At 35.6% G+C, this 72,089-nt stretch overlaps 2 protein-coding genes across 2 annotated transcripts; both read right to left on the reverse strand.

Annotated features, from left to right (window-relative positions):
* Positions 1 to 40,615: 40,615 nt before the first annotated feature.
* LOC139890194 (uncharacterized) lies at positions 40,616 to 43,864 on the reverse strand. The gene is made up of 3 exons (XM_071873091.1): positions 43,541 to 43,864; positions 42,300 to 42,542; positions 40,616 to 40,792 (listed from the first exon to the last, which is right to left on the reverse strand). Exons 1-3 carry the CDS (start codon positions 43,862 to 43,864, stop codon positions 40,616 to 40,618), a joined length of 744 nt encoding a protein of 247 aa, XP_071729192.1.
* A 768-nt stretch (positions 43,865 to 44,632) lies between these two features.
* LOC139890195 (uncharacterized) lies at positions 44,633 to 52,714 on the reverse strand. The gene is made up of 2 exons (XM_071873092.1): positions 52,661 to 52,714; positions 44,633 to 45,124 (listed from the first exon to the last, which is right to left on the reverse strand). Exons 1-2 carry the CDS (start codon positions 52,712 to 52,714, stop codon positions 44,633 to 44,635), a joined length of 546 nt encoding a protein of 181 aa, XP_071729193.1.
* Between the last annotated feature and the right edge of the window lie 19,375 nt (positions 52,715 to 72,089).

The following is a 72,089-nucleotide window of genomic DNA, read 5'->3' on the forward strand; positions in this document are numbered from 1 at the left end:
ATTATTATTATAAAAGGGGGTTTTTACCGTTTAATGACCGGTTTGTCGATTTTAAAACTTTAGTCGCAGTTAAAACCAAATGTAAAATATTAAAAATAAATACAAGACTTAAATTAAAGCGTAAAGTAAATAACGATAATGAAATTGCGAATAATAAAAGTGCGATAAAATAAACTTGCGATAATTAAAAAGGACGATAATTAAAAGTGCAATTAAATAACAATAAATAAAAGTGCGATAATTAGAAGTGTAATTAAATATAAAATAAAGGAAATTAAATATGAAATAAAAGAATTATGCTTATTTAAACTTCCGTAATCATGATGTTTGACGTGTTGATTTTAGTTTTATGCCCATGGGTTAATTGTCCTTTGTCCTGGATTATTTAATATGTCCGTCTGGTTTTTGTCTATAACAGTCCATCAGTCATAAATATAAAATGCGAGTGTCCTCGTCAAATTATTCTTATACCCGAAGTTAAATATTCCAACTATTTGGGGATTCGAATTGTAACAAGGTTTTAATACTTTGTTTAATGAATACACCAGGTTATCGACTGCGTGTAAACCAAGGTTTTACTACTTTGTTAACAATTACACCAATTACCCTTGAATGTAATTCACCCCTGTTTCAACAAGTTTATTAACTATTAATCCATTTCCGTGTCCGGTTAAATGAACGATTATTCGTACATATAAATACCCCGCCCATCGTGTCCGATTGAGTGTATATGGTAATTTATAGGGACGCCCAATTGTAAATCTTTATATTAACATTAACAAACTATCATTTAGTTAAACAAATATAAAGCCCATTAATAGCCCATAGTCTAATTTCCACAAGTGTCGTTCTTTTGTCCAAACCCCAATTATGGTACAAAGCCCAATTACCCAATTTTAGTAATTAGCCCAACATCATGATTACTTTGTTTTAAATAAGCATAATAATAACTTAGCTACGAGACATTAATGTAAAAAGGTTGAACATAACTTACAATGATTAAAAATAGCGTAGCGTTACACGGACAGAATTTCGACTTACACCCTTACAATATTCGCTAACATACCCTTATTATTAGAATTATAATTAAAATTAAAATATAAATTATAAATATATATATATATATAATTTACGTATCAGAAGAAGAAGAAAAAGATGATGAAAATGATCAGAATTCGGTTTGCTTTATAGGGAGTTTCAAAACTGGGGGCTCCGCGACTCGCGGCCATTTTGGCCTTCAAACTCCGCGAGTCGCAGAGAATGAAATTACAGCTCAGTCCCTTGGAGTCTTTCTCTGCCGACGGTTTTTATTTATAAATATAATATATATATAATTAATATAATTAATTATATATTATATTATATTTGTATACATAGTTAACTTGTAATTTTTAGTCCGTTGCGTCGAGCGTTAAGAGTTGACTCTGGTCCCGGTTCTGGATTTTCGAACGTCCTTGCGTACAATTTAATATCTTGTACTTTGCGTTTTGAATCTTGTACTCTTGTAATTTCGAGACGTTTCTTATCAATAATTGGAACCTTTTTGATTGTCTTTTGTACTTTTGAGCTTTTTGGTCGTTTGTGTCTTCAATTCGTTGAATCTGTCTTTTGTCTTCACCTTTTATTATTTAAACGAATATCACTTGTAAATAGAACAATTGCAACTAAAAGCTTGTCTTTCTTGAGGAATAATGCTATGAAATATATGTTCGTTTTTAGCATTATCAGTTTATAGTCAGAAAAATAAGTTACAAGTCATTTTTGTAAAGGTAGTCATTTCAGTCGAAAGAACGACGTCTAGATGACCATTTTAGAAAACATACTTCCACTTTGAGTTTAACCATAATTTTTGGATATAGTTTCATGTTCATAATAAAAATCATTTTCTCAGAATAACAACTTTTAAATCAAAGTTTATCATAGTTTTTAATTAACTAACCCAAAACAGCCCGCGGTGTTACTACGACGGCGTAAATTCGATTTTACGGTATTTTTCGTGTTTCCGGGTTTTAAATCATTAAGTTAGCATATCATATAGATATATAACATGTGTTTAGTTGATTTTAAAAGTCAAGTTAGAAGGATTAACTTTTGTTTGCGAACAAGTTTAGAATTAACTAAACTATGTTCTAGGGATATAGAAATTGAACCAAAGTTTGAATATGATTATTACCTTGTATTAGAATGATAACCTACTGTAAGAAACAAAGATTTTTTGAGGTTGGATGATCACCTTACAAGATTGGAAGTGAGCTAGCAAACTTGAAAGTATTCTTGATTTTATGTAACTAGAACTTGTAGAATTTATGAAGAACACTTAGAACTTGAAGATAGAACTTGAGAGAGATCAATTAGATGAAGAAAATTGAAGAATGAAAGTGTTTGTAGGTGTTTTTGTTCGTTGGTGTATGGATTAGATATAAAGGATATGTAATTTTGTTTTCATGTAAATAAGTCATGAATGATTACTCATATTTTTGTATTTTTATGAGATATTTCATGCTAGTTGCCAAATGATGGTTCCCACATGTGTTAGGTGACTCACATGGGCTGCTAAGAGCTGATCATTGGAGTGTATATACCAATAGTACATACATCTAAAAGCTGTGTATTGTACAAGTACGAATACGGGTGCATACGAGTAGAATTGTTGATGAAACTGAACGAGGATGTAATTGTAAGAATTTTTGTTAAGTAGAAGTATTTTGATAAGTGTATTGAAGTCTTTCAAAAGTGTATAAATACATATTAAAACACTACATGTATATACATTTTAACTGAGTCGTTAAGTCATCGTTAGTCGTTACATGTAAGTGTTGTTTTGAAACCTTTAGGTTAACGATCTTGTTAAATGTTGTTAACCCAATGTTTATAATATCAAATGAGATTTTAAATTATTATATTATCATGATATTATCATGTATGAATATCTCTTAATATGATATATATACATTAAATGTCTTTACAACGATAATCGTTACATATATGTCTCGTTTAAAAATCATTAAGTTAGTAGTCTTGTTTTTACATATGTAGTTCATTGTTAATATACTTAATGATATGTTTACTTATCATAGTATCATGTTAACTATATATATATCCATATATATGTCATCATATAGTTTTTACAAGTTTTAACGTTCGTGAATCACCGGTCAACTTGGGTGGTCAATTGTCTATATGAAACATATTTCAATTAATCAAGTCTTAACAAGTTTGATTGCTTAACATGTTGGAAACATTTAATCATGTAAATATCAATATCAATTAATATATATAAATATGGAAAAGTTCGGGTCACTACAGGTGCGAGGGGTTTTTCTCGGACCTATGAATGGCTTCTTGGTTTAGTGTGGAAGCCAACCATACTGATCACGATAACCCGTAATCTCTCCATTCTCCCCATATGTTGTTTTCAGAAATGGACGATTCACATTGGTCTCGTAACTGGAATAAATCTTTTTGCCTGAGGAAAAGGATTTCTTGGGTTTAGAAACAGTAGGAGGAGTGGATTCCATCTTGATGACCTTCTTCTCAATCATTTGAGGAGAATTCGGAATCGTAGTTTTTGGTTCATCCACTACTAATATCAGATCAGTATTAACTCCTATTGACACCTGTAAGACCCAAATATTTATTGTACATAATGTATTTATGGTGTACGATGCGTGTATGAAGTGTACGTGTTGCTTGCTCGAACGTCGAAGGAAACTGGACGTTGTCCGAAGTGACAAGGTGTGTACGTATCTTTTCAACCCCAAATAAAGTTTGAGTTGATGTTTCAAAGCCTTACCATTGGATAGAATATCTTATTACGTTTCCAACGATATTTGATTCATCGAAAACGGAGTTACGGTCGAAAAGTTATGGCCAAAACAAGTTGCTGAAACCTGTTTTGGGCTCGACCACAATTTCCAGTTATTTGGAGCGGCGCTCCACCTTCTGGCGCGGCGCGCCGATTGCTGCAGAGGAAATTTTCAGCCTTTTTAAAAGGTTTAAATGAGGGGTACTTTGGTCTTTTCAATTAGGGTCGGTTTGGGGTCATCAAGACTGACCTAGAATTCCATTGGAGCTCATTTTCACTCATCAAACACTCTCATCTTCAAACCCTAGAGTGAGAGGAGAGTTTTAGAGAGAGAGCTCCAATTGGAGAAGAAGAAGGGTGTTTCGGGTCAAACCTCGGGTATTAAAGTTGTTCTACTCGTCAACGGCATCATTTTGGCGGTATTGGTAAGTTCAAACTCCGAACTTCATCTTTGTAATTTGATATTCAAGTTTAGGGTTTTGAACTAGTTAGTTATAAAACCCATTTAGGAGGTGAAATGGGAAATTGTAACTAGTTATTGTTGATGTTGGTGTGTTTAGGGTTGGTTAATGATTTAACCATGTTTAAGGCTTGTATGTAGTGTGTAATCTCTAGTATTAGTGATTCTAGTAGTGTTGAAACTCTTTTGGGTATGTTTGGTTGACTAACTTTGACTAGAGTCAAAGATTAGGGTTTGGTGATGATTATAACCCAATTGTCGATTTAATAAGGTTTATAAACTTAAAATGGATTAAGTTGAAGTATAAAACCGAGTTAAATATGTTTTGTTGTTAAAACTTGATAATGGCGCGATATTGACTTCTTATGGGTCAAATTAGTGTTTAAGTGCCATTTTGGGCAAGATAGGTGTTTAACACCTATGATTGGGTCTAATTGGCGTATTAGGACCATTCTCACTTGTGTTAGTGATTATTGGTTAGTTTGGGCACGGTTTGTGCTTGGAAGTGCATTTGGGTCGAAATTGCACTAGTTGTCAATTTGGATTGATTTGTAAATCCACCCTAATTATGTTGTGGTGTTTGTGATAATGGAATAGGTACATTCCATTGGTGTGTTGCGGATTATTCGGTGGCATTTCTTCAAGGCGAAAAGGTGAGTGAAATATTTATACATGTATGTATGTAGTTTATTTACTCGTACGCGATGTGGGCCTTTGGTGCCACATCGTGAGTAGTGGGCGTTATGTCACAAGACAGTGACATATTTGTTGGTATGATGGGATGGGAACTACAAGTCGGTAGGGTCTCGACAGGTTATTCACAAGTCGGTGACACCTCACGGTGGTTCACGAGGCGGTGACCCTTAGTAGTTGGTTGGTGTTTCACAAGTCGGTGTCACCATAAGTCGGGGAAGTGATTCACGAGTCGGTGACACTTCATAGTGTTTACAAGCCGGTGACACTAGGTGGTGTTTCACAAGTCGGTGATGCCACATGGAGGTTCACAAGTCGGTGACCCATATGTATTGATAGGGGTTCACAAGTCGGTGATACCCTTGGGTGATTCACAAGTCGGTGACACCCTATAGTGTTCACAAGTCGGTGACACTTAGTGGCGCTTCACAAGTCGGTGATGTCACATGGCGTTCACAAGTCGGTGACCCATAGATATTGGGTGGTAGTTCACAAGTCGGTGACACCCTTTGATGAGTCACAAGTCGGTGACAACATACGAGTGAGACTCGACGTTATTGGTCGTCTACAAGTCGGTAGTGCCATAGCGGGGAACAGTTTGTTATATTTATGCATTATTGTGATTTAGTATAATATTGTGGCGATTTATATACTAACGTTGTTGCTAGTCGTATGTTTGGTGTTGCTAGCTCGTTTATGCATTTTGTTTGCATGGTATTGTAAGTGGATGCGTGTAGGTAAATTACATATGTATATGTATAAGTATTGCATTCACTAAGCGTTAGCTTACCGTCTCGTTGTTGACTTTTTTTTTATAGATTGCATGGATGCGGAGGCTCGGGTAAGCGGGGACTAGTGGACTTGCGTAGTTGCTTTAGAAGGCTTGCTTTTGGATTGATTAGGATTGGGTAGCGTATCCCCAATCACCATGCTCGGCCTTTATTTTGTATTACAATCATGTGGTTGAAAACTTGTATTTTCGTACGAAAGTCGTAAAATGGCCGATGTGGGCCCGATCTTCGTAAAACTAATTTTATTAATGGAACGTGTTAGTTCTACATATATTAATGTATGGTTAAAAGCGTTTTGTCTAAATACGTCGGGAAGTGGTCAAACATTTTCGCATTTCATGACTTTTTGGACAGGCCACTTTGGCGCGCCGCGCGGCCATATGGCGGGCCGCGCCATGTGCTGTACCAGCAAAATTTTTTTTTTTTTTGCGTTATTGGTTGGTTAACGGGTTGGGTTGTTACAAGTGGTATCAGAGCATGGTCTAAGAGATTTAGGTGACTTGAGATATGTGCCTAGACTTAGACTTTTGTTTGTGCTAAATTTGTTGCAGGACTTGTAGGATTACGGGTCGGAATGGGTTTAGTTAGTGCCTTGTTTATAGGTTGACTAACATTTACATTAGTAATGCGGATATTATTAATATGCTATTGTGCTGTGATAATGATTCTTGTGTTATGTTTTGTTTGTGTTTGCGGTTGCATATATCATCAAGAGAGGCGGTCGTTGTACTAACGAGTCTATACGACGTGTATGCGTAATAAGGACTTGCAAACCTTATTACGGGTGCAAATCGTGTCTAGCAAGTGATGTACGATGAGTGTTTAGCAAGATGGGGTGGTATTGTGTGTGTGCTTTATACGTTCGTAATCTAATCGCTTTGCATTCCTTAGAATGGCGACGGGAAATGGGATCGAGACGAACGACGCTGAGTTTAATGCTAGAGTTACACGTATGTTAGAGCGTGTTCGCTTTCGTGTTGAAGTTGATGATCTATGAGGTTCGTCGGGTGGATGAAACCCCTGAGATCAAGTGTTTGACCTAGATGAATGTTGGTAATGGAGTCTACGGGACGCAACGTTAGGTGCCTCTTTCATACCTACTAGCGTGGTATTCGACTCCGATGGTGTTACGGTTACATTGAGCATAGGGTACCGGCAAGAAAACCCTTAGGTGTTTGAGTGGCGGTGTGAAAGTTACAAGCGATAGCAACTCGATGATTGCTAGAGTAATACCCGTACGGTTCGGTAAGTGCTTCGGTTGAAGTAGCAAAGGATAATCCGAAATCCTTCGTATGCTCAAGGTTGGAGCAAGGTTTGTTGACGTGCGTATTAAGAGATGCAAGACGGGTGAACCTCGTCTTTCTTTTAGGAGTTATGATAATGTGATTGGCGCATTAGTTGTCGGATTAGTGTCTGTGAGAGTGAGCATGTGTTTATCGTCGGGAGCTATTGTTGGAGACGAATTCGTGAGAATTCGAGGACTATGACCAATGAGGATATTGGTTGTGTATGTTGATGAGTGGCCATTCCATGGGATGCTATTATTTCGACGATGTGTTTACGGAACGGAGTTCTAGGTGGGGGAGTTTATACTCTCGCACGAAGGTATTCTAGTGTGATGTAGTGACTAGCTAGGTCGAGTTAGTCCATTGCAGTTTGACTAACCGAGTCGGGTTAATCAATTAGATGTTAGGTGTTGACCGAGGTGGGTTAACCAAGTGAGTTTGACTAACCGGGTCGGGTTAATCAATTAGATGTTAGGTGTTGACCGAGGCGGGTTAACCAAGTGAGTTTGACTAACCGGGTCGAGTTAATCAATTAGATGTTAGGTGTTGACCGAGTCGGGTTAACCAAGTGAGTTTGACTAACCGGGTCGGGTTAATCAATTAGATGTTAGGTGTTGACCGAGGCGGGTTAACCAAGTGAGTTTGACTAACCGGGTCGGGTTAATCAATTAGATGTTAGGTGTTGACCGAGTCGAGTTAACCAAGTGAGTTTGACTAACCGGGTCGGGTTAATCAATTAGATGTTAAGTGTTGACCGAGGCGGGTTAACCAAGTGAGTTTGACTAACCGAGTCGGGTTAATCAATTAGATGTTACCAAGTGAGTTTGACTAACCGAGTCGGGTTAATCAATTAGATGTTAGGTGTTGACCGAGGCGGGTTAACCAAGCGAGTTTGACTAACCAAGTCGGGTTAATCAATTAGATGATAGGCATTGACCGAGTTGGGTTAACCTAGGGTATTTGACTAACCGAGTCGGGTTAATCAATTTGATGTTAGGTATTGACCGAATGCGTTTGACTAACCAAGTTGGGTTAATCATTTGTCGTTAGAGGTTTGACCAAGTCGGGTTGACCAAGTAAGTTTGACTTAACCAAGTCTGGTTAATCAATTAGGTGATAGGTGTTGATCGAGGCGGGTTGACCAAGCGTGTTTGACTAACCAGTTCGGGTTAATTGTTTTGGTGTGGAGGCTTAACCAAGTCGGGTGTAACCATGAGGTGATTAGAGGGTTACTTGTATTGTTCTCCATAATGGTTAGCGTAGAAATGGTATGCCGTTCGAGAGGCGTTTACGTTGACCAAGTATGTGTGCAAGAAGAGTCACGGATGTTGACTATCTTTGATGTGTGTAGTTTTCGGCCAGTCTTCATGATTGTTGGATGTGTGATCTATTGGTGGTTTTATACGCCGAGAGTAGGATCGTGAGGACCATGTTGTGTGATTAGTGATTGCGATAGCCGTGTTTCGCTCACGTGTTGTTACGGGTGTGACAATAGTCGATTTTGGACACCTTAGGATTAGCGTTGCCATAGTCGTTTTGGGCGCTTTTGGTTTTAGTCGTTGCTTATGATGTTAGGATAGTGGCGTATTGGTTGTATTGCGCACTACAAAGGATGTTTAGTGGTAAGAGTAATCCGTGAGGATTCATGTGGTTCGATCTTCAACGTTCGGATTGTTGACTTTAGGTTGAGACTTGGTCACTTTTAGCGTTGTCCGTGGTAAAGATACGCTAAGGAATTTATATCTCGGTACGAGGTTGGTTGAGTTTTTCCCGATATGGGAAATTGAGCAGGTTTTAGTGCTCGGATTGTGGTTTTGATAAATCACGGTTGACGATTTTAGTTGTTAAAAGTGATCCATTGGGAAGAATTGTCTAGGAAAGTTCGTATTGGAACTTGAGTGAGGATCGTTGAGTAGGTCCGGATTGGTTAAGTGGAGAAGATCACGAGGACGTGATCGAGTTTAAGTGGAGGAGAGTTGTAAGACCCAAATATTTATTGTACATAATGTATTTATGGTGTACGATGCGTGTATGAAGTGTACGTGTTGCTTGCTCGAACGTCGAAGGAAACTGGACGTTGTCCGAAGTGACAAGGTGTGTACGTATCTTTTCAACCCCAAATAAAGTTGGAGTTGATGTTTCAAAGCCTTACCATTGGATAGAATATCTTATTACGTTTCCAACGATATTTGATTCATCGAAAACGGAGTTACGGTCGAAAAGTTATGGCCAAAACAAGTTGCTGAAACCTGTTTTGGGCTCGACCACAATTTCCAGTTATTTGGAGCGGCGCTCCACCTTCTGGCGCGGCGCGCCGATTGCTGCAGAGGCAATTTTCAGCCTTTTTAAAAGGTTTAAATGAGGGGAACTTTGGTCTTTTCAATTAGGGTCGGTTTGGGGTCATCAAGACTGACCTAGAACTCCATTGGAGCTCATTTTCACTCATCAAACACTCTCATCTTCAAACCCTAGAGTGAGAGGAGAGTTTTAGAGAGAGAGCTCTAATTGGAGAAGAAGAAGGGTGTTTCGGGTCAAACCTCGGGTATTAAAGTTGTTCTACTCGTCAACGGCATCATTTTGGCGGTATTGGTAAGTTCAAACTCCGAACTTCATCTTTGTAATTTGATATTCAAGTTTAGGGTTTTGAACTAGTTAGTTATAAAACCCATTTAGGAGGTGAAATGGGAAATTGTAACTAGTTATTGTTGATGTTGGTGGGTTTAGGGTTGGTTAATGATTTAACCATGTTTAAGGCTTGTATGTAGTGTGTAATCTCTAGTATTAGTGATTCTAGTAGTGTTGAAACTCTTTTGGGTATGTTTGGTTGACTAACTTTGACTAGAGTCAAAGATTAGGGTTTGGTGATGATTATAACCCAATTGTCGATTTAATAAGGTTTATAAACTTAAAATGGATTAAGTTGAAGTATAAAACCGAGTTAAATATGTTTTGTTGTTAAAACTTGATAATGGCGCGATATTGACTTCTTATGGGTCAAATTAGTGTTTAAGTGCCATTTTGGGCAAGATAGGTGTTTAACACCTATGATTGGGTCTAATTGGCGTATTAGGACCATTCTCACTTGTGTTAGTGATTATTGGTTAATTTGGGCACGGTTTGTGCTTGGAAGTGCATTTGGGTCGAAATTGCACTAGTTGTCAATTTGGGTTGATTTGTAAATCCACCCTAATTATGTTGTGGTGTTTGTGATAATGGAATAGGTACATTCCATTGGTGTGTTGCGGATTATTCGGTGGCATTTCTTCAAGGCGAAAAGGTGAGTGAAATATTTATACATGTATGTATGTAGTTTATTTACTCGTACGCGATGTGGGCCTTTGGTGCCACATCGTGAGTAGTGGGCGTTATGTCACAAGACGGTGACATATTTGTTGGTATGATGGGATGGGAACTACAAGTCGGTAGTGTCTCGACAGGTTATTCACAAGTCGGTGACACCTCACGGTGGTTCACGAGGCGGTGACCCTTAGTAGTTGGTTGGTGTTTCACAAGTCGGTGTCACCATAAGTCGGGGAAGTGATTCACGAGTCGGTGACACTTCATAGTGTTCACAAGCCGGTGACACTAGGTGGTGTTTCACAAGTCGGTGATGCCACATGGAGGTTCACAAGTCGGTGACCCATATGTATTGATAGGGGTTCACAAGTCGGTGATACCCTTGGGTGATTCACAAGTCGGTGACACCCTATAGTGTTCACAAGTCGGTGACACTTAGTGGCGCTTCACAAGTCGGTGATGTCACATGGCGTTCACAAGTCGGTGACCCATAGATATTGGGTGGTAGTTCACAAGTCGGTGACACCCTTTGATGAGTCACAAGTCGGTGACAACATACGAGTGAGACTCGACGTTATTGGTCGTCTACAAGTCGGTAGTGCCATAGCGGGGAACAGTTTGTTATATTTATGCATTATTGTGATTTAGTATAATATTGTGGCGATTTATATACTAACGTTGTTGCTAGTCGTATGTTTGGTGTTGCTAGCTCGTTTATGCATTTTGTTTGCATGGTATTGTAAGTGGATGCGTGTAGGTAAATTACATATGTATATGTATAAGTATTGCATTCACTAAGCGTTAGCTTACCCTCTCGTTGTTGACTTTTTTTTTATAGATTGCATGGATGCGGAGGCTCGGGTAAGCGGGGACTAGTGGACTTGCGTAGTTGCTTTAGAAGGCTTGCTTTTGGATTGATTAGGATTGGGTAGCGTATCCCCAATCGCCATGCTCGGCCTTTATTTTGTATTACAATCATGTGGTTGAAAACTTGTATTTTCGTACGAAAGTCGTAAAATGGCCGATGTGGGCCCGATCTTCGTAAAACTAATTTTATTAATGGAACGTGTTAGTTCTACATATATTAATGTATGGTTAAAAGCGTTTTGTCTAAATACGTCGGGAAGTGGTCAAACATTTTCGCATTTCATGACTTTTTGGACAGGCCACTTTGGCGCGCCGCGCGGCCATATGGCGCGCCGCGCCATGTGCTGTACCAGCAAAATATTTATTTTTTTTTGCGTTATTGGTTGGTTAACGGGTTGGGTTGTTACAACACCGTCTTACGTTTCAAATGTGGTAATGTTTCTTCCCATGAAGAACTCTTTGATGATTTGAACTCCAACTTTGAAATTTGATCGTTCAATTGAAAATTTTCATAAAGATAATCTTCTTTTTCCTGTTTGAGTCCTTTGATAATTATCATGACACACGCATTTTGTTCTTTATACCTTATTTGTTGTCGATCATAGTTCTGTTGCAGTGTACATACTTTAGCTTCTAGATTTTCTTCTCTCACTTTGCTTTGAGAAAGAAGTAGACTCATTTCTGTGATCTGAGCTTTAAGCTTGGAAATCTCTGAATCAGGTGAATCAGTTGTCATCATGACTTGAAAAGTACGCGAAACGTCGAAAAATGTCAAGAATTATCGCCTTTTCTCCCCCTCAAAATATGATTCTCGTGAATAAAATTTTGTTTTTGACGTTTCGTTAGTGATCGTTGACTTTTCGTTAGATTCCGTTAACTTTGAACTGTTGAAAACTGATGCACGGGAGGTCCAGATTCTGACAGGGACTGTGGTTGTAAAAACTTGAAACTTGACAGGGACTGAAACTGAAAATGTATCAGATTCTGATATTTTTGTCTTGTTGGGCTTACTAGATTCGGTTAGTCCATTAGCAAAGTGGGCTTGTAGGATTCGGTAGGTGTAAGCCCAATTAATAATTTCAGCACTTTAAACAAAGAAGAGATAGTGGGCCTAGCTTTATTGAGCAGCCCAATAACAGCCCAAAATATCTGAATACTGTAGCAAGCTACCGAATCAGAATCAGAATACAAAAACCACCATCATTAATAGCATATACTGAATTATAAACCGAACCAGAATGTGTGATTCGGTGTTTAAACCGTCATATCGAATCCAAGTATGAATCTTAACAGAATCCGCAAATATTTTGAATCAACTGAATCTGATTGTTCAATTGTAACCTGTTGGGAAATTACGTCCTCACTAATTCTCACCACCCAACCTAACAATAACAGTATAGAAATAAGAACATTTCACAACACAAGAATTTAACGTGGAAACTCCAAAACATGAGAAAAACCGCGGGCCTCCAAAGAGAGAAATACACTATATCACAAATTATTACAATGACATAGACGACTCTCTTAAGCCAACTACACTCTCCAAAGTATTTAACTAATACCACTCTCAAACAAGGGTAGGAAAGAAGGAAATAATCAAATACTTAAAGTGTATTGATTGGTGCAAGTTGGAATGATGCCCATGACCTCCTTTTATAACCAAGTCACCCATCTCCAACTTCTTCCTCCCACCGATGTGGGACAACATCATTTTATATTCAAAGAGGCTACTACTCTTTTCTTTCATCCACCAATATGGGACAAGTAACCATATCATTTTCTATCAAAAATAAACCATCAAATCTCCACATTTTTGATAGACAAAGATAACCATACTTCCACATTGCAAAGATAACCGACGTAGATGCTTCCTTGACGACAACTTCAAGATCCTCATCTTCATGCCGTTGACATTATCTCCTAAGAGACAAAACTTGCATCCTCATCGAACATTGTCAAGACCCGACAATAATTGTCTTCACAGACATTCATAACTCTTAACAGAATTATCATACCCTACCATAAAGAGTATCACACTTAGAATATCACATTCCAAGCATTATACCTCGGAACATGTTGTATAACCAGCTGAACAGTTATGGTGCAACTTCCTGTTTAGCTTTCCCGAAAGTTCCATCAGCTACAACATCATTTTCCACCACACACCTTGCATCAACGCCAAACCAATGCCCATGTGCAATTGTGGAACCGCTAACGAACATCCCTTTCCATGGTGGCGTGGACACACCATGAGGATGACGTGACTTTATAGGAATTCTTCATTCTCCATAACAATGGAGACATCATTAGCGCCTTTGGAGCCATTTTCCGAATTAGCTCCACCTAGACAATTAACCCTTACATGTCCAGTCTTCCTGCACTTCCAGCATACCAGATTCTTTCCAGAGTTTTTCTTCCGCCTATCCGAACACAACAATACCGTACTTTCTGATGACGAGACCCCGTTACCTTCCAGTCTTTTCTCCTCGGATAGGAGCTTGCTAGTAACGTCTTTAAACTTTAAAGTTTCCTTCTCATACATCAAAATAGGTTTCATGTGCTCATAGGATCATGACAAAGATAATATCAGCCTCAAAGCTTTATCTTCATCTTCCACTTTAACTCCACTAGCCTCAAGTTCTGAAACAATACCATTCGGAATGTTCAGATGATCTGAAATCTTTGAACCCCCATCCATACGCAAAGTTTGGAATTGTTCTTTAAGACACAACCGATTCGAGATTCCCTTGCCCTGGTACAACTGCTCCAACTTATCCCAAAGTTCCTTAGCCGTTGATAACCCGTGCACATTTGCAAGCACGTTCTTTGCAAGACACAAACGAATCACACTTACCGCCCTCGAATCCATAATCCCATTCTTCTTCATCGTTCTTGTAGAATCACTACCGGGAACAAGGGTGGGTTTACCCTTCAAAGCCTTGTGTAAACCGGACTGAATCAACACATCCTTGACTTGAACCTGCCACAAGCCAAAATTGACCCTCCCATCAAATTTCTCTACATCAAACCTCATTGGACTGAACTTTGACATCGTATCCGTATCTTATGAACAACACTTTCTCTGATTTTGCCCACGTTTCGACTGGCCGACAGATGTAGTGGAGTGGCGCACAGATCCGGTAAATTGGAAAATACCCGATCCACTACAAATTCTTGACACCACTTACTCCGAATCAGAAAAATATTGTCTAACCAGATACCCTATACGATCAACAGAACTCGTTTCTGATGTGGACGATCCACTCCTGTGGCAACCACAGAGCATACTGTAACTCCTATAACCGAGACCCCCCGTCAAACCTGACGCTCTGATACCAGTTGTTGAAAAATTACGGCCTCACTAATTCTCACCACGCACCCAACAATAACAGTAAAGAAATAAGAACAATCCACAACACAAGAATTTAACGTGGAAATTCCAAAACAGAAGAAAAATCACGGGCCTTCAAAGAGAGAAATACACTATATTACAAATTATTACAATGACATAGACAATTCTCTTAAGCTAATTATACTCTCTAAAGTATTTAACTAATACCACTCTCAAACAAGGGTAAGAAAGAAAGAAATAATCAAATACTTAAAGTGTATTGATTGGTGCAAGTTAAAATGATGCTCATTACCTCCTTTTATAACAAAGTCACCCATCTTCAACTTCTTCTTCCCACCAATGTGGGCAACATCATTTTATATTCAAAGAGGTTACTCCTCTTTTCTTCCATACACCAATATGTGACAAGTAACCATATCATTTTCTATCAAAAATAAACCATCAAAATCGTCTTCAAAATTTGAGAAGTGCGAATCTGGATATGAACTCCATAACTAATTTTTCTCAAATCTTCAATATTTGTAAAAACGAGATTCAATAACTTTCAACTTCGTCTTCAATATTTGTCACGAACAGTAGCCTTATTATCATATTAGCTTCCAATTAAAAAAAACGAGATTCAATGACTTTCTGATAATGAATTCTTCATGAAAGTTGATTCAAATCATTCATAGAAGGCTCGACAATAATCATTTAATCCTGAATTAACACAATGATTTTGAATTCGATTCATTAAGCTTTGACTCGAAAATTCAAATTTGCTTCTTTAAGTTTAGATCTGAGAATTTTTAGGTTGTTTCAAGAAGAGATTGTCAACAACTATGCACTTTTACTTTTCTTCAGTTCGTTATGAAATGATCTGTAGACCTCTATGGTTTGAGATTTCGAATAACGATGAACTCGGATCGAATCTCCTTCAATTAGTTGTTGTTAATCTGTTCAGAACGATCTCGAAAGTTAGGAATCGGATATAAAACACTTTTCTGATCTCAGATCTTGCAGGGAAGCATGAATTGATGATGTTGATTTTTGAAGCTTGAATGATACACTTGCACAATCACTGTAGCAGTAGATATAATTGATTTTTGTTTTCTGATTTATGAATCTGAGAATTAGGAAGATGAAGATCGATGTTGTTGAAATGAATATGAGCTTCAGTTATGAGATTTAGATGTTAATAATTGGTGAAACGTTGAAGATGATTTTTTTAATTTTAGAGGTTGAAGGTGTTGGTCGATGTGTATGAGAGAGATGAACAGATTCCAACAACATATATTTTAGCTCTCTTGGGAAAAACACCCGGATCTACTTTTTACTTCTAAACTTGCCATAGACTTTCCTGATCTTGTTTTTGAAGCTTTCTTCTTCTTCTCCGGTGCCTTGCCGTCGTCGTCTCCAGGTTCTTTTTTCGGGCTCCCTCTTCTTCACGTTGTAGAACTTGGTGCCGCTATCTCCGACCACCGGCACCTCACTGGTGGTTCGATTTTTCTTGCTTTCTGTTGAAATAAGATCGATCACCACCTTCATCTCTTGGCAAATTGAGGTACGGTCTTCTCCTCCACTCTGATTTCTGCTTTCAGGTGGCGATTCCGGGTATGTACGCTCGGGATCTGTTAGTAGGTTCGGTCAGGGGATGTTTGGTTGTGACCCTTCTTTTCTTGTCGATTGAGGTTGGTTACCTGCGTTTTTGTAGCTTTTGTACCTGATTGAGGTTTCGTTCCTAGGTGGGTGTAGGCGGCGAGTTCCGGTAGGAGCTCTATACCCTTTTAGGTCAGATTTTGGTTAGTTGCTTATAGTTTAGATCTGCGGGTTTGGTGATTGGTGTGTGTTTTGTGTTGAAAGCTGCGTTTTATGGCACTGTGGTGGCAGTCACCTGCTACCTTGGGCTGTTGGTGACTACTGGCGGCCATTGTTGGATGCTAGTGGTCACTGGCGGTTCGAGGTGGATGCTGGTAGTAGGCGGCAGTGACAGTTGTTGGTCCTATTGGTGGCTGCCTGGTGGTCACTAGTGGCTGCTGACGAATGTTACCGGCAGCTAGTGGTAGCCGGCAGCTGACAGTGGTACTGGTGGGGGTTGTTGGCCGCTGGCTACTATTATGGCGGCTGGTGTTTGCTGGTGACTATTGATTTTGTCGGCAGACACCGGTGAACGCCAGTTGTTGTTTTGACTGTCGAAATCTGCGGGTTTGTAATTGTTCTCAGAAATTGGCGGGGATGACTGGTTCCTATATGGTGCGATTCTGGTTAATTGGCGGGGATGACTGGTTCCTATATGGTGCGATTCTAGTTTTATTCTGTTTTATGTTGCTCGTCTAGTTCGTTCGCTTCATTTGACCGTCGCTGAGTCTATTCGGGTTGGCTCGGTGTCGTTGCCGGCGTTGTCGACTTGGTTGACATCGGAAAACGAATGTTTGCTGGGGTTTCTCTCGGGGTCGTATTGTCTTCCCGTTCGGTGATTGATACTTACTCGATGAATCTGTTTGGGTTTTTTCGGAGACGAGAGATTTTCTTGGTTTGTAGGCCTCGGTTAGGTACTCTAGGATTGCCCGGTGAACGTTTTGGTTGTGTGGTTCTTCAAGAGTGACAGACGTGAGATTGGATACAGGATCGGGTTTATATATGTATTTAGGTTCTTTGTCTGGTGGTTGTTACTAGTTTGTTTGTTCTTTTCACACTTTCAATTTGCTCGCTCTACTTTCAATTTGGTCTTCTAGGTAGTATAGGATGTTTAGAGCGAGTGTCAATGTTGTATTCCCACTACAGATCTGCAGGATCTGCAATGTTGTACCACCGGTTCTTTGAACCTTATATATATATATATATATATATATATATATATATATATATATATATATATATATATATATATATATATATTTTCGCCGAAAAATAAAGATGAGAGAGGTTGATTGTTTAGGATATTAGTCACGTGTACTGTATTTGATGTAGTCTAGGAGAGATGATTGAGATTCGGTACACTAGGTGTACTGTTGATATCAGATAAATGAAAATAAAATTTTTATTTTCTATTTTTGAGTTGTGTTGCGAATTTTGATGTAACATTAGGATATAATTTTGAATAAAATTCGAATTCGGTAAATTTAGGTTTGAAGTTTCGAAGATTCGGTTGAAGATTTGATGAAGATATGAAGATTGGTATGAAGGTGATTTGAAGATACACACGATATTTTATAAGGATCTCCTTCGTTTCGTTGAAGGTGAGGCTCGGATACCAATTGATAGGACCAATGACTATGAATATCGTATGAATATTGAGAGAATTAGTCAAATATACAATATTGACTAATGCCATAACACTCTTTGAACTTGGTTAAGTGCTTAGCTATGTGTGTGATGGCTCACTTCTAAGGATGCCTTGTGGAATATATATAGCACTCGTCTATATCCCACCATTCTAACGCTTAACACATAATCTATGCAATTCCTAGGGTTCTAAAAGAAGGTATGTTTGTGATGCTTGGAGATTTTAACTCAGTTCGGCACATTCAGGTTCGATTTGGATCTAATGCCATTAATGCTTTTATCACTTCGGAAGTAACTGCCTTTCATGCTTTTATCGTATCTAATGGGCTTCCAGAGGTACCTTTAAGTGGTGGGAAATACACTTGGTTGAATAAGGATGCTTCTAAAATGAGTCGACTTGATAGAGTTTTGATTTCTCAGAACGTTCTTCATGTATTTCCAGACTTAAATCTCGCTACTTTAAATAGGTGATGTTATTAAATCTTTGTTTTCAAGCAGTCCAAATGATACTCAAAATCTTTGTTTCCATGAGAAGTTGAAGCTTACTAAACAACATGTTAAACTTTCGATTCAAGAGAAGAAATATGGTAATATGTCTCGCATATCTTCTGTAGTGGCCAGATTATTAGTGCTCGATGGAATAGCTGACTAAGTGAAGAACACATTAATCTGATGAAAGAATTGAATGATATGCAGAAAAATGGCGAGATGGATAATTTTCAAAGAACACGTATTAAATGGGATCTAGACGGGGATGAAAATTCTAAATTTTTCCATGGGTTGATCAATGAAAATTGAAGTAATCAATATTTAAAGGGATTAATGATTGAAGGCGAGTGGGTTGATGATCCTAATAGAATTAAATCGTCTTTTTTTAATTCTATAGAAAGAAGTTTGATAAGAGGCAATCTGCTTTTCAGTTTCACAACAATATGTCTTCTTATACAATAATCTAGGAGGATAACAATTGGATTGAGCGTCCAATTAGTGAAGATGAAATTCGGTATGTTGTTTGGTCATTTAGGAGTTCTAAAGCTCCCGGTCCAGATGGGTTCTACATTCTTATTTATTAAAACCATTTGGAATGAGCTTAAAGGGTCAATTGTTGCAGATGTGTTCAAGCTTTTCATTTGGGTTTTATTCCAAGAGGCTCTTTATCAGCCTTGATTACCTTACTTCCTAAGGTACCAAATCCAACCATAATTTTTTATTATCGTCCTATCTCATTAATTGGCGTTTTTTATAAGATTGTTGCAAATTTGTTGGCTAATAGAATGGCAAAGGTTATTGACAAGATTATTTGCAAAGAACAATCTACTTTCATCTCGGGAAGACAAATATTAGATGTGTCGTCGATTTTGAGTGAGATAATTGATTGGTATAAAATGAAACGCCAAAAGCTAATGTTACTGAAGGTTGATTTCGAAAGGCAGATGATTCGGTAAATTGAGATTATTTATATCACAAGCTTGGTGTTCTTGGGTTTGGTAACACTTGGAGACGTTGGATCAAAATGTGTTTACATTCGGCTGGAACTTCTATTTTAGTTCCTGGAAGTCCATCTAAATAATTTGAGATTAAGAGAGGTTTATGTCAAGGAGATCCTCTTATTTAATTTCCTTTTTTAGTGATTATGGAAGGATTACACATTGAGTTAAAATCGGCCGAAAACTTGAGCATTATCAAAGGTGCGTCTGTTGGAATTAACAGAACGAGGGTGTGTCATTTGTTGTATGCAGACGATGCTATCTTTATTTTCGAATGGAATTATGAGCAGATGTCTACTATCATGCGCATTTTCCATATTTTCTACTTGGTCTCGGGGTTGAAAATTAACATTAACAAGTCTTGTATATATAGTGTAGGCGTTTCAACTATTGAAAAAGAAGAGAGGTCAATCGTATCAGGTTGTAAAATGGGTTCAACGCCCTTTTCGTATATGGGTGTTCCATTGGGTGCTAATATGAATCAAATATCAATTTGGTCCAAATTGATTGCGAAATTCATAAAGAAATTATAGGGGCGGAAGGCGCATCTTTTTCATGGATGAAACTTTTCATCCAAGTCCATATTCATATATGCATTTAGGTTCATCTATATCCGTAGCTATATGCATTTAGGTTCGCCCCTATTCATCAAGAAACGGATGAATCAGACGGATATCCGCTGAATCGGGTGGCCATTGGTATCCCTACAACCCATATGTCAACGTACCTTCAAGGTGCCTAAAAATTTAATAACCAAATTACATTAATTAATATGCATATAAGTTCTCATACATCAAGAGACTATTACATCAAAAAAACATGTTTGTCAACTTTATCAAGAATATTAACTTAACAACTATATTAATTCATATGGTTATTAAAAAACTCAAAGATCAAAAGTCAAAGTGCATTTACAAATCATATAAAAACCCATATATACTCTTATATAACCATCTTGAGGCATGTATCTATGAAAACAATTTTTCTTGAGCAATCATACAAAAACCCATTTACAGCCTTCCAAAACCATTGAAAATATCATATGGCTTCAAACGTTCTTGACATTGATTCCTTTCATTCCCGCATATAGGTTTCCGACCATCTGCTCTGCTTTCCCTTGTTTCTTAAATTCTTTAACCATTTCGTCTGGTGTGGCCTTTATTAGGGAATAAATCAAGTTAGCCTGGTTTTGTACGCGTTCTTCAAGTGTTTGAGTGCTTGGCGCAGAGTTCGATACTGCGAGGACAGGTGTCTGCTGAGATATATAGACTGTTGGGGTTGGGCGCGATTTTTTTGGCGGCGCCATCTGATACAACCCCAAATTAAGTTGAGTGCTCAGGATGTGCAATTCCTGTGTGTCGAAACCCATCTTCTCTAAGGGTTTTATTGCGCTGGCCGGTGTGGTAGGCGTGCGCGAATCGATGCTTGAGAATACATTAGTGGTAGCGTGCGCGGATGATCCAGATGCACTGGTATAGATAGGATTAGTTTCTACGTAGGTGGTGTTCGCCGCCCACGGTATTGGTCGGGTAGTCTCTAGAGTTTTGAACCCTTGCGCCGGAGTTTCTGGGAAGGAGGGAGAGTAGTTCTTGTTGACAACGCACTTGCGCCACTACTTGTTCATGTATCTGTTGCTTTGGATACTTGTGGCACTCGAGGTCGTGCTGGAATTGCCTTTGAAACCTCCGGTTGAATCGTCATTTCTTTTGCTCTATGCTTTAACTACCTGAGACTGAAACACACACAAAAAAGAATGTTTGTATGTAGTGAACTTTAAGGAAAAAGATTTTAATAAAACCTTTTAACTAAGAGTCCCACGGATGGCGCCATTTGATCAAGCATAAAATAGTCCAAGAGGTTTGGTTCATGCAAGATTAACAATAAAGGGGGATTTAAGGGTTCCTTGAGTTTAACTCTCCGGTCCGGAGTATCATGAGTAACCCTAATACGAGATGATGATCTCAGAAAGGGTGGTTAAACATGACCCACCATCATTCGGGTTAGCCAGAATTAATGGCCAAGAGCGGTGTTAGGGTTTATGTTATAGCAACGTTACCCGAAACCGTAAGGAGTGTTGAGCGACTATTCTGGTTGTGCGGGTTCGTAGGTACAAATTGCGTATTAAGAAGATATTCCACTTGAGAGTGATTTTGGGTGAATGAAGATGATATATTTTTAGCCCAAGTTACGCCTATTTATACATGTGAGTTTTTGTCCCTTAGTGCCACGTAAGGGGATAAAAAGCCATGTTAGTGCCACGCTGTTTTGTTCTTGTCCTTTTATTCCATAAAGCTGCAATAGGTGCTGCCATTATCTTAGTGTTGCCCACTTACACCCTACTGTCCTTTCTCAGCCGTTATGCAGTGTCAGGGTCGTACCAGCTTGCCATAGTGTCCTTTCTGTTTCAGTGTCACCGTCGTACACTTTTTACCTTATATATTCAATATTAGTGGCGCTGTGTTTAAACTGCGCAACCGACGTCTAGTGTGTATCATTAGAAATTTATGTAACTGACGTGCAATTAGGCTCATCAATGTGAATTTGCGCGACTAGTGTGGGGAGGTGCGCACCATTGGGATGTTGCGCAATGGATGTGCAGTGAAACGAACCAACCCGTTATTATACCGACCCGAATTTTTTTTCTTTTATTTAACGCATTAATATCGATAACAACGACACCATAGTTATGTTCAGAAAAACATTTCCAATACTTAACAAGTTTAAACAACTTTGAATTATACATTACACAAGTTTAGGTGTCAAAATGGGCATAACAACCCAAGACCCGTTTGAAACAACAAAAGACACTTTCGACCCAAAGCGTTTAACTCCAACATAAGACCGAGTATGATGACTGTAATTGCACTACCCAATCCTAAGTCTAATCCAAAAGCAAAGTCTTCCAAGGCAACAGACAATAGTCCACTAATCCCCATGCTTACCCTTGCCACCTCTTCCACGCGAATCTATAAAAATATAAACAACGAGAGGATAAGTGATAATGCTAAAAACGAACATATATTTCATAGCATTATTCCTCAAGAAAGACAAGCTTTTAGTTGCAATTGTTCTATTTACAAGTGATATTCGTTTAAATAATAAAAGGTGAAGACAAAAGACAGATTCGACGAATTGAAGACGCAAACGACCAAAAAGCTCAAAAGAACAAAAGACAATCAAAGAGGTTCCAATTATTGATAAGAAACGTCTCGAAATTACAAGAGTACAAGATTCAAAACGCAAAGTACAAAATATAAAATTGTACGCAAGGACGTTCGAAAATCCGGAACCGGGACCAGAGTCAACTCTTAACGCTCGACGCAACGGACTAAAAATTACAAGTTAACTATGCATATAAATATAATATAATATATAATTAATTATATTAATTATATATATATTATATATATATTATAAACCGTCGGTAAACAAAGAGCCAAACTCCTCTGAGCTGTAAAAGTAACCTCCGCGACTCGCGGAGTTTGAAGAGGTTTTCACCGCGAGTCGCGGAGCCCCAAAATTCGACTTTTCCTATAAAAGCAACCGAATTCTGATCGCAATTCATAATCTTTTTCTCTCTTCTCTCATATATACGATATATATATATATATATATATATATATATATATATATATATATATATATATATATATATATATATATATATATATATATAATTTATAATTTATATTTTAATTTTAATTATAATTCTAATAATAAGGGTATGTTAGCGAATGTTGTAAGGGTGTAAGTCGAAATTCTGTCTGTGTAACGCTACGCTATTTTTAATCATTGTAAGTTATGTTCAACCTTTTTATATTAATGTCTCGTAGCTAAGTTATTATTATGCTTATTTAAAATGAAGTAATCATGATGTTGGGCTAATTACTAAAATTGGGTAATTGGGCTTTGTACCATAATTGGGGTTTGGACAAAAGAACGACACTTGTGGAAATTAGACTATGGGCTATTAATGGGCTTTATATTTGTTTAACTAAATGATAGTTTGTTAATGTTAATATAAAGATTTACAATTGGGCGTCCCTATAAATTATCATATACACTCGATCGGACACGATGGGCGGGGTATTTATATGTACGAATAATCGTTCATTTAACCGGACACGGGAATGGATTAATAGCCACTAGAATAATTAAAACAGGGGTGAAATTACATTCAAGGGTAATTGGTGTAATTGTTAACAAAGTAGTAAAACCTTGGTTTACACGCAGTCGATAACCTGGTGTATTCATTAAACAAAGTATTAAAACCTTGTTACAATTCGAATCCCCAATTAGTTGGAATATTTAACTTCGGGTATAATAATAATTTGACGAGGACACTCGCACTTTATATTTATGACTGATGGACTGTTATGGACAAAAACCAGACGGACAGATTAAATAATCCAGGACAAAGGACAATTAACCCATGGGCATAAAACTAAAATCAACACGTCAAACATCATGATTACGGAAGTTTAAATAAGCATAATTCTTTTATTTCATATTTAATTTTCTTTATTTTATATTTAATTGCACTTCTAATTATCGCACTTTTATTTATTGTTATTTAATCGCACTTTTAATTATCATACTTTTTAATTATCGTAAGTTTATTTTATCGCACTTTTATTATTCGCAATTTCATTATCGTTATTTACTTTACGCTTTAATTTAAGTCTTGTATTTATTTTATATTTTACATTAGGTTTTAACTGCGACTAAAGTCTTAAAATTGACAAACCGGTCATTAAACGGTAAAAACCCCCCTTTATAATAATAATATTACTTATATATATGTTTGTATTTTTATAAAAGTAAACTAATATAGCGTTAAGCTTTGTTTAAAGATTTCCCTGTGGAACGAACCGGACTTACTAAAAACTACACTACTTTACGATTAGGTACACTGCCTATAAGTGTTGTAGCAAGGTTTAGGTATATCCCATCCGTAAATTAATAAAACTTGTGTCATATTTTGTAGTATTTTGTATAAAAAATAATACTATTTCGTACCCCTCTGCTAAAACATCAAGTATTTTTGGCGCCGCTGCCGGGGAATACTCTTAAACGCCGGAAGCGCAACGCTAATATAAAAAAAAAGGATTTTTTGTTTACTTTTATTAAAAGTCGTTTTTGTAAAAATACGTTTTAAATATTCGAAAATATAAAAAGAAAAACAAAAATATAAGTATTTTTAAGATTTTGTTAAATATTTAAGTTTTATAAGTTTCTTTATTTTTATTTTAGTTTATAAAAATATAAGTTTTATTTTAATATCTTTTATTTATTTAAAAACAGAAAACAGAAAATAAAAAAAAAATAAATAAAGAAAAAACGCGTCGAATATTTAAACCTATCAGCTGAATTCTGGAACCCCGCGAGTCGCGGGGTTTGAAGCATTAAATACCGCAAGTCGCGGAGCTGCTCTGACACGCTAACAGGAAGCCCTAATTCAGCATTAATTACGGATTATTATTAATTATTATTATTATTAACCCTAATTATTATTATTATTATAATTAAGTTTATTTTTAATTTAAGTTTTATTTAATTTATATACTTTAGTTAAATTAGTTTTATTAAATTGTAAAATTAGTAGTTTTATTAAATAAATAATATAAAAATAATATTTTTATAAAAATTGCACTTTTTACAACTTTTTGTATATTTTTATATTTTGTCCCTTTTTAATCGTTTTAGCGTAACTTTTGTATTTTTAGCTCATATTTAATTTTAAACTTAGTTTTTGCTATAGTTATTTTTACTCCTAGATTTTTAGGCTTTGTCGTAGAATTCCTTAAGTGCTTTTTCTTTAGACTAAGATTTAGGTGCTTTAGAATTTTGCGACGCCTTTTTAAGTTTTAGTTTCTTTTTAAGTTATTTCCATTTGGGATTTAGTTTTTCCTGTAAGCTTTAATATTTTTAGACACCTTTTACTATGTATCAATTATCATTCCAATTAGTAATTTCAATTTGCGATTATAATTTTAAGTTAGTTGTAGTAATAAGGTTAGGTTAGTTAAGTATTTTTAAGTTTTGATAAGTTTCTTTTATTTTTTTCGTCACCTTTTATTTTTCAACCATTTTTCTTTTTCTACCTTTTGCGACGAACTCTTTTTCTCTCTTATTTCTCGCCATTCTAGTTTTTAGGACTTAGAATTTTTTCTACTTCTTATCTAAATTTCTTAAAATTACGAAAATTTATTTTAAGTGGTTAAATTAATAGACATCAAAATTTTCTGGTTCGTAGTAATAGTTGGATTTGTACGTGGACCGGGTTATTGGAGCCAAACAGTCCTCAATTATATTGAGACCAAACGAATCCTGCCCCTCTGCTGCATCTTTTGGCTATTCGAAACGTGGGCAAAATCAGAAAAGTCTATTGATTGGATAACTTATTATAATTTTTCTTTCCTTTTAAAAACTAATAGGATATTCAGTAAATGCACCGAGCAAGACGTTCATCACCTTTTGTACGTTCACCACCTGTAACTAGATCAAGACATTTAGAATTGTCATCCAGTCGACCAAGTACTTCAGTTCAAATTTCCGATAATCCATTTTTTGAACCCAACATCACAATTGAGAATCCGGAAAATATTCAGGAACGGTTCGTAGATCCTGAACCATTAAACTTTCCTCCGGAGCCACCAATCATTCAAACAGAGATTATTGAGGAACGAACCATTAAATCAGAATCATCTAGTGATACCGATTCAACAAATTCAATTATGGAGAATCTGGAACCTTTAAGTATGGAAGACCGAATGAGAGCTAAACGCACTTGCCAAGGTCACGCAATTACTCATCCAGACATTAATGCGCCAGATTATGAAATCAAAGGACAAATTCTACACATGGTGACTAATCAATGCCAATTTAGTGGTGCGCCTAAGGAAGATCCAAATGAACATCTACGTACCTTTAATAGGATCTACACACTATTTAAAATCCGAGAAGTGGAGGATGAACAGATATATCTCATGTTATTTCCCTGGACTTTAAAGGGAGAAGCCAAAGATTGGTTGGAATCATTACCTGAAGGGGCGATTGATACATGGGACGTTTTAGTTGACAAATTTCTTAAACAATTCTTTCCTGCATCTAAAGCCGTAAGACTTCAAGCAGAAATTGTTACGTTCACACAGAAACCAAATGAAACTCTATATGAGGCGTGGACAAGATATGGAAAGTTGTTAAGAGGATGTCCGCAACATGGTTTAGATACCTGTCAAATAGTACAAATATTCTACCAAGGATGCGACATCACTACAAGGAAAGACATAGATATAGCAGCTGGTGGTTCTATTATGAAGAAAACCGAAACTGATGCTTACAAAATTATTGATAACACTGCTTCCCACTCACATGAGTGGCACCAAGAAAAAGATATCGTTAGATCATCTAAAGCAGCTAGAGCCGATTCTAGCCATGACTTAGATTCCATTTCCGCAAAGATAGATGCTGTGGAGAGACGAATGGAAAAGATGACTAAGGATATTCACTCAATACGAATTAGTTGTGAGCAGTGTGGAGGACCACATTTGACAAAAGATTGTCTCAGTATTGAATTAACAATGGAACAAAGAGAGAATATTTCATACATAAACCAAAGGCCTGGAAATAATTATCAGAATAATTATCAACCGCCAAGACCGATTTACAATCAAAACCAGAATTATAACCGAAATATTCCATACAACAACCAACAAGGTCCTAGCAATCAACAAGTATCCAATAATACTTATAATCAGCAAAGACCTAATTTTCAAAACAAACCACCACAACAAACCGATGATAAAAAGCCGAATTTAGAAGATATGATGACGAAGCTAGTTGAAACTCAAACGCAATTTTTCACATCTCAGAAACAAACCAATGAACAAAATGCTCAAGCATTTAGAAATCAACAAGCTTCTATTCAAAATCTGGAACAAGAAGTGAGTAACCTAGCAAGGTTAATAGGTGAAAGAAAACCGGGAAGTCTACCTAGTGATACAAATGCTAACCCCCGGAATGAAACAGCAAAAGCCATTACCACAAGAAGTGGTACAACACTTAAACCACCTGAAATACCTGTAACTTCTGATGAAACTATTCCTACTCCACAAGAACCACAACCTGATCAAGATAAGGAAAAAGAACCGGTAGTTGAGAAGGTTAATGAAGATAACAAAGTTAAGGATAAACCTTATGTTAAACCATACCAACCACCACTTCCTTACCCGAGTAAAATGAAGAAAGAGAAACTTGAAGCCGAGCAATCCAAATTTTTGGATATGTTTAAACAGATAAATGTAAATCTTCCTTTCATTGATGTGATTTCAGGAATGCCAAGATATGCTAAATTCTTGAAAGATCTAATCTCAAATAGAAAGAAAATGGAAGAACTCTCGGCTGTTACTATGAATGCTAATTGTTCAGCAGTGCTGTTGAATAAGATACCAGAAAAACTATCTGATCCAGGAAGTTTCACAATTCCATGTTTTCTGGGTAGTCTTAGTTCAATAGAAGCATTGGCAGACTTAGGTGCTAGTATAAATCTAATGCCGTATTCACTATACGCTAAACTAGACCTTGGAGAATTGAAACCAACCAGAATAAGCATACAACTAGCCGATAGATCAATAAAATATCCTAGAGGGATAATGAAGAACATGCTAGTTAAAGTTGGTACTTTAGTATTTCCAGTAGATTTTGTTGTTTTGGACATGGAAGAAGATTCTCAAGTTCCTCTCATATTAGGAAGACCATTCTTAAACACGGCTAAAGCAATGATAGACGTGTTCGGTAAGAAACTGACCCTAAGTATAGAGGATGAGAGTGTTACCTTTTCAGTTGATAGAGCAATGCAACAACCACAATCTGCAGATGATACATGTTATTATATTCAAACTATAGATGCACATGCAGAATTATTAGAAGAATTTCCAGAATTACAAGGAACAGGAGAATGTTCTTTAGGAGAAGGTAATGAACCAATTGATGAAGCTGAAATGTTAGCTACACTTATAGCTAATGGATATGAACCAACAACAGAAGAAATTCAAATGCTAAAAGAAGAAGACAGATATCGATACAAATCATCGATAGAAGAACCTCCGAAATTAGAGTTAAAGCCACTTCCAAACCATTTGGAATACGCTTATTTACATGGTGAATCTGAATTACCTGTAATAATATCGTCTTCTCTTACTGAAAATGAGAAATCACAACTCATTTCTGTGTTAAAAGCTCATAAACCAGCCATTGCATGGAAGATTCATGATATTAAAGGAATAAGTCCTTCGTATTGCACACATAAAATCCTTATGGAAGAAGGTCATAAAACGTATGTGCAACGCCAACGAAGACTAAATCCTAATATGCAAGATGTAGTTAAGAAAGAGATTATTAAACTGCTAGATGCAGGTTTGATATATCCAATTTCTGATAGTCCATGGGTAAGCCCAGTTCAATGCGTGCCTAAGAAGGGTGGCATGACTGTCATTACAAATGAGAAAAATGAGCTTATTCCTACTAGGACTGTAACAGGATGGCGTGTATGTATTGATTATAGAAAATTAAATGACTCCACCAGAAAAGATCACTTTCCCTTACCTTTCATAGATCAAATGTTGGAAAGATTAGCCGGAAATAGTTACTATTATTTTCTAGATGGATTTTCCGGATATTTTCAAATTCCAATAGCACCCGAGGATCAAGAGAAAACCACATTCACGTGCCCTTATGGTACTTTTGCTTACAAACGCATGCCATTTGGACTTTGTAACGCCCCTGCAACCTTTCAAAGGTGCATGATGGCGATTTTTCACGACATGATAGAAGAATGCATGGAAGTATTCATGGATGACTTTTCAGTCTTCGGTGATACATTTAAATCATGTCTAGTTAATCTGGAATGAATGCTAATTAGATGCGAACAATCAAATCTAGTACTTAATTGGGAGAAATGCCATTTCATGGTTAAAGAAGGCATCGTTCTTGGACATAAAATTTCAAAAGAAGGAATTGAAGTGGATAGAGCTAAAATAGATGTAATTGCTAAACTTCCACATCCCACCAATGTTAGAGGAGTTAGGAGTTTTCTAGGGCATGCCGGTTTTTACCGACGTTTCATAAAAGATTTTTCTAAAATTGCCACTCCTATGAATAAACTCCTAGAAAAGGATGCTCCATTCATCTTTTCAGATGAGTGTATCAAATCTTTTAATATTCTTAAAGAGAAACTCACTAATGCACCGATCATGATAACACCAAATTGGAATCTACCATTTGAACTAATGTGCGATGCAAGTGATTTTGCAATGGGAGCCGTTTTAGGACAAAGGATTGAAAAACGATTTCAACCTATATATTATGCTAGTAAGACGTTACAAGGAGCACAAACGAACTATACAACTACTAAAAAAGAACTCCTTGCTATTGTCTTTGCTTTTGACAAATTTCGATCATATCTCGTTCTAGCAAAAACGGTGGTCTATACCGACCATTCTGCTCTTAGATACCTATTTTCAAAACAAGATGCTAAACCACGATTAATTCGTTGGATCTTACTCTTACAAGAATTTGATATTGAAATCCGAGATAAAAAGGGAGCAGAAAACCTCGCAGCTGATCATCTTTCTCGTCTTGAAAATCCTGAGTTAGAAGTTCTAAATGAATCGGCCATACAAGACAACTTTCCTGATGAATATCTATTGAAGATAGATTATAAAGAAATCCCATGGTTTGCAGACTATGCAAACTACTTAGTTTGTGGATTCCTTGAAAAAGGATTATCGTACCAAAGACGAAAGAAATTCTTCAGTGATATAAAACACTATTTCTGGGAAGATCCACATCTGTTTAAAAGTTGTCCCGATGGAATAATACGCCAATGTGTATTTGGAGATGAAGCTAGTAAAATTTTAAACCATTGTCACACAGGACCAACAGGAGGGCATTATGGGCCTCAACTAACAGCAAGAAAAGTTTATGAAGCTGGATTCTATTGGCCTACAATTTACAAAGACGCACACCTTCTTTTTAAATCCTGTGATGCATGTCAAAGGGCCGGAAAAATAAGTCAACGTGATGAAATGCCACAAAATGTCATCCAAGTATGTGAAGTATTTGACATTTGGGGTATTGACTTTATGGGTCCATTTCCAAAATCTCATAATAATCTATATATACTCGTAGCCATTGATTATGTATCTAAATGGGCGGAAGCACAAGCTCTCCCAACTAACGATGCACGAGTTGTAGTCAACTTTTTAAAACGTCTTTTTGCAAGGTTTGGAACACCGAAAGCTTTAATAAGTGATCGGGGAACTCATTTTTGTAATAATCAACTTGAGAAAGTTCTCAAACATTATGGAGTAACTCATAAAATCTCAACCGCATATCATCCACAAACAAGTGGACAATTTGAAAATATCAACCGAGCTTTAAAACGTATTCTAGAGAAAACCGTAGGATCAAATTCGAAGGAATGGTCCATTAAATTGGAGGATGCACTCTGGACTTTTAGAACAGCCTACAAAACTCCAATTGGAACCACACCTTTTAGACTTGTTTATGGAAAAGCATGTCATCTTCCAGTTGAAATTGAACACAAAGCATTTTGGGCTTTGAAATCATGTAATCTTGATTTACATGAAGCTGGACGTCTACGATTAAGTCAACTAAACGAATTAGAAGAATTAAGACATGAAGCATACGAAAATTCGTTAATCTATAAAGAAAGAACGAAGAAATGGCATGATAAAAGAATCAGAAGTTCAAAAGAATTTAAAGAAGGAGACAGAGTTCTTCTTTTCAATTCACGATTCAAGCTATTTCCTGGAAAATTGAAATCAAGATGGTCTGGACCATTCATAGTTAAAAGAGTTTTCCCATACGGAATGATAGAATTAATAAATTCAAATGGGATTGAATTTAAAGTTAATGGTCACAGAGTTAAACATTACATACATGGTCCGATGGAAGTCGACAACGAAGTTAATCACAATTTCGACACCACAGCTAACTAAGTGTGGGGAGAATCAAGTCTTTAAAGGATAATATGTATTTCTGTTAGAGTTAGATTGTCTGTTTTCGTGTAGTTCTCGAAAATGGAACCCGAATGGTCTTTCCCTAGCAGACCCTAAAGAACTAGTCTTCTCCCCCCATTCTGAATTTTTTTTTTTTTTTTAGGTTTTTACGAAATGAAGACTGCCTGTGAATTAAACCATGGTCTAATGCTACATGCTTTGATCACTAAACGTAATAATGACATACTCCCGAGTGAAATAGTATCAGTAATCAGAGAAAGAATGGACAGAGTTAGAAAAGAATCCAGATGCGAAGATAATAAGTTACAATTTGGTAAAGGAAAATCAAAATCCGCAGCGAAAAGAAGAGCACGACACCTAGAACGATGTCACAAATGCGGAAAATGGTCACATGGAGGTAAATGTTCAAATAATCAAACCTATTCAAATACTGAATTTGTTACTTTATGCAGAGACGGACCGTTCATATGTTTAGAAGAAAAGACACTGAATGCTCGAGGTTACGCCTATGTAGCCATGGAAAACCAATTAAACCGACTATCTTATGAATGGGATAGATCATATAACTAAGAAATCTATTTCACAGGTATGTCTGTACAGTTTTTATTTTTATTTTTATTTTTAACCTTTTGATAATAAACGCTAATTTGTTCGCTAAAAAGTGGTAAATTGGTATTGAATAAAATTAGGTTTGGCGACCGAAATTATTGATATCATTCAAAAATTTATTACATCACTGCGAAATTTAACGTTTATTCTTAAGGTATAAATATCTTTAAACAATCAACCCAAAATATTTTAAAAATTTGTCATGAGTTAAATTAGGTCTTGGAACCGAAATTACTTTACCGAAAAGAGGGGCGCATATTTTTGATAATATTTGATTGATTAAAGTGGGATAAAAAGACAAAAAAAATTTTTAATTTTATTTTTGTTACCATATTTTTAAAATTAATATTTAAATCTTAAATTAATATTGTAAACTTTGTAAAAACAATATTTTTAAAATTATAAATATTTAAAAAATTAATATAAGTTTGGTATGAATTTATAATATGAATTTTTAAATTAAGTTTGGTGTGAATTTTTAATTTTTAAAATATAAATTTTTAATTTTATGCATTTCAAATTTTAAGTTTGGTGTGAATTTTTAATATTAATTTTGAATTTTATATTTAAGTTGTGTGAATTTAAAAACAAAAATTTACTTTATCTCATTAAGTTAAGAATATGATTTTTAAAATTCATCGTAAGTTGAAGACTAGGTCTTTGAACCAAAATTGCTTTACCCGAGGGAGGGACGAGAACTTTTATTATCATTATTTTTAATCTTATTGAATTAGAGTATGCCAAAAACATTGAAAAAACCCAAAAATCTTAGCTTTTAAAACAATCGCTACAAAAAGACAAATTTTAAAATTTTGTCGAAGGACGGACTAGGACATCGATCCGAAACGACCTCGTCCTAAATAACAAGGGAAACAAAATTTTAAAATTAATTACTTAATTGTTTTAATAAGTTAATGATTAAAAAAAAAAAAAAATACCAAACTCCGCGACTCGCGGAGTTTGGAGCTTAAATCTCCGCGACTCGCGGAGGGACCGAAAATCAGAAAAAAAATAAAAAGAGCTGAACGATCAGTGCACCACACAACTCAAACACTACGAAAAATAACAGCGAAAAAACCCCGAAAAACCCGAAAAATACACCCCAAAATCACAATTTTTAACCGTTAATCACCAAATCTTTTGCTAAAATCATGTTGAGAAGGATGCTATCTAAGAATTACTCAAGAAAAACGGTAAATTTCTACACCTAAACACCATTTAATTCGAAATTTGATGTTCTTGAGCAATTTTTTTCCCCAATTTGATTTTGATGCTTTTTAGTGTAATTAGGCTTAAATTGTTTATGTATTATGCTTGTATAACCTAGATTGATGCTGTTTAACATGATTAGAAGCCTTAAACTTCAAATTTTGAGTAATCTAGGGTTTGTGTTCTTGAGCAAATTTGGGGCTTTTTGATATAAACAGGTTATGGCCAATTTTTGTCATGAATTGTTGCTAAATTGAGTAGTGTAACATGTCTAGGTAGTTAAATGATCCAAACTTTGAGCCTAAACATGATTTTGAGAATTAAAGTGGACTTTTTCAAGTCTAAAATTCATGAACTTGATTTTTGAAAGATAATGCCATTTGAGACTTGTTTAATTGCTAGTAATGATTATTTTGACATGTTATTTGAGTTGAATGTTTATGAACTTGGCGAACATTTTCATATATGCTTATTTGAAAAAGTGTAGATTTGATAAAAATGTGAAAATGAGCTTAAGTTTGATATAAATTGATAATGTCATTGTAATTATTTTGATTGATGATTTTGCTGACACTAATGCATATTTGGATGCACAAAAATTGTGTTTGATGTGTTTTGCAGAATGAAAGGGGTGAATCTTCATCCCAAGCCCGCAATGCTCCTGCTGAGAATTTGGAACAACAGGAGGTGGATAATTACTACAAGCAGGATATACCTCATCCAGTCATGACCTTTTCTGATATGCACTTGGAAGAGTTGCACCCGAACCTGAGATTTGACAGACTTTGGATAGATTATCCAAAATATCAAAGGGGTTTACATACTCTTCATTCTAAGGTTGTTGAGGTACCGAGGGTCATAGAATGGGGACCCTTAGAAGCTGTAGAATTGGCCGGGCCAATTAGGGAATTACTTGTACAGAGGTATGGTAATTCTTCTTTTAATGACTGGGTATGTTTATTCACCATACGTAGACCTGTATATAAAGTATGGTGTGAAGAATTGTTATGTAGTATAGAGTTGAATGATCAGGCTTTACGTATATATACGCCTGAGGAGTTAGCGTCTGCCGATTGTAGAGGATTGATACTAAACGGTAGAAAGATAGATGAAAATTTTGATACACACGGTGTGTGGAGTCAAATGACAAGCCATCACCGTTTCAAAGGGGGAAATTACTCTTATTTGGATATAGATAGAGCCGAATTAAGAGTGATACATAGGTTTTTAGCTAATTCGATTACACAAAGGGGTAAGAACAAAGAAAAAGTAAATGAACAGGATTTGTTTTACCATATGTGTATTCGAGACCCACAAAGAGCTGTAAGTATACCATATTGTGTGGGTTATTATTTATCAGCTATGGTTCGGGGGATGCGACCGCATAGCATAATAGGAGGTGGTATTTTTATTACTTTGATTGGTGAATATCTCGGTGTGGATATAAGTCAGGGGGGATTATTAGTAGAAGAACCGGAACCCCGCGATACTATAGGTTTAAATGTATACCATGGTGCGAAAGTTTTGAAGAGGCGAAATAACGCCGCAGTACGATACCATGGTAGACATCCACAGGTGGAGAGAAACCAGCAGCAAGGTAATGTAGGAGGGGGGAATGAGATGCAAGAAATGCATAGGTTTATAGCTTCTCAGAAATACGAAAATGCTAGACAGAGAGCATTTGAAGATTGGCAAGTTCATCAGAACCAAATCATAGCTCATTGCCAAAATATAGGTAGAAACTATATTCCTACACCGAAACCCATCTTCCCTCCCTGGTCTATAGAGATGCAGCCACCGTATCCTACGTATGACCCTGCCGAAGCATTCTATAGCACCTATGGTTATGCCTGGAACCCCTATTGGTACCAATATCATCCTTAGTTTACTTATTATTTTTTTTTATTTTGTAATTTGTAATTATTGATACGTTTAATACTTTTGTTAATATTGTAATCATTTTTATAATTGTCTAACTTTTATTCTTAGATTTTAATAATTTTTGAATGTGGGGTAATATACCAAACTTCAAAAATATGTATATATGTTTGCAGTTTATCTTATGTACACAACAGGGTAAAACAACGCATTTTCAAAGACTGGCATTAAGTTCAGCAAAAGCAACTAATTTTGACGACAAGATGCAAAATATATGTGAAATAACAACAAGACGGAATGAACAAATGATGTGCACCATTTATCATTCAGCAAACAAACGCCAATATATTTGGAAACTTTGGTAAAATTTAATCATTTTCACACAAATCACCCTCAATAATTTAAATTGTTACTGATTTCTTACAAATGAGGGCATTGCAAGATCTTAAGTGTGGGAAGGGGTTAAATTCTTTCGGATTTTATAAATTTTTACTTTATACACTTGGTTACCATTAAAAATACTAGTAAAGCAGTAGTTGTATTAGAATCTAGTGCTCTCTGATAAAAAAGAACAGCCCTAGTCTTATATACTGACTACCCAATTCTAGTAAAAATTTTCAAAATTTTCAATTAAATGAATTCAAAATCATGTTTATACATATTTATGAACGATAAAACTAGGTTTTAACACCGAAATTATTGTTACCTCGGAAAGGACACAAATTAAGAAACAAACTAAAATGTTAAAATTCATTTAAAATGGAATAGAGGACGATAAAAAGGAAAATAAAAGCCAAGTGTGGGAAAATTTACCAAGTTATCTTAAACATATGTCACATATATCTGTAACAAATAACTGAAAATACTTTTGCTTTGGACTAAACTAAACTGTTTTTACCCGATGAAAGAAAAGAAGAGATGGATCTACATGATGAATCAATTCCATCATTAAAAGGAAGTAAAGTATTCCGAAGAAGAAACGCGCTTCTTGATTTAGGTCATGAAGTTGTCGTCCAGACCAGCTGTAGGTTGACGAAAAATCTAGAAAAGTCATCACTAAAATCAGCAGGAAATCCACGGACCTCAGCATTAAACAGGGTCGCCAAGTGGTCAGATTTATCCTAACCATGAGAAGGATTTATCTCGTACAATGGGGGGCACCATGCAAATTAGCTGGATAAGACTAATGAATCAGATCCCCAGAAAGGATAATCTCCTTAAAGATTAAAAATCAGCTTTTAAGACTGATATTACTCAATCCTAGAGATTGACCTTAAAGATTGAGAATTCAAACTCATGGAATTCAATGATATCTAAACTCGAGCTTGAACGAGAAAATATTTTGATCAAAATTATAAACCGATTTGTTTTCTGAAAACCCATTTTCAATGCGTTCATTACCATTGAACGTAAAATCCTAGGAATTCACCTGGAATTCATTAGGTCACCTGAACCAAATCGGGTGTCAACCGTAAGAACGGTGGTTGCATAGCATGGTCAAAGACAGGACCTTGTGCCATACCGAAAAATTATAAGGGTGAGCTTTACTATTGCTCCTACAAAGGATAGTAATTGCGTCCGACACGTTATAGACCATAATTAAAAGCATGTCAAGGGACATTGCCTTAACAGTTGCTTGTTTAACGCTTTCCTTTACAACCGGACGGTAGTTTACCGAAAGGTAATATACGGGACAAGTAAACTGGACGTGTTGCTTTCCAAATACAAGGTTAGCAAGTGGGTGACACAAAACCGCAAGTTTTGAGCTAAAATTTTCAAATTTGAAACCCACCAAACCCACAAAAATATTTTGCAAACACCGGTAAAGGGTTATTCCGGAAAACTTATCTAGGGTAAAAACTAGATTTAATTTTCAAAAGATCAAATGTTTTCATAAAGATCCAATTTCCTTAATGGATCTAAATTTTTATAGTCATGTGGGATTGTAAACCATATCGTTACTACCATTGTTTATACCGCCGTATAGAAATCACTGATGTACAAAGTATGAAGAATAAAGAAGTGATTCTAGTATTTCAAGACAATATTGCTTGAGGACAAGCAACGCTCAAGTGTGGGAATATTTGATAATGCTAAAAACGAACATATATTTCATAGCATTATTCCTCAAGAAAGACAAGCTTTTAGTTGCAATTGTTCTATTTACAAGTGATATTCGTTTAAATAATAAAAGGTGAAGACAAAAGACAGATTCGACGAATTGAAGACGCAAACGACCAAAAAGCTCAAAAGAACAAAAGACAATCAAAGAGGTTCCAATTATTGATAAGAAACGTCTCGAAATTACAAGAGTACAAGATTCAAAACGCAAAGTACAAAATATAAAATTGTACGCAAGGACGTTTGAAAATCCGGAACCGGGACCAGAGTCAACTCTTAACGCTCGACGCAACGGACTAAAAATTACAAGTTAACTATGCATATAAATATAATATAATATATAATTAATTATATTAATTATATATATATTATATATATATTATAAACCGTCGGTAAACAAAGAGCCAAACTCCTCTGAGCTGTAAAAGTAACCTCCGCGACTCGCGGAGTTTGAAGAGGTTTTCACCGCGAGTCGCGGAGCCCCAAAATTCGACTTTTCCTATAAAAGCAACCGAATTCTGATCGCAATTCATAATCTTTTTCTCTCTTCTCTCATATATACGATATATATATATATATATATATATATATATATATATATATATATATATATATATATATATATAATTTATAATTTATATTTTAATTTTAATTATAATTCTAATAATAAGGGTATGTTAGCGAATGTTGTAAGGGTGTAAGTCGAAATTCTGTCTGTGTAACGCTACGCTATTTTTAATCATTGTAAGTTATGTTCAACCTTTTTATATTAATGTCTCGTAGCTAAGTTATTATTATGCTTATTTAAAATGAAGTAATCATGATGTTGGGCTAATTACTAAAATTGGGTAATTGGGCTTTGTACCATAATTGGGGTTTGGACAAAAGAACGACACTTGTGGAAATTAGACTATGGGCTATTAATGGGCTTTATATTTGTTTAACTAAATGATAGTTTGTTAATGTTAATATAAAGATTTACAATTGGGCGTCCCTATAAATTACCATATACACTCGATCGGACACGATGGGCGGGGTATTTATATGTACGAATAATCGTTCATTTAACCGGACACGGGAATGGATTAATAGCCACTAGAATAATTAAAACAGGGGTGAAATTACATTCAAGGGTAATTGGTGTAATTGTTAACAAAGTAGTAAAACCTTGGTTTACACGCAGTCGATAACCTGGTGTATTCATTAAACAAAGTATTAAAACCTTGTTACAATTCGAATCCCCAATTAGTTGGAATATTTAACTTCGGGTATAATAATAATTTGACGAGGACACTCGCACTTTATATTTATGACTGATGGACTGTTATGGACAAAAACCAGACGGACAGATTAAATAATCCAGGACAAAGGACAATTAACCCATGGGCATAAAACTAAAATCAACACGTCAAACATCATGATTACGGAAGTTTAAATAAGCATAATTCTTTTATTTCATATTTAATTTCCTTTATTTTATATTTAATTGCACTTCTAATTATCGCACTTTTATTTATTGTTATTTAATCGCACTTTTAATTATCATACTTTTTAATTATCGTAAGTTTATTTTATCGCACTTTTATTATTCGCAATTTCATTATCGTTATTTACTTTACGCTTTAATTTAAGTCTTGTATTTATTTTATATTTTACATTAGGTTTTAACTGCGACTAAAGTCTTAAAATCGACAAACCGGTCATTAAACGGTAAAAACCCCCCTTTATAATAATAATATTACTTATATATATGTTTGTATTTTTATAAAAGTAAACTAATATAGCGTTAAGCTTTGTTTAAAGATTTCCCTGTGGAACGAACCGGACTTACTAAAAACTACACTACTTTACGATTAGGTACACTGCCTATAAGTGTTGTAGCAAGGTTTAGGTATATCCCATCCGTAAATTAATAAAACTTGTGTCATATTTTGTAGTATTTTGTATAAAAAATAATACTATTTCGTACCCCTCTGCTAAAACATCAATAAGCTATAAAGCTTAGTGAGAATAAACATACTATATACATACATATGTATAAAATGAATACGTATCACCAACACAAGTAATAAGCACATACCACATCCTGGTATAACTAAGCAAAGCTATACATAACGTACCACCATGTTAATCCGCAAGATTAACTACAACAACAACAACAACAACAACAACAACAAAAACAATATATATATATATATATATATATATATATATATATATATATATATATATATATATATATATATATATATATATATATACATCTACCAAAAATCCCAAGGTCAACCCCTTAACCTCAAACTTATGAAGGCCGACCGAAACCACATGCGCCCAGTGAATCCGAAACCACACGCGATTCACCACCTTCACCTCTACGACGATAGGGTTGGCTGAAACTACACGCGCCCTAGTGAATTCGAAACCACACGAGATTTACTACCATAAGTCATAACAATAATGGGAATGCCCGAAGCTACACGCGACATCGTGAATCCGAAACCACACGCGATTCACTAGTGAAGCCGAACTTCACGAGAATCACTACCTAAATCACCTCAACAACATCAACGGGGTTGACCTACTTGTCATTGTGAATCCGAAACGCACGAGATTCACTACCCCAAGGTTGGTAACACAAAACGCACAAACGTGCCACGTGGACCCAAAACTCATAGAGTCCATCATCCTACGCACATGTAAAGTGAACCCGAACGTACAAGGATCACACTACCCCACCCGCACCCATCCTATACATACATACGCATATAATATATTTACACTCACCTTAGCGCCTTGATAAAAATGCAACCGAATAATCCGCAACTCGTCAATGGAATGTACCTATTTCATTTATCACATAACAAACAACACAATTAGGGTGGATTACAAACCAACCCAAATTGACTCTTAGTGCAATTTTGACCCAATTGCACTTCCAAGCCCAACCAATGCCCAAACTAACCAATAATCACTTAACGCTAGTGAAAATGGCCCTATAATGCCAATTAAACCAAAACACAAGCATTAAACACTTATCTTCCTCAATTTGACCCATAAACCCTAATTTTGACCCATTTCAGAATCAAACCTTTACATACATCCATTTAGGTTCCAAAATTTCATAATTACTAAACCTAGTGATTAAACCCGAATTACAAGTCCTAAACATGATTAAATCATCAACCAACCCAAAACCCACCAACAAGGGTCAACAACACCAATTACTAGCTTCAAACTTTCATTAATGAGCTAGATGGTTTTCTCAAGAACTTACAAGTTCAAACCCTAACTTTGAATATCAAACTAGCAAATTAAATTCGGAGTTAGAACTTACCACCATTACTAAAATGTAGCTAGGAACGAGATGAACAACTTTAACACTAGCACTTTAATGAGATTCCCACTTCTTCTTCTCCAAATCAAGCTCTCTCTCTAAAACTCTCTTTCTTACTCTAAGAAAGGATGAGACGGTTTTGTGTGGGTGAAATGAGATCCAAGGCTGAGTTTGGATCAGTTTTAGTGACATCTCGCGCCTGCGAAATCATCCGTCGCGACCGCGACATCCCAGATTCAGGATACTTTTGTTTTTCAGGGACCGAAGTTGTCTGATTCTGATTCTGATGTAAAATCTGAAAATGAATAAGTATAGGTAGACTTTTAGTGACAGTTTCTGATGCATATATTTACTCACACTTTCTAATACATAAAATTCAGGTTGTTACATGCAGCTATGCGCATCATTAACATGCATGCATCCAAAAACATATACACACACACACACACACACACACACACACACAGACAGACATACCCAAACAAACTCATAATAATAATAATAATAATAATAATAATAATAATAATAATAATAATAATAATAATAATAATAATAACTATAATAATAATAATAATAATAATAATAATAATTATAATAATAATAATAACTATAACTATAACTATAACTATAATAATAATAATAATAATAATAATAATAATAATAATAATAATAATAATAACAATAAGAATAATAATAATAATAACAATAAGAATAATAACAATGACAATAACAACAAGAACAATAACAACAACAATAACAATAACAACAAGAACAATAACAACAACAATAACAATAACAATAACAATAACAATAATAATAGAAAGGGCCCTACTCGACTAGGCTTATTCTAGCTAACCACGCATCCCTACCAGAAGTCATGTCCTCGGTCAACAGAAGCTCCCTCATGACGATCCTTATTCTATCCTCCCACCTACGAGAAGGTCTACCCCTTCTCCTAACGTCGTCAAGCGTGATTGCCTCGACTCTCCTAACTAGGGCTATAGGTGGTCGCCTATGCCCAAACCATCGAAGTCGTCATTTTCTTAGCTTGTCAATGATGCTTCTGACTTCAAGCTTTTCCGTAAACACACCATTTGGAATCATATCTAACATGGTTTTACCACTCATTCACTTAAGCATTCTCATTTCTGCCACCTCCATCCTTCTCTCTTAGGCCTTCATCATTAGCTAACATTCTGATCCGTACAATATGGCAGGTCTAATTGCCACCTTGAAGAATTTTCCTTTCAGTTTGAGTGGTATATTCTTTTCGCACAACACCCCTTTCGCTACTCACCACTTCAACCAACCTACCTTATGACAGTGGGTCACGTCCTCGTCTATCCTCCCTGATTTGTGAAGGACTTGGCCTAGATATCTAAACGAATCTTATGGATGCAAGATCTGGTCCACAATGCTAATATTCACTCTAGCATTTTGTTCATCCTCCGTCCTGTGGAAATTACACCTAAGATATTCCGTCTTCTGTCTACTGATCTGTAGTCCATTTGTTCTAAGGTCTCCCTCCATTGCTCTAGTCTTCTATTAAGCTCCTCTTTGGATTCCGATGCAAGCACAATATCATCGGCAAAAATTAAACACCGAGGGATGCACTCTTATATTTCTCGAGACAACTTGTCGAGGATCAAAGAAAAAACGAAAGGGCTAAGGGCAGATCCTTGGTGCAGACCTACTTCTATCGGGAAATACTCTGTGTTTCCCACAGGCGTTCAAACGTAAGACTTCGCCCCTTCGTACATATCTGTGATAACTCTAATATATCTACTTAAAATACCTCTAACATTAAGCGTCTTCCAAATCAACTTTCGTGGAACACAATCATAGGCCTTTTCTAAGTCTAACAAAACAATCTCTAGCCTCTTTTGCTTTTCCCTATACTTCTCCATAAGACTCCTTATAATATGAATTGCCTCCATCGAAGAGTGCTCTGGCATGAAACCAAACTGGTTCTCGGAAGCAGTAGATTCGCGTCGAAGTCTATTCTTGATCACTCTCTCCCAAAGCTTCATAGTAGGGGTGTTCATCTGTTTGGTTAAAAACGTTTAAACCGAAATACAAATCGAAACCAAGCCGTAAAGATCTAAACTGAATTTGTAATATGGTTTTCGGATCGAACGAAACCTAAAATCGAATTAAAATTCGGATTTCAGTTCAGTTTTTGGTTTTGAAATTTCTAAAATTGGTTAACTGAAAACCGAATATAAAACCGAATTCAATTTAGACATTATTAAATTAATATATTAAGTTATTATTATTATTGCATACATGTATTAAATATATGATTTGAGTACTTAATTTACCTTTTCTAGTCAAAGTATGTTTTCTCGGATTTGAAATTGTATATAAATTATTAATTCATATTTTTTCTAATTTCTTTCTCTCCACATTCTTATACACGTAGCCAATTTAAATCGACTTTCTCTTGGTTAATAATTTTGTTTATTTTCTTGATATAACATGTATTATATTGTGATACTTTATAAGCTTATTGTATTTTGTAAATTTGTATATATACATTCAATTATATATATATATATATATATATATATATATATATATATATATATATATATATATATATATATATATATATATATATATATTAGTTTAGTATGATACATTAAAAGCTTAATACAATATTGTTTGTTCATCTCTTAGGAAAAAAGTAAAAAATTGATTTTCAAAGTTAAATTTGGTTTTAACCGAAACCAAACCGAATTCAAATTTGGTTTTCGGTTTAGATTCGGTTTTAGTTTTGATATCTGAATTTGATTTCGGTTTGATTTTCGATTTTGATTATAAAAGTTTAAAAATCGAAAAAACTTAACCGAATAATCCGAAAAACCGAAAACCAAACCGATAAACACCCATAGTTCATAGTATGACTAAGTAATTTTATGCCTCTATAATTACCACAAATTTGGGCATCCCATTTATTTCTGTAGATGGTGGTTGACGTGTCTTTTTAACAAGACGTTTAGAAGCTATAAAATGCCTACGGAATGGAGACTTATCAAGATACACCATCATCTCCAAGGAAGCGCCACGCTTCTCTCGGAATCTGGTCTGGTCCAACCGCTTTGTTTCTCCCTATCTTTTGTAGTGCCAATCTTACTTCTTCATGGCTGATCCTCCTACAGAAATTGTTGTTCTGGAATTGTTCTATACCCAAGTCCTGCAGATCCTCTCGATGCCCGGGTACTCCACCAATGAAAAGAGATGAGAAATACCCTTCCCATATTTTCCTAATTTCGTCTTCCTTCACAATAGTTTGGCCGGCTTCATCTTTGATAAACTTGATGTTATCTATATCCCTCCTTCTACGCTCTCTAGCTTTTACAATCATGTAAATATCATTTGCTCCTTCTTTAGAGTCTAGTTTTTGTATACAAATCTTCACATGCTTTATCTTTTGCACATGCAACAGCCTTTGTGGCTTCTCTTTTGGCTTCTTTATATTTCTCTTCAGCCCTAGTTCTATCCCCGGGTTTTCTCTCCCGACATATAATGAGCTCCCTAAACCTCAGTTGCTTAAGCGCAACTTTGGTTTGAACCTCGTCACTAATCCACCATGATTCTCTACTAGGCCTATGTCCTTTCGAAGTCCCTACTGCCACCCCTAAGGATTCCTTGGCTACCTCTCTAATAATGGACGCCAGACTATTCCACATCTTATCCGCATCAACATGAGTATCCATCTCCGCTCCTGCCTCAACTCTTTCTAAAATTGTAGATTTAAAAGTTTCAGCCTTCTCTTCATTCAGATTCTTCCATAGGATTCTAGGCTGGGCGGGTCTCACACTCTTGGTAACTCGTCTCTGTAGAACTAAATCCATGACCAATAATCTGTATTGGGAGGAACATGTCTAGGTAGTCAGGGCCTTATAGTCTCCGCAAGACCTAAGGTCCTCCTTATGAAGCAACATATAGTCAATCTGTGTACTATTCCCCCCACTATGGAAAGTTGCAAGTTGAGCATCCGTCTTCTTGAAGAAAGAGTTTGCAACAACCAAATTGTGGGCAACAACGAATTTGAGAATAGGGCGCCCTTCTTCATTTCTAACTCCGTACCCAAAGCCCCCATGGACTCCCGCATAGCCATCCACATTGGTTCCTATATGTCCATTAAGGTCTCCCCCAAAAGCGATTGATGGTCAGCAGGGCACCTCCTCACAACCTCATCCAACGATTCCCAAAAATGTTTCTTATCATCTTCGTCTAAACCCGCATGAGGTACGTAAGCGCTAATGACCACAAAAGTCTCCTCCTGTATAACTAATCTAACCGACATAATCATATCGCTACACCTATCCACACCCACAACATGGTTCCTATAACGATGTCGTATAATGATTCCTACCTCATTTCTAGCTACTCTAGAACCTGAAAACCACAACTTGTAGTCATCAATAATAACCGCATCTTCACTCCTCCATCTAATCCATCTAGTCTCTTGAACACACAAAATATTCACTTTTCTTTTAAGTAATGTATCTACAAGCTCACGTGATTTGCTAGTCAAGGATCCTGCATTCCAACTCCCCACTCTAATCCTAACCGGGTTCAGTAGCCTATCACCTCTTCTAAACCCTCCTAGACCTACGTGCTGCTAAGCTAGAAGGACATTGTTGGTTTTGTTTTTGATAGAAAAATTGATATGTTTACTTTGTGAAGGATGTTATCCCACATCGGTGGGAGGAAGAAGTTGGAGGTGGGTGACTTGGTTATAAAAGGAGGTCATGGGCATCATTCCAACTTGCACCAATCAATACACTTTAAGTATTTGATTATTTCTTTCTTTCTTACCCTTATTTGAAAGTTGTATTAGTTAAATACTTTGAAGAGTGTAGTTGGCTTAAGAGAGTTGTCTATGTCATTGTAACAATTTGTGATATAGTGAATTTCTCTCTTTGGGGGCCCGTGGTTTTTCTCCTGTTTTGGAGTTTTCACGTTAAATTCTTGTGTTGTGGATTGTTCTAATTTCTTTATTGTTTTTCATTGGGCGTTTGTTAAGAATTAGTGAGGCCGTAATTTTCCAACAGCAGACATGACCTCAAGTAACCATCTCTACACGATAAATGAAATTAAAAAACTATACAAGCAGTAGTGTCAATATATAATAGAATAAAATAAATATGAATACGCACTTAATTAATAGCACAAAATTTAAAATTAAGCGATAACAGTTGCACCAATATCATTCACAATAGCACCAGTTTTTTTCTTTCTTTTATTACAAACGGTAATAACAAGTAACAAGTCAATATAATAATAAAAGTAACAAGTGATAATATGTATATATAAATATGTAATCTGTGATATGAACATTAATTAACATTTACATGTAATTTTTTGCATTTAAATGTATGAAAACTATGAAATTTAAAAGTTCTCGCAGTTCTCGCTTTTTTTGTAGTTCTCGTTTGAACCTGCCCATATATATATATATATATATATATATATATATATTGTACAACTTTTTTTTGGTAAGCAACGAATCCCCCATGTACAAGCACATTGACTCCCCGTAGAGGATAAAATTTCAGGTTATTAAGCCCCCCGAACGCAAGACATGGTACCGGGTGACTTGCGCATTATGCGCACCCTCTGGTCATATTCCCTTTCTGAACAAATTGACACAGTCAAGAATTGAACTCAAGTGGTGTGTTTCATTGGACAACTCGGATAGTGTGCTTCTTGTACAACCTTTAGAAGTTTCAATATTATAGAATATAGGGCAAATAGCCTAAAAATATAACATTAAGGGTGTGTTTGGCCGGGAGCTTTTTGAAGCTTTTTGGAGCTTTTAGCTTTTAGTTTTTATAAAAAAGCTCCAACATGATAAAAAGCTTCGTTTGTGAGAGGAGATTGTAGCTTTTTGAGGATGAGAAAAAGCCCCTTATGAAAACGCTGATGCATCTAGCGTTTGATATTGTAAAAGAGCTTTTTGATAATTAAATTACTTAAATAGCCTTCCAATATTTTAGATACTTCCCACGTAATTCAGTTACCTTCACCCTATTATAGCCCAAACCCTAAATTGCAATTTGTTTCTGTGCTCGTTGCTTCCAATTCAACGCCGCTGCAATAGTTTTTGAGGTAAACCCTAATTATTAATCGTATCAGAACGTACCTTTGTAATCAAAATTCTTTACTTCTACGCATGTATTCTATTATCGTGCCCCAACCTTGTAATCATGTTTTTTTTACTTCCACTAATTGCTAATCATAGTTGTCTGTTGTTGACTCAATTATTATATGAATTGAAAGTGTGATTAAATATCATACGGGCTCGATTATTTTTATTCATGTTTATTTTATTTATTGTAAAGTTGAAAAGGAGAAGGTTAGCATATGTCCGCCGATGGTTAACCGGTATATGACGTAGAACAGTTATACTCGTATTTGATTTTTGTAAACTCTTGAATTATTTGTAAAGAATGATAAAAAAAATAAATGAAGATTATATAATGTGAGGTAACAAGTAATGATATGTAAGTTGTTGATCAAACTGTTCTTATTTTAAAAATCACTATACTTATTTTGTAGAGAAAATACTAATCATACAGTATAATGATGGTATGTTCTCAGTTACGTTTGGAGAGATATAGATGATGATAGGATAATTATATAAATGTGTTTGTATCAACCGTATGCATAAGTGATGATTGGAAATAATGATATGATAACTAACTAGTTGGGCCAGCCCGCGATGCTGGGCCAATTACAATTTTGGGCTTTCTGTTTGGTAAAGAATATTAACTTTTTTTTTAAAAAAAAAAGTATCCGCTGGATTCAAACCTAGGGTGACTACTTATATAAGGAGATAGCCAACCACTGAGCCAAGATCGCTTCTTGTAATAATGAGGAAGCAAAATGTACTTATCCATTAAAAAGCGTTGTGAAGAAAAGCCAAAAAAGTTACTGTAGTTACTGTTCATAAATTCTCCAATTGAATATATATACAATATAGATAATGATATATAAATGTGTATGTAATTTTATTTAAGTAATTTTTCTAGTATCCATTTTTGTCATTTTACTTATTTTATAACACCTCCAGCTACTTTGCCAAACAATTAAATACATTTAAAACGCTTTCAGTTAAACGCTTGCAGCTAAACGCTTGCAGCTTCTAGCTACTTTTGCCAAACATAACCTAAGGTCAAAATTTCTCAATAAAGGGAATGTCACTTTTTTTCATTTCCCAAAAATGTTCCTGATTTTAATTCAATGCAAAGAAAGGACTATGATTTGAAAAAAGTTCAATAAAGGTAATTTTGGTCCAAGTGTGCAGTCACATACACGCCATGTCATTCTACCTTTTTTCAGGCAGAATCCTTATTTGTGTTCGTAGAAATCAAGGATCCTAAATTCTCACCCAGGTATGTTAATACTAAACTGTCCGATTCCATTACATGTCAAGTTTGGGTAGAGGAATTTGTTGATGTTCCTAGCGTTAACAGGTTTGATGAAAACGACATCATTAAACTCCATAATGACTCAATCTGTCCCCCGCACGTCCCAATTTTTGAGTCCTTACATGATACTGATCACCCTGATCAGGTGCTGGAAAATGGGTTGGAAGATGGGGAACTTTTTGTTTTGGGGGGGGGGGGGGGGGGGGGGGGGAGGGGGGGGGGGGGGATTCAAATGTTAATGGTGACACCCCCAATGATGCAAACTGAAAGTCAACCTTGTGAGGATGGAGTTGTGACAAAAGGAGGCGAGCCTACTACATTGGTTGGGTTCGAGGGCTCGGCGAAAGAAAGGTAAAGGGGTGGTTGTTTGAAGGTCTAAGTTTGATGGTTAAGTTTTTTCGTTCGTTAATTTTTTATTTTCATTGAGCTCTCATTGTTTTTGTATTTGTATGTTTGTTTGTAGAGGTTTTTGTGGTGTTTGGTCTCGGTGCCTCTGTTTGTATCCTTGTTCCGAGTCTTCATTTTTTGGATGAAGGTCTCGCGTTTTATAAAAGTTGCGGTTTTTAGAAGAAAAAAAAAAAAAAATTGAATCAATTTAAAGATAATATAACCAAAGAACCATCAGGTAACATTTTTTGTGGGGACAAGGAAATACTCAATTCAGATTTAAGTTATTATTATTATTGTGAAGTACTAAAGAGTACAGGAAAGCTACACACCATTGACATGTCACATTCACCCCCACCAACTTTTAGCATTCCACCCACTACTACCCATAAAACTGTACCACCAGTTTCTACTTTTTCTAATTTACATCCTATTCCCCAAGCCCTTACCAATATAGCCGATTCTCGATCTACCTATTGACCCAAATTCTTCCAATGTGCATGTTGGTTGTGAAAAGGATTGTAGATCTTCATGTGCTATTATCCTCAAAAATATTCAAAAAGATAAGGATTTAAACTTATACCAACTCTCTTCTTCAAGCCATAGAAGTCCACTTAAATTAAACTAAACAAAAGCTAAAAAAAATGATTTGAATGATGAGATTATCAATGCTACTGATCTGTTTGAAGTTAGTGTTGAATCCGAACTAGACGAAACCTGTGACTTCACAAAAAATGCACTAGCTAGTAAAAACAATGGTTAAGCTACCGTTTCCAAAAAGGTTCAAAATAAAGATGACTTCAAGAAATTTGGGGAACTTATGAAAGGCATTGAAGGTGACGGGCTTGAAGCATTCAAGAAGAAGAAAATTTAACAGAAAAAGGGCATTGAAATTGGTTATTCCAAGCTTTTTTAGTAAAACAAACACGGTTTCGTTCCTTCAAGGTTTCTCATGGATGAGTTCAAATGGGTTTTGGTCCCAAGTTTATCAAGTGTCCATTTGGAAGGCTCGAATTGACGCAATATTCAACTCAAGTTTTATTCGTTGGTCCTCTATGGCGCGGGAATTCAAGATGAAAGTTTTTCATTGGGATTCTAACTCCAAGTTATGTTTCGGACACCAAACTTATGTTTGGAACGCCATGCCGAAGATCCTAATTGGAGACGCTTAATGTTATATTTAGCCTAGTCAGTATGCATTCTCAAGTGTTCATGTTTAGTTAGTCAATTTCATTTCATGTTCTGTTTTATTGTATCATCATGGTTTGAATCATCTCTTTGATGATTGTTTATTAATATACAGTTCTTTTTCGCAAAAAAAAAAAAAAAAAAAAAAAAAAAAAAAAAAGTAGAAGCCACCCGATAGTAGCTTTTCTTTAGGAGCTTCGTTCTTAGTTTCCTTCAGTTTGAGATTTAATCAAAATAATACTCTTAGAGCATAAGGTATCTGTCGTCGATCTCAGCATCCATCACCGACGCAGGCCAAAACCGGATACCGCCACAACGTCGATCTCACCATCCATTTCCATCGTCTCCCACCCAACGGTGGGTTTTTGTCCTTTTTGTCCTTTTTAAATTATTCTATTTTCTTATTGTTCCACGTCATATTCGGCTCTGAAATGGTTACCGAACGACACCCCACTTTAATCAATTTCAAGGTCCATTTTCGACACCGAAATGAACCTTGACAAACAGACACAGGAACCTAGTGCTCTTAGAGTCTTATGACTTAACCGACTTTGTAAATAAATTTCTTGCCTTTCACCTAAAATTTATAACCCCATTCTTGTAATTATCCAGGTAAAATAATTTTAGAGATAATATATCACACGAAGAATTTACATATCAAACGAAGTAACACAAGCTGTTCTATTTGGTCATGGTATGCACATGTATACACAGATTATCTTTAGTTTAGTTGTTGTAATGTTAAAAAAGAATAAGAACATACAATTTGGTATTTTAGACGTTTTCTGAAGAATGTTACCGGAATTTTGGAGAAGACGATGACATGTCATCCACCTAATCAGATGTGATCAGGTGACATGCATCTATGTGGCTGCACAATTGAACCAATATTACCTTTATTGATTTTTTTTCAAATCATAATCCTTTTTTTACACCAAATCAAAATCAGAATCCCTTTCGAGCAATGAAAAACGTGACATTAGCTTTCAGTGGCGGAGCTACGTATGGAGTAATGGCGGCACAGGCCACCAGTCAATGTTTCTATTGAAAATTTGCATTTCATAGATATAAACGTATACTTGTTAGCTTGGTTGGTTGTGCCCCCACTCATATAAACGCTTGGTTATGCGTTCGAGTCCTACGACTGTCTTTTTTTTATTTTTATCTAAGGAATATTACTCCGTATCTCTTAGCATGTTCTAGTTATAATCATCTACAACTGTCTATATATTAAAACTAGATTTTAAGAGTCCGTGCGTTGCACGGTAGCTCTAAAAAATAGTTTTCCTAATCGTTAATATTTGTACAACATTGTTTGTTGTTAATAGCAGTTTTATGACAAAACACTTTATTATACTGTATATGTATTGAAATTAAAGAAATGTTAAAAATGAGTTATTGATAGTTGTTCTAAACTAAAATAGGTAAAAACAGACTGATACAATTTTGTGACAAGTTTTCAGCAAAATCGAAGTTCCGAGTGTAGCATTTGATGTAGAAAGTATGGTAATGAATGATGAGTTATGATCTTGTATTTCAATGTGATTGTTTTCACTACGACCATAAAAAATGAGTTATGATCTTGTATTTCAACGAAAAATATTTGTATGATACACTTACAAATGACGAAACAGTATACTAATAATATGTATATTGAAACCAAAATTATTGTATATTTAAGTATCGTAAATGCTATGAATGGATATACTGAAAACTATACAACGTGCATACCCAGTTTGATGGATTGAAAATTATACTTGAAACCTTAAATCCTACATGGATTGCAAATTATACTTGAAACCTTAAATCCTACAACGTGCAAGCTATAACAGACACTTATAGCTTGCACAATATTTTCCAGAATTATTCATATCACACCTTTTATCACGTTACAATATCACCACAACCACCAAAACAACTATATACACTTTGATCAAACCAACAACCCATAAACATGCTCCCATCTAGTGGAGGCCCTTGAGCAATAGTTAAGTCAATAACAGAACCACCCATAAACATTCGACGTTGCCAAAACTATAGAAAATTATATGTTGCGACTAACGATGAAAATTTTGACCCATTCTTTGAGGCAAAATTGTAGAAACCACCTGAATAGTTATTATATAAAAATCTATATTTATTATTTTGATGATATACATTGTAGTACTCTGTTAATAAACTCTGAGTTTTTGAAATACGATCGGTGAAAGGGCTTAATGTGATTTAATCATAAACCTGATGATGATAGTATCCTTGACATCACAAATGATTTAACGAACGAAACCGTAAAAGTACCTAAGAATATTGAAGATAAATCTGAGAGTAGAATAATGGTGATTGCAATAATTGAGAAATCGAGAAAATCGAAATTGAATAAGTTCCTATTAACTTCATAGCTTGAATCTTTGTGAAAGGGATAGACGACATCGTCATTCATGTCTGGATGATGAATAAAATCCTTGAAACACTCACTCGATTCGTAATATACTATAATAACAATCAACCATTTAATTTTAAGGATCAACATAAGTATTTCCAAGCTGCAAAATAAATTAAGTATTTGTAGACCAACTTCACATTGAAGAATGTCACCAAGCAAGAAGACACATATATTCCTTTCTTACGATAGATGGTCAATCAAATTCATTTTAGGCTTGAATTGCATAGAGTGACAAGCCAGGCTCATTTACTAAAACCCCCTAAGATTTGTTCCTGTAGCACTTTACCAATAGCTCAACTAAGTAAAAGTGCAAATAAGTTCACATATTACATTTTTACTTATATTTATCATTATAAAATTAATTCACAAAGAAGTAATAGTAGCATTACATGATAAATGTTATACAATAATCATATCTCGACAATCACAACATCACCAGTAACAATAACAAAACGAAATAGTGAAGTAGTAATTTTAAATCCCTTTAAAGGATTAACCATGATCACTTGAAAAACTCAAAGTTATGGTATTACAACGACAAGTAAAAGACATACATACATTTTAACACTAAATAGTAAAAATAGTATGACCGATATCATTATTTAACATTCAACTCACAAATCACAGCATTACAAATTTTTAACTACAAATAACAAATATAATTTAAAGAAGTTAACTGAATGATACATAAGGAACAAAAATTTACCTGTTCATCCATTACAATCGCTTGATACAATATCAGCTTCATATCCATGTCCATCTTGAACCTTCAACAGCGACAATTTCACTTTGATCCGAATTATGTTATTGACCAATAGCTATAACAGAAAGATTAAGATTAACATTAACATTAACATAATAATTCAAAGAAGGATAATTAAGATTAAGAATAATAATATCAAGGTAGTAGTAATTTGTTAAAACATCTATTGGTTGTTTAAACTCAAGGATTGATCATTGTATGTCATGTAAATCGTATAGTGCAATGTAATCGGAAACGGAGAAGCACAAAGAAGACAATTGATTTCAATAAATCTTACTGATTAGAGATAGTCAAGCGGATACTACCGAATTTCTGTTAAATCAGAGATAGTCAAGCGGAATACCTGTAAAATAAGAAATAGTAAATAATAGTAGTAAAGAAAAATAAGAAGGTAATAAGATCATTAAGTGTAGATCAATTTTTTTGTTGATAAAGTAGATTTACTATCAAACGACCTATTTGAACTTGCCTTAAAGAAATTACTATTGTTTTGACCCATTACCCAGACTGCCCGCATTGGCACGAAGAACAGGGAACAATTACATTTCAAATTAAACAAAGCTCAAGCATATCACTTTTTTTTTTGGGTAAGCAAAGAAACCCTCCTATGAATGAGCACATTGGCTCCCCATAGAAGGTAAAACCTTGGGTAATCAAGCCCCCCGAGCGCGAGACCTGGTACCCGGTGAATTGCGCATTATGCGCACCCTCTAGTGTCACTCCCTTTTTGGACAATCTGGCATAGCCAGGAATTGAACCCGGGTGGTGTGCTTCATTGGGCAACTCGGTGGCCACTCAGGCTGTAGTGACCCGAACTTTTCCATATTTATATATATTAATTGAGATTGATATTTACATGATTAAATATTTCCAACATGTTAAGCAATCAAACTTGTTAAGACTTGATTAATTGAAATATGTTTCATATAGACAATTGACCACCCAAGTTGACCGGTGATTCACGAACGTTAAAACTTGTAAAAACTATACGATGACATATATATGGTTATATATATAGTTAACATGTTTTTATTATAAGTATGTATCTCATTAGGTATTTTAACAATGAGTTATATACATAAAAATGAGACTATTAATTTAAGAAACTCGAAAACGATATATATAACGATTATCGTTATAACAACGTCTTACTAGGTACATATGAATCATATTAAGATATTGATACACTTGGTTAATTATGTTAAATGATAAGTAAATATATTATTAAGTGTATTAACAATGAAATACATATGTAAAAATAAGACTACTAACTTAATGATTTCGAAACGAGACATATATGTAACGATTATCGTTGTAACGACATTTAACTGTATATACATCATACTAAGATATATTATATATCATAATATCATGATAATATAACAATTTAACATCTCATTTGTTATAATAAACAATGGGTTAACAACATTCAACAAGATCGTTAACCTAAAGGTTTCAAAACAACATTTACATGTAACGACTAACGATGACTTAACGACTCAGTTAAAATGTATATACATGTAGTGTTTTAATATGTATTCATACACTTTTGAAAGACTTCAAGACACTTATCAAAATACTTCTACTTAACAAAAATGCTTACAATTACATCCTCGTTCAGTTTCATCAACAATTCTACTCGTATGCACCCGTATTCGTACTCGTACAATACACAGCTTTTAGATGTATGTACTATTGGTATATACACTCCAATGATCAGCTCTTAGCAGCCCATTTGAGTCACCTAACACATGTGGGAACCATCATTTGGCAACTAGCATGAAATATCTCATAAAATTACAAAAATATGAGTAATCATTCATGACTTATTTACATGAAAACAAAATTACATATCCTTTATATCTAATCCATACACCAACGACCAAAACCACCTACAAACACTTTCATTCTTCAATTTTCTTCATCTAATTGATCTCTCTCAAGTTCTATCTTCAAGTTCTAAGTGTTCTTCATATATTTTACAAGTTCTAGTTACATAAAATCAAGAATACTTTCAAGTTTGCTAGCTCACTTCCAATCTTGTAAGGTGATCATCCAACCTCAAGAAATCTTTGTTTCTTACAGTAGGTTATCATTCTAATACAAGGTAATAATCATATTCAAACTTTGGTTCAATTTCTATAACTATAACAATCTTATTTCAAGTGATGATCTTACTTGAACTTGTTTTCGTGTCATGATTCTGCTTCAAGAACTTCGAGCCATCCAAGGATCCGTTGAAGCTAGATCCATTTTTCTATTTTCCAGTAGGTTTATCCAAGGAACTTAAGGTAGTAATGATGTTCATAACATCATTCGATTCATACATATAAAGCTATCTTATTCGAAGGTTTAAACTTGTAATCCCTAGAACATAGTTTAGTTAATTCTAAACTTGTTCGCAAACAAAAGTTAATCCTTCTAACTTGAATTTTAAAATCAACTAAACACATGTTCTATATCTATATGATATGCTAACTTAATGATTTAAAACCTGGAAACACGAAAAACACCGTAAAACCGGATTTACGCCGTCGTAGTAACACCGCGGGCTGTTTTGGGTTAGTTAATTAAAAACTATGATAAACTTTTATTTAAAAGTTGTTATTCTGAGAAAATGATTTTTATTATGAACATGAAACTATATCCAAAAATTATGGTTAAACTCAAAGTGGAAGTATGTTTTCTAAAATGGTCATCTAGACGTCGTTCTTTCGACTGAAATGACTACCTTTACAAAAACGACTTGTAACTTATTTTTCCGACTATAAACCTATAATTTTCTATTTAGATTCATAAAATAGAGTTCAATATGAAACCATAGCAATTTGATTCACTCAAAACGGATTTAAAATGAAGAAGTTATGGGTAAAACAAGATTGGATAATTTTTCTCATTTTAGCTACGTGAAAATTGGTAACAAATCTATTCCAACCATAACTTAATCAACTTGTATTGTATATTATGTAATCTTGAGATATCATAGACACGTATACAATGTTTCGACCTATCTTGTCGACACATCTATATATATTTCGGAACAACCATAGACACTCTATATGTGAATGTTGGAGTTAGCTATACAGGGTTGAGGTTGATTCCAAAATATATATAGTTTGAGTTGTGATCAATACTGAGATACGTATACACTGGGTCGTGGATTGATTCAAGATAATATTTATCGAATTATTTATGTACATCTAACTGTGGACAACTAGTTGTAGGTTACTAACGAGGACAGCTGACTTAATAAACTTAAAACATCAAAATATATTAAAAGTGTTGTAAATATATTTTGAACATACTTTGATATATATGTATATATTGTTATAGGTTCGTGAATCAACCAGTGGCCAAGTCTTACTTCCCGACGAAGTAAAAATCTGTGAAGGTGAGTTATAGTCCCACTTTTAAAATCTAATATTTTTGGGATGAGAATACATGCAGGTTTTATAAATGATTTACAAAATAGACACAAGTACGTGAAACTACATTCTATGGTTGAATTATCGAAATCGAATATGCCCCTTTTTATTAAGTCTGGTAATCTAAGAATTAGGGAACAGACACCCTAATTGACGCGAATCCTAAAGATAGATCTATTGGGCTTAACAAACCCCATCCAAAGTACCGGATGCTTTAGTACTTCGAAATTTATATCATATCCGAAGGGTGTCCCGGAATGATGGGGATATTCTTATATATGCATCTTGTTAATGTCGGTTACCAGGTGTTTACCATATGAATTATTTTTATCTCTATGTATGGGATGTGTATTGAAATATGAAATCTTGTGGTCTATTATTATGATTTGATATATATAGGTTAAACCTATAACTCACCAACATTTTTGTTGACGTTTTAAGCATGTTTATTCTCAGGTGATTATTAAGAGCTTCCGCTGTCGCATACTTAAATAAGGACGAGATTTGGAGTCCATGCTTGTATGATATTGTGTAAAAACTGCATTCAAGAAACTTATTTTGTTGTAACATATTTGTATTGTAAACCATTATGTAATGGTCGTGTGTAAACAGGATATTTTAGATTATCATTATTTGATAATCTACGTAAAGCTTTTTAAAACCTTTATCTATGAAATAAAGGTTATGGTTTGTTTTAAAAATGAATGCAGTCTTTGAAAAACGTCTCATATAGAGGTCAAAACCTCGCAACGAAATCAATTAATATGGAACGTTTTTAATCAATAAGAACGGGACATTTCAGTTGGTATCAGAGCGTTGGTCTTAGAGAACCAGAATTTTGCATTAGTGTGTCTTATCGAGTTTGTTAGGATGCATTAGTGAGTCTGGACTTCGACCGTGTTTACTTGAAAAATGATTGCTTAACAAATTTTGTTGGAAACTATATATTTTTAACATGTGAATATTATGTGATATATTAATCTCTTAACGCGTTTGATATTATGTGATAGATGTCTACCTCTAGAACAAGTCCCATTGACTCACCTAATAATAATGAAGAGTCAAATGTAAATTGGAATGATTCGTGGACTGATTCACAAGTTCCCGAAGAGGAACCGGAAGAAGAGTTGGAACCGGAAGAAGAATCGGAACCGGAAGAAGAATCGGAACCGGATGAAGAAATAGAACCGGTGGGGGAAATAATAAAACGGTTAAGTAAAAGAAAATCCTCAACCAACCGACCAAGGTTAATTATGGTCAATGGTGTTTCCGCCAAGGAAGCAAAATATTGGGAGGATTACCAATTCTCCGATGAATCGGATTCCGAAGAGAATTCCGATGATGTTATAGAAATTACCCCAACTGAATTTAAAAAGGCAAAAGAAAATAATAAGGGAAAGGGCATAAAAATAGAGAAATCTAATTCCAACCCCGATGAACTTTATATGTATCGTCAACCCCCGAAGTCCTTAAGTTGTAACAATGACCCGGGAACCTCTAAACCACCAGGTTTTTCTAAACCAATGTGGATTACGACGGCTCGTATTAGGGGAACATCATATATCCCTAGAAACTTGGCAAAACGAACCAAAACCGAAGAAGAAGAAACGAGCGAGTCGGAATAAGATAGTTGTATTCGTGTAGTGTAATATATGTAATATAGTGTTCTTATGCTTTATGATATATGTAAAAATTGCTTGTATTAATAAGTATTTTTTTTATGAATCTAACTCTTGTCTATTTTACAGTTTAAAAACACAAAATGAATAGACAACCCAATATTTTAAGAGACCTACCCGGAGACATGATTGATGAAATCTTGTCTAGAGTCGGCCAGAATTCCTCGGCACAACTATTTAAGGCGAGATCAGTTTGTAAGACATTCGAAGAACGTTCCAAGAATGTCTTGGTTTATAAGAGACTTTCGTTTGAAAGATGGGGGATATCACATTGGGAAACCCATAAGTTACGATGTGTTTACTTTGACGCATATATTGCGGGGAACCCAAATGCTATTTTACGCAACGGGTTAAGAAATTATTTTGACTCAATATATCCGAATATTGGACTTTGTGATTTAGAAAATGCGGCTAACATGCAACATAAAGAAGCATGTTATGCTTACGGATTAGTAATGTTTGCTTCTCACCAAAGTGAGAACAAGAACATCGGGCTACAACTATTAAACAAAACGTTTCCACAAGTGACGGAGTCGGTAATTGGGGTAAGAAATGAGGTTTTTAGATTATTACGGGACTGTTGGACATTACGTAACCCTCGTCCCTTTGACGACGTTACAACACGCTGTCTTATCAACGGCCATAACGGTTATGTTCCACAAGACCAAGGATGGGAAGTAATCCTAGTAAAACCAGAATGCATGACTTGTTTCTGGACGTATGAATTACGTGTCTTTATTGCCTTTGCTGAACGACTTGTGTACTAGCTAGAATTATCTTCACAACCATCTTGTATCAAATTTATTGTGTGCTATATTTCATGCTATATGTAAAATAAGCGGTATTGTAAGTTTGTAAAATATTGTGTAAAAGTTTGAACGCGAAATATTATTATAATCAGTTTTTCATATAGAATTGTAGTAGTTGAATTGTATATTAGCTACTAAGTATGAACTTAACGGGTAGGTACTACCCGAATTTAAACTTATAAAACGCTAATATGAAGAAAAAGCTTTTATAAATGAATTCATATTATGCTACGAAATACTATTAACTACTCTTAATATTCTGTATGATTAACTTGTTCCATTTGACTATTTTGAAGGAAATGGCACCGACTACTCGACACACCGTGAATATGAATGAAGAGGAATTCCGTACTTTTCTAGCTTCAAACATAGCCGCAGTACAGGCTGCGCTACATACCAACAATAACCTTGGATCTAGCAGTACAGGAAATCGTGTAGGATGCACCTACAAAGAATTTACTGCCTGCAAACCTTTGGAATTTGATGGAACCGAAGGACCGATCGGATTGAAACGGTGGACCGAGAAGGTCGAATCGGTGTTTGCCATAAGTAAGTGTACTGAAGAGGACAAAGTGAAGTACGCTACGCATACCTTCACAGGTTCTGCGTTAACATGGTGGAATACCTATCTAGAGCAAGTGGGACAAGACGATGCGTACGCACTACCGTGGTCAGCATTCAAGCACTTGATGAACGAGAAGTACCGGCCCAGAACCGAGGTCAATAAGCTCAAGACAGAACTTAGAGGGTTACGAACCCAAGGATTTGATATTACCACGTACGAAAGACGATTCACAGAATTGTGCCTATTGTGTCCGGGAGCATTTGAAGATGAGGAAGAGAAGATCGACGCGTTTGTGAAAGGATTACCGGAAAGAATCTAAGAAGATATAAGTTCACACGAGCCCGCCTCCATACAACAGGCATGTAGAATGGCTCACAAACTAGTGAACCAGATTGAAGAAAGAATTAAAGAACAGACTGCTGAAGAGGCCAATGTGAAGCAAGTCAAAAGAAAGTGGGAGGAAAATGGTGATAAGAATCACCAATACAACAACAACAGCAATTACAACAATAATCGCAGCAATTATCCCAACAATCGCAACATCAATCGCAACTACAACAAACGGCCCAACAACAACAACAACAACAACAACAACAGCAACTACAACAATCATCCCAATAACAATAATAACCGCAATAACAACAACAATCAGAAGCAGCTGTGCCAAAGGTGTGAAAAGTATCACTCTGGGTTCTGCACCAAATTTTGCAACAAGTGTAAAAGAAATGGTCATAGCGCGGCGAAGTGTGAGGTCTACGGACCAGGGGTTAATAGAACGAAAGGAATAAATGGTGTCAGAACGAGTAATGGCGGAGCAAGTAGTGTCGGAGCAAGTTATGCCAATGTAGTTTGTTATAAATGTGGAAAACCGGGCCACATTATTAGAAATTGCCCGAAGCAGGAGAACATGAATGGACAAGGCCGCGGAAGAGTTTTCAATATTAATGCGGCAGAGGCACAAGAAGACCCGGAGCTTGTTACGGGTACGTTTCTTATTGACAATAAATCTGCTTACGTTTTATTTGATTCGGGTGTGGATAGAAGCTATATGAGTAGAGATTTTTGTGCTAAATTAAGTTGTCCATTGACGCCTTTGGATAGTAAATTTTTACTCAAATTAGCAAATGGTAAATTAATTTCAGCAGATAATATATGTCGGAATCGAGAAATTAAACTGGTTAGCGAAACATTTAAGATTGATTTGATACCAGTAGAGTTAGGGAGTTTTGATGTGATAATCGGTATGGACTGGTTGAAAGAAGTGAAAGCAGAGATCGTTTGTTACAAAAATGCAATTCGCATTATACGAGAAAAAGGAAAACCCTTAATGGTGTACGGAGAAAAGGGCAACACGAAGCTACATCTTATTAGTAATTTGAAGGCACAAAAACTAATAAGAAAAGGTTGCTATGCTGTTCTAGCACACGTCGAGAAAGTACAAACTGAAGAAAAGAGCATCAATGATGTTCCCATTGCAAAAGAATTTCCCGATGTATTTCCGAAAGAATTACCGGGATTACCCCCACATCGATCCGTTGAATTTCAAATAGATCTTGTACCAGGAGCTGCACCAATAGCTCGTGCTCCTTACAGACTCGCACCCAGCGAGATGAAAGAACTGCAAAGCCAATTACAAGAACTTTTAGAGCGTGGTTTCATTCAACCAAGCACATCACCGTGGGGAGCTCCTGTTTTGTTTGTCAAGAAGAAAGATGGTACATTCAGGTTGTGTATCGACTACCGAGAGTTGAACAAACTTACCATCAAGAACCGCTACCCATTACCGAGAATCGACGACTTATTTGATCAACTACAAGGCTCGTCTATTTATTCAAAGATTGACTTACGTTCCGGGTATCATCAAATGCGGGTGAAAGAAGATGATATTCCAAAGACTGCTTTCAGAACACGTTACGGTCATTACGAGTTTATGGTCATGCCATTTGGTTTAACTAATGCACCAGCTGTGTTCATGGACCTTATGAACCGAGTGTGTGGACCATACCTTGACAAGTTTGTCATTGTTTTCATTGATGACATACTTATTTACTCAAAGAATGACCAAGAACACGGTGAACATTTGAGAAAGGTGTTAGAAGTATTGAGGAAGGAAGAATTGTACGCTAAGTTTTCAAAGTGTGCATTTTGGTTGGAAGAAGTTCAATTCCTCGGTCACATAGTGAACAAAGAAGGTATTAAGGTGGATCCGGCAAAGATAGAAACTGTTGAAAAGTGGGAAACCCCGAAAACTCCGAAACACATACGCCAGTTTTTAGGACTAGCTGGTTACTACAGAAGGTTCATCCAAGACTTTTCCAGAATAGCAAAACCCTTGACTGCATTAACGCATAAAGGGAAGAAATTTGAATGGAATGATGAACAAGAGAAAGCGTTTCAGTTATTGAAGAAAAAGCTAACTACGGCACCTATATTGTCATTGCCTGAAGGGAATGATGATTTTGTGATTTATTGTGACGCATCAAAGCAAGGTCTCGGTTGTGTATTAATGCAACGAACGAAGGTGATTGCTTATGCGTCTAGACAATTGAAGATTCACGAACAAAATTATACGACGCATGATATGGAATTAGGCGCAGTTGTTTTTGCATTAAAGACTTGGAGGCACTACTTATATGGGGTTAAAAGTATTATATATACCGACCACAAAAGTCTTCAACACATATTTAATCAGAAACAACTGAATATGAGGCAGCGTAGGTGGATTGAATTATTGAATGATTACGACTTTGAGATTCGTTACCACCCGGGGAAGGCAAATGTGGTAGCCGATGCCTTGAGCAGGAAGGACAGAGAACCCATTCGAGTAAAATCTATGAATATAATGATTCATAATAACCTTACTACTCAAATAAAGGAGGCGCAACAAGGAGTTTTAAAAGAGGGAAATTTAAAGGATGAAATACCCAAAGGATCGGAGAAGCATCTTAATATTCGGGAAGACGGAACCCGGTATAGGGCTGAAAGGATTTGGGTACCAAAATTTGGAGATATGAGAGAAATGGTACTTAGAGAAGCTCATAAAACCAGATACTCAATATATCCTGGAACGGGGAAGATGTACAAGGATCTCAAGAAGCATTTTTGGTGGCCGGGTATGAAAGCCGATGTTGCTAAATACGTAGGAGAATGTTTGACGTGTTCTAAGGTCAAAGCTGAGCATCAGAAACCATCAGGTCTACTTCAACAACCCGAAATCCCGGAATGGAAATGGGAAAACATTACCATGGATTTCATCACTAAATTGTCAAGGACTGCAAGTGGTTTTGATACTATTTGGGTAATAGTTGATCGTCTCACCAAATCAGCACACTTCCTGCCAATAAGAGAAGATGACAAGATGGAGAAGTTAGCACGACTGTATTTGAAGGAAGTCGTCTCCAGACATGGAATACCAATCTCTATTATCTCTGATAGGGATGGCAGATTTATTTCAAGATTCTGGCAGACATTACAGCAAGCATTAGGAACTCGTCTAGACATGAGTACTGCCTATCATCCACAAACTGATGGGCAGAGCGAAAGGACGATACAAACGCTTGAAGACATGCTACGAGCATGTGTTATTGATTTCGGAAACAGTTGGGATCGACATCTACCGTTAGCAGAATTTTCCTACAACAACAGCTACCATTCAAGCATTGAGATGGCGCCGTTTGAAGCACTTTATGGTAGAAAGTGCAGGTCTCCGATTTGTTGGAATGAAGTGGGGGATAGACAGATTACGGGTCCGGAGATTATACAAGAAACTACCGAGAAGATCATCCAAATTCAACAACGGTTGAAAACCGCCCAAAGTCGACAAAACAGCTACGCTGACATTAAAAGAAAAGATATAGAATTTGAAATTGGAGAGATGGTCATGCTTAAAGTTGCACCTTGGAAAGGCGTTGTTCGATTTGGTAAACGAGGGAAATTAAATCCAAGGTATATTGGACCATTCAAGATTATTGATCGTGTCGGACCAGTAGCTTACCGACTTGAGTTACCTCAACAACTCGCGGCTGTACATAACACTTTCCACGTCTCGAATTTGAAGAAATGTTTTGCTAAAGAAGATCTCACTATTCCGTTAGATGAAATCCAAATCAACAAAAAACTTCAATTCATCGAAGAACCCGTCGAAATAATGGATCGTGAGGTTAAAAGACTTAAGCAAAACAAGATACCAATTGTTAAGGTTCGATGGAATGCTCGTAGAGGACCCGAGTTCACCTGGGAGCGTGAAGATCAGATGAAGAAGAAATACCCGCATCTATTTCCAGAAGATTCGTCAACACCTTCAACAGCTCAAAATTTCGGGACGAAATTTATTTAACGGGTAGGTACTGTAGTGACCCGAACTTTTCCATGTTTATATATATTAATTGAGATTGATATTTACATGATTAAATGTTTCCAACATGTTAAGCAATCAAACTTGTTAAGACTTGATTAATTGAAATATGTTTCATATAGACAATTGACCACCCAAGTTGACCGGTGATTCACGAACGTTAAAACTTGTAAAAACTATACGATGACATATATATGGTTATATATATAGTTAACATGTTTTTATTATAAGTATGTATCTCATTAGGTATTTTAACAATGAGTTATATACATAAAAATGAGACTATTAATTTAAGAAACTCGAAAATGATATATATAACGATTATCGTTATAACAACGTCTTACTAGGTACATATGAATCATATTAAGATATTGATACACTTGGTTAATTATGTTAAATGATAAGTAAATATATTATTAAGTGTATTAACAATGAAATACATATGTAAAAATAAGACTACTAACTTAATGATTTCGAAACGAGACATATATGTAACGATTATCGTTGTAACGACATTTAACTGTATATACATCATACTAAGATATATTATATATCATAATATCATGATAACATAACAATTTAACATCTCATTTGTTATAATAAACAATGGGTTAACAACATTCAACAAGATCGTTAACCTTAAGGTTTCAAAACAACATTTACATGTAACGACTAACGATGACTTAACGACTCAGTTAAAATGTATATACATGTAGTGTTTTAATATGTATTCATACACTTTTGAAAGACTTCAAGACACTTATCAAAATACTTCTACTTAACAAAAATGCTTACAATTACATCCTCGTTAAGTTTCATCAACAATTCTACTCGTATGCACCCGTATTCGTACTCGTACAATACACAGCTTTTAGATGTATGTACTATTGGTATATACACTCCAATTGAAATGTCCCGTTCTTATTGATTAAAAACGTTCCATATTAATTGATTTCGTTGCGAGGTTTTGACCTCTATATGAGACGTTTTTCAAAGACTGCATTCATTTTAAAACAAACCATAACCTTTATTTCATAGATAAAGGTTTTAAAAGTTTTACGTAGATTATCAAATAATGATAATCTAAAATATCCTGTTTACACACGACCATTACATAATGGTTTACAATACAAATATGTTACAACAAAATAAGTTTCTTGAATGCAGTTTTTACACAATATCATACAAGCATGGACTCCAAATCTCGTCCTTATTTAAGTATGCGACAGCGGAAGCTCTTAATAATTACCTGAGAATAAACATGCTTTAAAACGTCAACAAAAATGTTGGTGAGTTATAGGTTTAACCTATATATATCAAATCATAATAATAGACCAAAAGATTTCATATTTCAATACATATCCCGTACATAGAGATAAAAATCATTCATATGGTGAACACCTGGTAACCGACATTAACAAGATGCATATATAAGAATATCCCCATCATTCCGGGACACCCTTCGGATATGATATAAATTTCGAAGTACTAAAGCATCCGGTACTTTGGATGGGGTTTGTTAAGCCCAATAGATCTATCTTTAGGATTCGCGTCAATTAGGGTGTCTGTTCCCTAATTCTTAGATTACCAGACTTAATAAAAAGGGGCATATTCGATTTCGATAATTCAACCATAGAATGTAGTTTCACGTACTTGTGTCTATTTTGTAAATCATTTATAAAACCTGCATGTATTCTCATCCCAAAAATATTAGATTTTAAAAGTGGGACTATAACTCACTTTCACAGATTTTTACTTCGTCGAGAAGTAAGACTTGGCCACTGTTGATTCACGAACCTATAACAATATATACATATATATTAAAGTATGTTCAAAATATATTTACAACACTTTTAATATATTTTGATGTTTTAAGTTTATTAAGTCAGCTGTCCTCGTTAGTAACCTACAACTAGTTGTCCACAGTTAGATGTACAGAAATAAATCAATAAATATTATCTTGAAACAATCCACGACCCAGTGTATACGTATCTCAGTATTGATCACAACTCAAACTATATATATTTTGGAATCAACCTCAACCCTGTATAGCTAACTCCAACATTCACATATAGAGTGTCTATGGTTGTTCCGAAATATATATAGATGTGTCGACATGATAGGTCGAAACATTGTATACGTGTCTATGGTATCTCAAGATTACATAATATACAATACAAGTTGATTAAGTTATGGTTGGAATAGATTTGTTACCAATTTTCACGTAGCTAAAATGAGAAAAATTATCCAATCTTGTTTTACCCATAACTTCTTCATTTTAAATCCGTTTTGAATGAATCAAATTGCTATGGTTTCATATTGAACTGTATTTTATGAATCTAAACAGAAAAATTATAGGTTTATAGTCGGAAAAATAAGTTACAAGTCGTTTTTGTAAAGGTAGTCATTTCAGTCGAAAGAACGACGTCTAGATGACCATTTTAGAAAACATACTTCCACTTTGAGTTTAACCATAATTTTTGGATATAGTTTCATGTTCATAATAAAAATCATTTTCTCAGAATAACAACTTTTAAATCAAAGTTTATCATAGTTTTTAATTAACTAACCCAAAACAGCCCGCGGTGTTACTACGACGGCGTAAATCCGGTTTTACGGTGTTTTTCGTGTTTCCAGGTTTTAAATCATTAAGTTAGCATATCATATAGATATAGAACATGTGTTTAGTTAATTTTAAAAGTCAAGTTAGAAGGATTAACTTTTGTTTGCGAACAAGTTTAGAATTAACTAAACTATGTTCTAGTGATTACGAGTTTAAACCTTCGAATAAGATAGTTTTATATATATGAATCGAATGATGTTATGAACATCATTACTACCTCAAGTTTAGTAGGTAAACCTACTGGAAGTGACAAGAAATGATCTAGCTTCAAAGGATCTTGGATGGCTTGAAAGTTCTTGAAGTAAGATCATGACACAAAAACAAGTTCAAGTAAGATTTTTGCTCGAATTAAGATAGTTTATAGTTATAGAAATTGAATCAAAGTTTGAATATGAATATTACCTTGAATAAGAAAGATAACCTACTATATATAACAAAGGTTTCTTGATCTTAGATGATTACTTGGAATGGATTAGAAAGCTTGGAAGTAAATTAGTAAACTTGAAGGGATTTTTGAAGTATTCTTGAAGTGTTCTTCCTATGATGATTATAGCTTTATTCTTGAAGTGATTTTTGATGAAGATGATGATTAACTACTGGAAAAATACGTTCATAATAGTGTGGGTGTGTTGAGAGAGAATTAGAAAGAGATTTGGAAGTGAAATGGAGTGAATGATGAGTGTTAATTGGTGAGTGGTGAGTGGGGTTAAAAGGAGTTCTAGTTAGTTGACTAGCTCATGGTAGAAGTTAAAATTGATTAGTCATACATGACATAATCAAGAGTGGAATCCCATGCTAGTTACTATTGGTATATACCCATAGTAAGTACGTTTTGAAGCTGTGTATAATACGGGTAAGAATACGACTAGAATTCTTGATGAAAGAAAAGAATGGGAAAGTAACTGTAACCATTTTCGTTAAGTATGAGTGTTTTGATATATGTCTTGAAGTCTTCCAAAAGTATTTTAATACATCTAAATACACTACATGTATATACATTTTAACGGAGTCGTTAAGTCATCGTTAGTCGTTACATGTAAGTGTTGTTTTGAAACCTTTAAGCTAACGATCTCAATTAATGTTGTTAACCCATTGTTTATTATATCTAATGAGATGTTAAATTATTATATTATCATGATATTATGATATATTAATATATCTTAATATGATATATATACATTTAAATGTCGTTACAACGATAATCGTTACATATATGTCTCGTTTCGAAATCCTTAAGTTAGTAGTCTTGTTTATATGTATATAACTCATTGTTAATATACTTATGGAGATACTTACTTATCATAATCTCATGTTAACCATATGTATATCCATATATATATCGTCAAGTCGTTTTTACAAGTTTTAACGTTCGTGAATCGCCGGTCAACTTGGGTGGTCAATTGTCTATATGAAACATATTTCAATTAATCAAGTCTTAACAAGTTTGATTGCTTAACATGTTGGAAACATTTAATCATGTAAATATCAATCTCAATTAATATATATAAACATGGAAAAGTTCGGGTCACTACAGTACCTACCCGTTAAATAAATTTCGTCCCGAAATTTTAAGCTGTTGAAGGTGTTGACGAATCTTCTGGAAATAGATGTGGGTATTTCTTCTTCATCTGATCTTCACGCTCCCAGGTGAACTCGGGTCCTCTACGAGCATTCCATCGAACCTTAACAATTGGTATCTTGTTTTGCTTAAGTCTTTTAACCTCACGATCCATTATTTCGACGGGTTCTTCGATGAATTGGAGTTTGTCATTGATTTGGATTTCATCTAACGGAATAGTGAGATCTTCTTTAGCAAAACATTTCTTCAAATTCGAGACGTGGAAAGTGTTATGTACAGCCGCGAGTTGTTGAGGTAACTCAAGTCGGTAAGCTACTGGTCCGACACGATCAATAATCTTGAATGGTCCAATATACCTTGGATTTAATTTCCCTCGTTTACCAAATCGAACAACGCCTTTCCAAGGTGCAACTTTAAGCATGACCATCTCTCCAATTTCAAATTCTATATCTTTTCTTTTAATGTCAGCGTAGCTCTTTTGTCGACTTTGGGCGGTTTTCAACCGTTGTTGAATTTGGATGATCTTCTCGGTAGTTTCTTGTATAATCTCCGGACCCGTAATCTGTCTATCCCCCACTTCACTCCAACAAATCGGAGACCTGCACTTTCTACCATAAAGTGCTTCAAACGGCGCCATCTCAATGCTTGAATGGTAGCTGTTGTTGTAGGAAAATTCTGCTAACGGTAGATGTCGATCCCAACTGTTTCTGAAATCAATAACACATGCTCGTAGCATGTCTTCAAGCGTTTAGATCGTCCTTTCGCTCTGCCCATCAGTTTGTGGATGATAGGCAGTACTCATGTCTAGACGAGTTCCTAATGCTTGCTGTAATGTCTGCCAGAATCTTGAAATAAATCTGCCATCCCTATCAGAGATGATAGAGATTGGTATTCCATGTCTGGAGACGACTTCCTTCAAATACAGTCGTGCTAACTTCTCCATCTTGTCATCTTCTCTTATTGGCAGAAAGTGTGCTGATTTGGTGAGACGATCAACTATTACCCAAATAGTATCAAAACCACTTGCAGTCCTTGGCAATTTAGTGATGAAATCCATGGTAATGTTTTCCCATTTCCATTCTGGGATTTCGGGTTGTTGAAGTAGACCTGATGGTTTCTGATGCTCAGCTTTGACCTTAGAACACGTCAAACATTCTCCTACATATTTAGCAACATCGGCTTTCATACCCGGCCACCAAAAATGTTTCTTGAGATCCTTGTACATCTTCCCCATTCCAGGATGTATTGAGTATCTGGTTTTATGAGCTTCTCTAAGTACCATTTCTCTCATATCTCCAAATCTTGGTACCCAAATCCTTTCAGCCCTATACCGGGTTCCGTCTTCCCGAATATTAAGATGCTTCTCCGATCCTTTGGGTATTTCATCCTTTAAATTTCCTTCTTTTAAAACTCCTTGTTGCGCCTCCTTTATTTGAGTAGTAAGGTTATTATGAATCATTATATTCATAGATTTTACTCGAATGGGTTCTCTGTCCTTCCTGCTCAAGGCATCGGCTACCACATTTGCCTTTCCCGGGTGGTAACGAATCTCAAAGTCGTAATCATTCAATAATTCAATCCACCTACGCTGCCTCATATTCAGTTGTTTCTGATTAAATATGTGTTGAAGACTTTTGTGGTCGGTATATATAATACTTTTGACCCCATATAAGTAGTGCCTCCAAGTCTTTAATGCAAAAACAACCGCGCCTAATTCCAAATCATGTGTCGTATAATTTTGTTCGTGAATCTTCAATTGTCTAGACGCATAAGCAATCACCTTCATTCGTTGCATTAATACACAACCGAGACCTTGCTTTGATGCGTCACAATAAATCACAAAATCATCATTCCCTTCAGGCAATGACAATATAGGTGCCGTAGTTAGCTTTTTCTTCAATAACTGAAACGCTTTCTCTTGTTCATCATTCCATTCAAATTTCTTCCCTTTATGCGTTAATGCAGTCAAGGGTTTTGCTATTCTGGAAAAGTCTTGGATGAACCTTCTGTAGTAACCAGCTAGTCCTAAAAACTGGCGTATGTGTTTCGGAGTTTTCGGGGTTTCCCACTTTTCAACAGTTTCTATCTTTGCCGGATCCACCTTAATACCTTCTTTGTTCACTATGTGACCGAGGAATTGAACTTCTTCCAACCAAAATGCACACTTTGAAAACTTAGCGTACAATTCTTCCTTCCTCAATACTTCTAACACCTTTCTCAAATGTTCACCGTGTTCTTGGTCATTCTTTGAGTAAATAAGTATGTCATCAATGAAAACAATGACAAACTTGTCAAGGTATGGTCCACACACTCGGTTCATAAGGTCCATCAACACAGCTGGTGCATTAGTTAAACCAAACGGCATGACCATAAACTCGTAATGACCGTAACGTGTTCTGAAAGCAGTCTTTGAAATATCATCTTCTTTCACCCGCATTTGATGATACCCGGAACGTAAGTCAATCTTTGAATAAACAGACGAGCCTTGTAGTTGATCAAATAAGTCGTCGATTCTCGGTAGTGGGTAGCGGTTCTTGATGGTAAGTTTGTTCAACTCTCGGTAGTCGATACACAACCTGAATGTACCATCTTTCTTCTTAACAAACAAAACAGGAGCTCCCCACGGTGATGTGCTTGGTCGAATGAAACCACGCTCTAAAAGTTCTTGTAATTGGCTTTGCAGTTCTTTCATCTCGCTGGGTGCGAGTCTGTAAGGAGCACGAGCTATTGGTGCAGCTCCTGGTACAAGATCTATTTGAAATTCAACGGATCGCTGTGGGGGTAATCCCGGTAATTCTTTCGGAAATACATCGGGAAATTCTTTTGCAATGGGAACATCATTGATGCTCTTTTCTTCAGTTTGTACTTTCTCGACGTGTGCTAGAACAGCATAGCAACCTTTTCTTATTAGTTTTTGTGCCTTCAAATTACTAATAAGATGTAGCTTCGTGTTGCCCTTTTCTCCGTACACCATTAAGGGTTTTCCTTTTTCTCGTATAATGCGAATTGCATTTTTGTAACAAACGATCTCTGCTTTCACTTCTTTCAACCAGTCCATACCGATTATCACATCAAAACTCCCTAACTCTACTGGTATCAAATCAATCTTAAATGTTTCGCTAACCAGTTTAATTTCTCGATTCCGACATATATTATCTGCTGAAATTAATTTACCATTTGCTAATTCGAGTAAAAATTTACTATCCAAAGGCGTCAATGGACAACTTAATTTAGCACAAAAATCTCTACTCATATAGCTTCTATCCGCTCCCGAATCAAATAAAACGTAAGCAGATTTATTGTCAATAAGAAACGTACCCGTAACAAGCTCCGGGTCTTCCTGTGCCTCTGCCGCATTAATATTGAAAACTCTTCCGCGGCCTTGTCCATTCGTGTTCTCCTGGTTCGGGCAATTTCTAATAATGTGTCCCGGTTTTCCACATTTATAACAAACTACATTGGCATAACTTGCTCCGACACTACTTGCTCCGCCATTACTTGTTCCGACACCATTTGTTCCTTTCGTTCTGTTAACCCCTGGTCCGTAGACATCACACTTCGCCGCGCTATGACCATTTCTTTTACACTTGTTGCAAAATTTGGTGCAGAACCCCGAGTGATACTTTTCACACCTTTGGCATAGCTGCTTCTGATTGTTGTTGTTGTTGTTGCGGTTATTATTGTTGTTAAGATGATTGTTGTGGTTGCTGTTGTTGTTGTTGTTGTTGTTGTTGTTGTTGGGCCGTTTGTTGTAGTTGCGATTGATGTTGCGATTGTTAGGATAGTTGTTGCGATTATTGTTACAATTGCTGTTGTTATTGTATTGGTGATTCTTATCACCGTTTTCCTCCCACTTTCTTTTGACTTGCTTCACATTGGCCTCTTCAGCAGTCTGTTCTTTAATTCTTTCTTCAATCTGGTTCACTAGTTTGTGAGCCATTCTACATGCCTGTTGTATGGAGGCGGGCTCGTGTGAACGTATATCTTCTTGGATTCTTTCTGGTAATCCTTTCACAAACGCGTCGATCTTCTCTTCCTCATCTTCGAATGCTCCCGGACACAATAGGCACAATTCTGTGAATCGTCTTTCATACGTGGTAATATCAAATCCTTGGGTTCGTAACCCTCTAAGTTCTGTCTTGAGCTTATTGACCTCGGTTCTGGGACGGTACTTCTCGTTCATCAAGTGCTTGAATGCTGACCACGGTAGTGCGTACGCATCATCTTGTCCCACTTGCTCTAGATACGTATTCCACCATGTTAATGCAGAACCTGTAAAGGTATGCGTAGCGTACTTCACTTTGTCCTCTTCAGTACACTTACTTATGGCAAACACCG

The sequence above is a fragment of the Rutidosis leptorrhynchoides genome, chromosome 2 (assembly GCF_046630445.1).
Source record: "Rutidosis leptorrhynchoides isolate AG116_Rl617_1_P2 chromosome 2, CSIRO_AGI_Rlap_v1, whole genome shotgun sequence".
Classification (NCBI taxonomy): Eukaryota; Viridiplantae; Streptophyta; class Magnoliopsida; order Asterales; family Asteraceae; genus Rutidosis; species Rutidosis leptorrhynchoides.

Excerpts from the sequence above, each read along its gene's own strand:
- LOC139890194 (XM_071873091.1), bottom strand. The coding sequence starts at position 43,864 with ATGATTGTAAAAGCTAGAGAGCGTAGAAGGAGGGATATAGATAACATC. Across the intron at positions 42,543-43,540 it reads GCTTCCTTGGAGATGATGGT|ATGAACACCCCTACTATGAA; the intron begins GTATCTTGATAA and ends TTAACCAAACAG. Across the intron at positions 40,793-42,299 it reads TGATTTGGAAGACGCTTAAT|ATTTTACATCAGAATCAGAA; the intron begins GTTAGAGGTATT and ends ATTCATTTTCAG.
- LOC139890195 (XM_071873092.1), bottom strand. The coding sequence starts at position 52,714 with ATGGACATGGATATGAAGCTGATATTGTATCAAGCGATTGTAATGGAT. Across the intron at positions 45,125-52,660 it reads CGATTGTAATGGATGAACAG|CACGTAGGTCTAGGAGGGTT; the intron begins GTAAATTTTTGT and ends CTAGCTTAGCAG.